Source organism: Oncorhynchus gorbuscha, linkage group LG02 (genome assembly GCF_021184085.1).
Source record: "Oncorhynchus gorbuscha isolate QuinsamMale2020 ecotype Even-year linkage group LG02, OgorEven_v1.0, whole genome shotgun sequence".
Lineage (NCBI taxonomy): Eukaryota > Metazoa > Chordata > Actinopteri > Salmoniformes > Salmonidae > Oncorhynchus > Oncorhynchus gorbuscha.
This window is the reverse complement of record NC_060174.1, coordinates 90,162,143-90,234,231: the sequence shown is the minus strand read 5'-3', so window position 1 is coordinate 90,234,231 and position 72,089 is coordinate 90,162,143. Positions and strand designations below refer to the sequence as shown.

The 72,089-nt window shown below is 42.9% G+C and overlaps 2 protein-coding genes across 10 annotated transcripts in view; one reads left to right on the top strand and one right to left on the bottom strand.

Annotated features, from left to right (window-relative positions):
• elmod1 (ELMO/CED-12 domain containing 1) overlaps positions 1 to 14,423 on the bottom strand; it is a 21,902-nt gene extending 7,479 nt beyond the window's left edge. The window contains exons 1-7 of one of the 2 annotated variants that reach the window (XM_046326616.1): positions 14,262 to 14,423; positions 13,731 to 13,815; positions 2,428 to 2,573; positions 2,213 to 2,241; positions 1,518 to 1,615; positions 725 to 854; positions 79 to 212 (exon numbers count right to left, since the gene is read on the bottom strand). In XM_046326616.1, the coding sequence (XP_046182572.1) occupies positions 79 to 212; positions 725 to 854; positions 1,518 to 1,615; positions 2,213 to 2,241; positions 2,428 to 2,573; positions 13,731 to 13,747 (554 nt within the window). In that variant the 5' untranslated portion in view covers positions 13,748 to 13,815; positions 14,262 to 14,423. The remainder of the gene's footprint in view (positions 1 to 78; positions 213 to 724; positions 855 to 1,517; positions 1,616 to 2,212; positions 2,242 to 2,427; positions 2,574 to 13,730; positions 13,816 to 14,261) is intronic. The other variant, XM_046326624.1, reaches the window with a different exon arrangement.
• Positions 14,424 to 45,987: 31,564 nt separating this feature from the next.
• LOC124012673 (cullin-5-like) lies at positions 45,988 to 71,182 on the top strand. Of its 8 annotated transcripts, none has more exons than XM_046326594.1 (19): positions 45,988 to 46,057; positions 48,774 to 48,883; positions 49,316 to 49,415; positions 51,624 to 51,800; positions 55,243 to 55,384; positions 55,805 to 55,950; positions 56,608 to 56,688; positions 58,648 to 58,741; positions 60,714 to 60,844; positions 63,286 to 63,393; positions 63,554 to 63,618; positions 63,875 to 64,007; positions 65,352 to 65,483; positions 65,558 to 65,681; positions 66,222 to 66,397; positions 66,491 to 66,652; positions 68,702 to 68,820; positions 69,162 to 69,285; positions 69,498 to 71,182. In XM_046326594.1, exons 1-19 carry the CDS (start codon positions 46,034 to 46,036, stop codon positions 69,690 to 69,692), a joined length of 2,343 nt encoding a protein of 780 aa, XP_046182550.1. In that variant the 5' UTR covers positions 45,988 to 46,033; the 3' UTR covers positions 69,693 to 71,182. The 8 variants fall into 8 exon arrangements, with proteins under 8 accessions (XP_046182550.1, XP_046182532.1, XP_046182523.1 ...); XM_046326576.1 differs by having other exon boundaries at positions 63,863 to 64,007; positions 65,558 to 65,690; XM_046326567.1 differs by having other exon boundaries at positions 58,648 to 58,789.
• The last annotated feature ends 907 nt before the right edge of the window (positions 71,183 to 72,089 follow it).

The following is a 72,089-nucleotide window of genomic DNA, read 5'->3' as shown; positions in this document are numbered from 1 at the left end:
GAGGAAAACATTTGTACAGTACAGTGACTCATATTACACACACACACACGACACTGTCACACACACAGAGACACTCACAGAAGATTGTGTAGGCCCAGTAGACCCATGCCCCTGAAGTCAGTCTTGGGGTCATTGCCTTGGAAACCGATCTCACACCACTGCTTGGAGATCCGCCCAGTGAGTGGTGAATCAGGACGCAGTGTCTTCCACAGCTACAACAGAACAAACACAGACATTAATCAGGGAGAGACTACTTACTGCTATCAGTAAATAAAGCCAGATCCCATATTCATAAAGTGTCTCAGAGTAGCAGTGCTAGGAACAGGCCCCCCCCCCTGTCAATATATTGTTATTCATTATGATTTAAATGCCAAACTGATCCTGGATCAGCAATCCTACTCTGAGACGGTTTATGAATATGGGCCCTGATATTCAAAACCTAGCCCTTTCAAACATAGCAAATAACAATTTATATCAGCAATTCAGTCACCTTACATTCTTAGCAGGGGATCAATGTATATACTGTATCTAACCCACACAAAGTAACTGCCCCACTCTAGCTCCCAAACTATAGAAAGCACAGAAATGCTACCTGTCTAGCTACTTTATATCAATTCCAGTAAGCACAGATGTCAGCAGCACAAGTCAGTATATCAACACATACATTAAATAGTGGTATTTATTGTAGCACTTCATAATGCATTATAATAACATTACATCTTACCTTCATCAGCATCTCCTCATGGTCGGGGTTCTCACAGTCGTACGGCTCCCTGCGTAGCTTCTCCACCTCCGCCACCAGGCTACGGTAGCCGACGATCTGGAACAGACTGGCCTGGAGGGAGATGCCTAGCCTGGGGAGAGACACAGCCATGCAAGGATCAGCCTAGAGGTTAGCCTGGAGGTGACGCACTACTATAGGTTTGTGTTCAATAGACACCAAACGGAAGAGAATGAAAGGGGGAGTGGAGAGAGGCCGGTCTAGTCTTTTCCTATACAAAATGCTCAAACAATAAGCTATGGTGTACCCTAATGAACTCAACCCAGTGCTTCTCTCATGGCTTAGCCTGGATGAGCCTTGAGGTCTGTGAGAGCATGCTCTTTTTGGAGACTCCTTTTGTAAGTACTGTAGAGCCAGGATTCAATCCAAGGTGCATTGTAGCGCAGGTCACTATAACCGTCTCTTAAAGGTAATTTGCGTTTGAGCGAACTTGCAAGGTTTACCAAAAATGCAATCTCTGAAGAACTTTGTGGAAAATACCTTTAAAAAGGGATTGCCAGCTGTATAGTAACCAGTGCTATACGTGCCTTGGACTGAATCCCGGCCCACTGTAGGTGTTCCAATCCTGGTCAGTTGTCTGACTAGAGTACAAATCAATTGTATTCTAGTTAGGTCGGGCACGTTATGAACCTTAAAAGACCGCTTGGTGGCTCTCAGTAAGTCATTATAGTGATTAAATCTGCCTATGCAAATGATGCACAGTGATCAACAGATTCAGTGCTGAACATGATCTTACTGTGGGTTAGTGTCAGGGTTGACCTTCTTTAGGGTCATGATGTCATCAATGGTCTTCTCCACTCGGTCTGGGTGAGCACTGAGGGCAGATTGGCACAGCTGGAGAGGGAAGAGAAAGATGAGGAGTAGGAGGAGTAGGAGGAAGAATAGGAGGCAGGAGGAGGTAGAATAGGAGGCAGGAGGAGGAGGAAAAGGGGGCATGGAGAGAAGGAGGACGAATAGGGTGCAGGAGGTGGAGGAATAGGGGTATGAAGAGAAGGAGGAATGGGGGCAGGAGGAGGAGGAATAGGGGGCAGGAAGAGGAGGAGGATGAGGAGAAAGAGGAGGAATAGGGGGCAGGAAGAGGAGGAGGATGAGGAGAAAGAGGAGGAATAGGGGGCAGGAAGAGGAGGAGGAATAGGGGGCAGGAAGAGGAGGAGGATGAGGAGAAAGAGGAGGAATAGGGGGCAGGAAGAGGAGGAGGAATAGGGGACAGGAAGAGGAGGAGGATGAGGAGAAAGAGGAGGAATAGGGGGCAGGAAGAGGAGGAATAGGGGGCAGGAAGAGGAGGAGAAAGAGGAGGAATAGGGGGCAGGAGGAGGATGAGGAATAGGGGGCAGGAAGAGGAGGAGGAAAGCACAAAGCATCATCACAGTTGTGTATAAATGTGTATAAGTTATGAAATACCATATTACCCATCAAATGTATACCACTCACCTCATGCTTTGAGTACCTGAGGGAAGACTCTGAATGGGAAAAACAAGTTAAAAAAGAAATGCTAAAAAACCTACACTATTTCAAACTCCCAGTTCCCATCACTTTTTATCATTCTCATAGCTTACATATCTCTCACACAGAATCAGAATTGAAGAACAGATTAAATTACATGTTGACGAATTAAACAATTATTCAAAGACAATAAGTAGGCCTACCGATCTTAAGGGTCCTTCGGGCCCCTGGCTTGTTGCTGTGGCAGATCCGTTGCAGTTCGCACCTCCCCGTGACCTTCCTGATCACAAACTTCAGGCCTCGCCACAGACATTTACAGTACAGGAACACAAAGAACTGTGTCACCACCCTACAGGAGGTGAGAGAGATAGAGTATATTCTCTCCTATCAAGAGGACAACGTCAGGGGTATTGGACACTGAATGAGACAACTTCTCTACATTCCTTTTCTGACCGACTCAGGTCTTCTGCGTACCCCATCAAGACTGTGTTAGCAGACTGAGCTAAAGTCTAGGAATTAGCTTGGGGAGCTAATTCAAGTCTTCAAGTCACAGTCAAAGTCACTCATCCTCAGTTAGACTAAGACACACTGATGTAATCTAGGACAGAAGTACAGTGATGTGCCATAATGTTCTGTACCTTGTACAGTGTATGCTTATAATGGGCACCATTGTTAAGCGTTTATGCTCAGGGAAGAGAATACCTGCTCAGCCGCACAATTGTTTTATACTTGAATCCCAAAGCCTGCCTCAGCTGTCCATTTGTGTTGTTGTTCAATGTACCCATCAAATTGATGACTGATCAGTCCAAAAGCTGCCCTAGCAGGAAACAGACCTAAACTATATCACTCTCCATCTTTAACATGTGAATAACTATTTGCTGTTTGTTTAAAATGACATTATTCTCTCTTCTCTCTCCTCCCCCTCTCCCTCTCTCTCCTTCAGGCTCCATATTTAGGTCTGAGGGGAGCCACCGCCCCCATCCTGATAAGAGAGTGTAGTTCCAGATGCCCAAATGGGACAGAGGGAGAAGCATGACGTGTGTCGGGCACACAGCAGCCTCCTAATGTAGGCTGTACTAGCACCGTGTGTGTGAGAGGTGGGGTGGAGTGTGAGAATGTGAATTTCTGTTGTAGGGAACATCTACAGTTGAATTCGGAAGTTTACATACACCTTAGCCAACTTCATTTAAACTCAGTTTTTTCACAATTTCTGACATTTAATCCGAGTAAATATTCCCTGTCTTAGGTCAGTTAGGATCACCACTTTATTTTAAGAATGTGAAATGTCAGAAAAATGGTAAAGAGAATTATTAATTTCAGCTTTTATTTCTTTCATCACATTCCCAGTGGGTCAGAAGTTTACATACACGCAATTAGTATTTGGTAGCAATGCCTTTAAATTGTTTAACTTGGGTCAAACGTTTCAGGTGGCCTTCCACAAGATTCCCACAATAAATTGGGTGAATATTTCTTGCTCGCACACGCATTTTCAGTTCTGCCCACAAATGTTCTATGGGTTTGAGGTCAGAGCATTGTGATGGCCACTCCAATATCTTGACTTTGTTGTCCTTAAGCCATTTTGCCACAACTTTGGAAGTATGCTTGGGGTATTGTTTGTACAGATGTACATTTTCTCCCAAGGATGAACCAGACTTGTGGAGGTCTACCATTATTTCCTGAGGTCTTGGCTGATTTGTTTTGATTTTCACATGATGTCAAGCAAAGAGGCACTGAGTTTGAAGGTAGGCCTTGAAACACATCCACAGGTACACCTCCAGTTGACTCAAATGATGTCAATTAGCCTATCAGAAGCTTCTAAAGCCATTGCATCATTTTATGGAATTTTCCAAGATGTTTAAAGGCACAGTCAACTTAGTGTATGTAAACTTCTGACCAACTGGAATTGTGATACAGTGAATTATAAGTGAAATGATCTGTCTGTAAACAATGGTTGTAAAAATAACTTGTGTCGTGCACAAAGTAGATGTCCTAACCGACTTGCCAAAACTATAGTTTGTTAACAAGAAATTGGTGGTGTTTAAAAAACATGTTTTAATGACTCCAACCTAAGTGTATAGGTTGGAGTATTTACCTTATAAACTCCTGACTTCAACTGTATTTGTTTATTTGGATCCCCTTTAGCTCTTGCAGAAGCAGCACCTACTCTTCCTGCACTGTAAACCCCAAAGCATTTTTAACTCAAATATTTATAGTATGTTGAACTCAATGTCAATGAAAAGTCATTTTTACTTAAAATGTGTATGTGGAACTGACTGAAAACTGACATCAACAAAAACAAATTATGTTTCAACCCATTAACTTTCTACCTAGCATGCTCTACTGCAGGTCCATTTCTGGGACATGTTTGTAATATGTGTTTTTGCATGTACAATGAGTGAGTGATTGATTAATCTTATGCTACACGAAGATAAATAACATACATTTTCCTAAACTAATCCAAACATTTAGTTTTTTTTTTTTCACCGTTACTGAAATGTTTGTCCCATTTAAAATGGCTCATGTAGTAACCAAAACACTGCCAGTCCTTATCCAGGTTGTGGGTGAATAACAATTCCAACTGTTGGATAGCCTAACTCTGACTGGATTCCAATAGGAATTACACATCACTTTGCAAACTGGCCTAATGTGATTTACAGGTATGGTTGCAAATCCTTGTAAATTTCCCAGGTTTTCTAGAAATCTTCCAACCAGGATAGTTTTTTAATCTGTGAATTTGGGGAAATTGCTGGAATTTTGCAACACTACTTGCAGGCCTGATGTGGCCTGTAAACCATCAGTTTTGCAGACCATTGTATTAGGTAAAGCCTCCTCAAAATAAGTCCTAATTAGATATGTAATGTATTGTCAGCACAGGAGGCTGCTGAGGGGAGGATGGCTCATAATAAATGGCCAGAACCATGCGAATTAATGACTTGGATACCATGTGTATTTGATACCATTCCGCTGATTCTGCTCCAGTCATGACCACGAGCCCATTCTCCCCAATTAAGGTGCCATCAACCTCCTGTGATTGTCATAAAGAGTTTAATTATAATGACAATCTTCACCTAGGAACTCACTTGGTGAAGGCCACAGGATTGAAATACAGTCATGGGTGGTAACTGTACATTTCACTCAAAAAGGCAAAGTATTTTTTTTTAACCTTTATTGGGAAATGATTTTGGAGGCATGGCTTAGTGGAGCCATTACTCAAAATGTTCAAGCTGATACAACTCAAATCTGGACCCCCTACAGCACGTGTCAAACGGAGGGCCAAGTGTCTGCGGGTTTTCGCTCCTCCCAAGTATTCATTGAAAGGAAAAAACAAAAACCCGCAGACACTAGGCCCTCCATGGAATGAGTTTGACACCTCTGAGATAGTCACTGTGACCCTATAGGGTAGGGGTGTCAAACTCATTCCATGGAGGGCACTGCCTGCTGGTTTTTGTTTTTTTTCCTTTTAATTAAAACCTAGACAACCAGGTGAGGGGAGTTCCTTACTAATTAGTTACCTTAATTCAGCAATCAAGTACAAGGGATGAGCGGAAAAAGTCACAGATACTCGGCCCTCCGTGGAATGAGACACGTGCTCTGTTGGTTTAAGTAATGACTACAAAATCACTTTAACTGTTCTCAGATATGTTAAGTGTCTCTATCTATCTAATCTATCTAGGGGAACCTGTTTGGAGGTGATGAGTTGGAGTGAGAACTGTGGTTCATGGCCCGTACTCAACTGAGTACCTGCCAAGTCAGAGAGCATGGAAGCTATAAAGCTCTATCTGCATTTTTGTCAAAATGTAGTTATTGACATATCCTTGATCTGTTCAATGTTCAGCAAGTGCCAACACAGGTGAACACCACTAGTGCTTTGAAATGTGTTCGAAATGTCATAATAACCTAATATTAGAGACGTCAAACATTCAGGCTTCTGCACTGACACCATGGAGGCTCTAGTCTAGAGCGCCTGGTTAAATTGTGTTTGAGAGCATTTTATAACTGTCTAACTGGTTAAATTGTGTTTGAGAGCATTTTATAACTGTCTAACTGGTTAAATTGTGTTTCTATGATGAGCATTTTATAACTGTCTAACTGGTTAAATTGTGTTTGACCGAGCATTTTATAACTGTCTAACTGGTTACATTGTGTTTGAGAGCATTTTATAACTGTCTAACTGGTTAAGGAAGTTGTGTTTGAACTGTCCAGCATTTTATAACTGTCTAACTGGTTAAATTGTGTTTGAGCTGGTGAAAGAGGACCCAAAAGCGACTTGCATTTTATAACTGTCTAACTGGTTAAATTGTGTTTGAGAGCATTTTATAACTGTCTAACTGGTTAAATTGTGTTTGAGAAATTGTGTTTGAGCATTTTATAACTGTCTAACTGGTTAAATTGTGTTTGAGAGCATTTTATAACTGTCTAACTGGTTAAATTGTGTTTGAGAGCATTTTATAACTGTCTAACTGGTTAAATTGTGTTTGAGAGCATTTTATAACTGTCTAACTGGTTAAATTGTGTTTGAGAGCATTTTATAACTGTCTAACTGGTTAAATTGTGTTTGAGAGCATTTTATAACTGTCTAACTGGTTAAATTGTGTTTGAGAGCATTTTATAACTGTCTAACTGGTTAAATTGTGTTTGAGAGCATTTTATAACTGTCTAACTGGTTAAATTGTGTTTGAGAGCATTTTATAACTGTCTAACTGGTTAAATTGTGTTTGAGTGCATTTTTTAACTGTCTAACTGGTTAAATTGTGTTTGAGTGCATTTTTTAACTGTCTAACTGGTTAAATTGTGTTTGAGTGCATTTTTTAACTGTCTAACTGGTTAAATTGTGTTTGAGAGCATTTTATAACTGTCTAACTGGTTAAATTAGTGAGAATTAGATATTGTTGCAATGTGAGTGGGCAACATATACTATCGTCTTAAATTGATATGTTTAATTATTTTTCCATATGAAATTATTGGATATTTCCCTAATTTCCCTAATGTGGACAGTTTGCTATTACCTTACACAAGCTTGCATTTCTACCCCATAAAATTGAGTGGAATTACACATCCTTTTTACCTTAGATTGGTAATGTTAGTATGAACGTTTATAGTCATCACAATGACAAGATTGACTGCTTAAAACATATCAATATCTTAATGAAATGGGTTAATGGAATGACACCAAAAATTTGAGGTGGTCTCTCTATAAAAGTCGTTGGCTACACACCAATACACAGATTTGACAGTCAAATTTAAATAGCTGCTAAACGTTCTCACTGTTGATATCCTATGCCACACTGTAATTCATTTGAAATAGGATCAGTTTGGGCCAGAAGGTTACTGACAACCACGGATGAGCTCACTCTCCTTGCCTGACTCATTACACCACAGTTAGAGCTGGCTGCAGACAATGATCAGGTAGGGGGAAATCATTTTAAAATGTATGCAACGATTTTCCACCAACAGGTTTCTTTCTGTGAGAATGCACCACACACAACCAATAGGTTGAGTACCTTATGATAAGCTGTAGACCACACTATCTACCAAGAAAGTTCTTATCTATATTATTCGTAGCCATCTATTTACCACCACAGACCGATGCTGGCACTAAGAACGCACTCAACCAACTCTATAAGGCCATAAGCAAACAAGTGGCACTTCTAGTGGCCGGGGACTTTAATGCAGGCAAACTTAAATCAGTTTTACCACATTTTTACCAGCATGTCACATGTGCAACCAGAGGAGAAAAAAAATTAAAAGGGAAACCCAGACGCGAGCTGCCCAGAGTCTACCAGACAAGCTAAATGCCTTTTATGCTCGCTTCGAGGCAAGCAACACTGAAGCATGCATGAGAGCACCAGCTGTTCTGGATGACTGTGTTTTAACGCTCTCGGTAGCCGATGTGAGCAAGACCTTTAAACAGGTCAAAATTCACAAAGCCGCGAGGCCAGACGGATTACCAGGAAATGTATTCAAAGCATGCACGGACCAACCGGCAACTGTCTTCACTGATATTTTCAACCTCTCCCTGACCAAGTCTGTAATACCTACATGTTTCAAGCAGACCACCATAGTCCCTGTGCCCAAGGAACCTAAGTTAACCTGCCTAAATAAATACCGCCCTGTAGCACTCATGTTTATAGCCATGAAGTGGTTTGAAAGGCTGGTCATGGCTCACATCAACAGCATCCTCCCAGACACCATAGACACACTCAAATTCGCATACCGCCCCAACAGATCCAGAGATGACGCAATCTCAATCGCACTCCACACTGTTCTTTCCCACCTGGATAAAAGGAACACCTATGTAAGAATGTGCCCACAAAGTGCCCACGAAGCTCATTACTAAGCTAACCCTGGGACTAAACACCTCCCTCTGAAACTGGATCCTAAACATCCTGACTGGCCGCCCCCAGGTGGTAAGGGTAGGCAACAACACGTCTGCCACGCTGATCCTCAACACTGGGGCCCCTCAGGGGTGTGTACTTAGTCCCCTCCTGTACTCCCTCTTCCCCCACAACTGCGTGGTCCAACACGACTCCAACACCATCATTAAGTTTGCTGACGACACAACAGTGGTAGGCCTGATCACAGACAATGATGAAATAGCCTATAGGGAGGAGATCAGAGAACTGACAGTGAGGTGCCAGGACAACAACCTCTCCCTCAATGTGAGCAAGACAAAGGAGCTGATCGTGGACGATAGGAAAAGGAGGGCCGAACAGGCCCCCATTAACATCGACGGGGCTGTAGTGGAGCGGGTCGAGAGATTCAAGTTCCTTTGTGTCCACATCACCAACGAACTATCATGGTCCAAATACACCAAAACAGTCGCGAAGAGGGCACGACAAAACCTATTCCCCCTCAGGAGACTGAAAATATTTGGCATGGGTCCCCAGATCCTCAAAATGTTCTACAGCTGCACCATCGAGAGCATTCTGACCGGTTGCATCACCGCCTGGTATGGCAACTGCTTGGCATCTGATCGTAAGGCGCAACAGGGGGGGCAGTGCGTACGGCCCTCTGGACTTATATCATAGGCTTGTCAGAGGAAGGTCTATAATATTGTCAGAGACTCCAGTCACCCAAGTCATAGACTGTTTTCTCTGCTACCGCATGGCAAGCGGTACCGGAGTGTCAAGTCTTGGACCAAAAAGCTCCTTAACAGCTTCTACCCCCAAGCCATAAGACTGCTGAACAATTAATCAAATGGCCACTGGATTATTTACATTGACACCCCCCCCCCCCTCCATTTGTTTTTACACTGCTGCTACTCGCTGTTTATTATCTATGTATAGTCACTCTACACCTACCTACATGTACAAATTACCTCAACTAACCTGTACCCCTGCACACTGACTCAGTACCGGTACCCCCCTATATATAACCTCGTTATTGGTATTTTATTGTGTTACCTTTTTATTATTTTTACTTTAGTTTAATTAGTAAATATTTTCTTAACTCTTCTTGAACTGCACTGTTGGTTAAGGGCATGGAAGTCAGCATTTCATGGTAAGGTCTACACTTGTTGTATTCGGCGCATGTGACAATAACTGCATATTCCGATTACTGACTTTGAGCGTTTCATCATGGTTTGCGTTTTCAACACCAATCAAATAAGAGTTTGTCAATCTCGACAAATAGAAAATACATCCCTCCCTGCTAAGTATTTAAAGTGTGGAATCTCAGAATGCCATTAAACTTTTTGTTGTTTTGAAACGGTCTGTTTGCAATCATCGATTGGCAGGTGCGCAGTTTCGATGCAGGACTTGTATTACAGTGGAGTGGATGAACGTGCGCAGGTAGCCGACAGGAGAATTTTGAAGTAGCCTAATAAGATTTATTTTAAAGTGAATGGTTCTGTTTATGCTACAAAAATAAGGTAATACAATTTAAAAGTTAAATGACAAATATTTAGGCTATAATTGAAGCATTAGGATCTAAGTCAAGGAATAGCCTCTTGGATCGGAAAGGAGGCAGAACGTGCGTTAAGCTTTTTTGAATACCAGGGTCTGCTGGGAGCATAGGTCTTTGTGGCTTCAATATATAGGAGGACTTGGGAGAATGATGATTGGCAACAGACAGAGCATCAGTATCAGAAAAAAACATTTCTGACAGTCCTGTACTGTGCCTTTCTAGAATGTATAATATGTAGAAAGTAGACCCACAACTGAACCAAATGGAATTAATGGAAAGAAACATTCAAATAACAGGGCTTTTATGCCGTTATTCAAATGACATTTTCACTGCAGTTTACAGCCTAGTGTAGAATGGTACTCATTTGAAAACAATAATGTTACTGTTAATTGCATTGTGGTGTTGTAGGCTAGTCTAGGTAGGGTAATTGTATTGTCCCTAAGGCCATACAAATTGAATTAACTGTATAACAGAAAGAAGAAAAAAAAGGATCGCTATCACTAAATCAAATAAAAGTTGTATACTTTGTAATAATACTAAACAACCTTTGTACATCACCTAACGACCTCACCAAGAGATTTTAGCCTTTTGGTATTGTAGCGAACAATGAGGCAAGGCAATGCGGGAAAGACAAACACTCTAGACATGGTGTTAATAGGGTTAACCCACTTGCAGAGATTTTTAATGTGGTTCATATAGCGAGGTTTGCTACATTGCCCCCTCCGTATTTAAAGGTACGTCCCTGTGCTTCGACTACTCAGCCCCGTAGCACGTCTGAGCCATGCGTTCTGATGGCCTCACGGCCGTCATCCCACTTCTGACACCAATGTAGCAAACAGCAGGACAAGGAAGTGAAACAAGGTCACTGGCGTGAAATTTAAACATCCTATGCATCGTACCAAAAGGGTTAACACACTTGGTTGGAATAGTATAATTTCATCTTATATTTTACCCACTTAGCAGACACTTTTACTCAAGGGCACATCAACAGATTTTTCACCTAGACAGCTCAGGGATTTGAATCAGCAACCTTTTGGTTAATAGCCCAATGCTCTTAACTGCTAGGCTACCTGCAACCCTCATCATGGCTCATATTACAGTTACAGGGACCAGGGTTTGCGTCCCAGTCAGGGTACCCACTAAACCACTACCGTGCCTTAGGAAAGTATTCAAACCCCTTGACTCTCTCCACATTTTGTTACGTTACAGCCTAACTCTAAAATTGATTAAATTAAGAAAATCCTTAGCAATCTACACATTTTTTTTGTCATTATGGGGTGCAATAAAAATAAATAAAAATACATAAATACATTTACATAGGTATTCAAACCCTTCGCTATTTCAGTTTTACATTTTTAAGAAATTAGCAAAACTGTCTAAATCTGTTTTTGCTTTGTCATTATGGGGTATTGTGTTTAGAATGATGAAGGGGAAAAAACGATTTAATCAATTTTAGAATAAGCCTGTAACCTAACAAAATGTGGAAAAGTCAAGGGGTCTGAAAACTTTCCGAAGGCAACGTATATTGGTGTCAGGTGTTGAAGAGCAACATTAGTCACAGTACATTTGTGTTAGGCTAGCAGTGTTTTTGTCAGGTTTCTGTACTGTGATGGCAGAGTATGCTAAACAAATGTGCACCCGATTGCTACAAATCATCATATCATTCGGCCAGGTAGGCCTACTTTGCAGTCTACATTTAAGGTAAACTGAATCTCTTTCCCCCATAAGTCTGTCCCAATTTAGCTACTCCATGCTGTCCTACTTTATCTACTCCATGATGTCCTACTTTAGCTACTCCATGCTGTTTTACTTTATCTACTCCATGATGTTCTACTTTAGCTACTCCATGATGTCCTACTTTAGCCACTCCATGCTGTTTTACTTTATCTACTCCATGATGTTCTACTTTAGCTACTCCATGCTGTCCTACTTTATCTACTCCATGATGTCCTACTTTAGCTACTCCATGCTGTTCTACTTTAGCTACTCCATGCTGTCCTACTTTAGCTACTCCATGCTATCCTACTTTAGCTACTCCATTCTGTCCTACTTTAGCTACTCAATGCTGTCCTACTTTAGCTACTCCATGCTATCCTACTTTAGCTACTCCATGCTGTCCTACTTTAGCTACTCCATGCTGTCCTACTTTAGCTACTCCATGCTGTCCTACTTTAGCTACTCCATGCTGTCCTACATTAGCTACTCCATGCTGTCCTACTTTAGCTACTCCATGCTGTCCTACTTTAGCTAGCTATGGTTAGTAAAGCGGGGCAACTAAAAAAATGACAGAATTACAAAATGTAAACATAATATTGGCAACTTGTTTTATGTATTTTGATGCACCAGTAAATAGTATGCACATTTACATTACAATTTGGCACAGTGCATTATTTATGACAGTTGTATAACCTTAAAATCAACACAGAAAAAAAGCTACATCACTAATCTGTACTGTGTGCTTTGCAGGGTGTGGTTTCTCTGCAAGGACTTAGTAACAATAGTTTTGATTTTCTCTTGTCAGACCAAGAAATAGACAAGTCAGGATTAAGCTGTCCCAGTTTATATCATGTCCCACTCTTTCTGAATTCACCCTATTCATGAAAATGTCTTGTCAACAGGAAGCAGCAACAGCATCATTTTCAACTTAAATTTAAGCAATATAATTAATCTCCAATTGTATTGTACTTAATCAGGTAAAAACTGCAGAATGGGTCCAAAAACGTGCTGTGATTGATTTAGGTTGATGATATACCAGAAATCACCAACAGGGGTTTGCCCTGCCTACTAATATGAAGCAGATGATAGTATGAAAGGATACACAGTAGCCATGTAGACTAACACATGTCCACTGAGTGTATTGATCACAGACTACACATCCCGGGGACCATTTTCTCTCCCCACTGCCTGAGAACGAGACTGGCATGCTAAGTAGGCCAAGCACACGCAGGGTGAGCGCATTCAAACATTAGCCTACTCCATTAGCCGATGGAGCAGCACCAAGCACTGCCATGGGACACGGGAATAAGCGGAGAGCACTTGTGCTTTCAAACACTCACATGGTAATTAAGTCATTGGTAGGCCTACACTACGCACAATAACTACCCTAACCGAGCGTCGTCACTGAAAAGATGGTAAACGCGCAAAGGCGCGAGAATAAAGGCCTGGTTGCCTGCAAAAACCCTCTGTTCTCTATTCTCCTACACCTGACCGATTGGCGGAGCTGTTCTTTCAGCACCTCACACACAAGGGCACAGTTTGTCACATAAAATCGGGCCTATCTAAACAATATGGTGTAAATTTAATTCGGGTTGTCAAGCTTCTTGATAACTAGCTTCTTATTCATTCCCATTTGACCATGGAAAAACAACATGCATTTAAGGCCACCGGGAGGACTTCGTTTACCATTTAAGGCTATATAAACAAAATGTCACTCCACATGAGTGAAAAGAAAGCATTCAACATTCTAGGCTTCGCCTATGTGAGTTGACAGTATAGTCAAGGTCTCATTACAAGAAGTTCTGACCATTCATTAAAAAAACATATTTATTAGGCCAGGCCTATAGCAAAGTATCCCTTACAGAAAGAGCATGTATTTGCCTACCTCAAAAAATGCTTCATTTTTATGGTTGTGTCGAGTTCCTTATCGTTTCTTTAGAAATGAAACACGGCCAATGGCCGATGTATTCCTGCATAAAAAAGAAACAGGTGGGAAGGGAAAAACATAATTTTACATTATTGATACAAGCACACAGAAACAAAGATAGCCCTAAAACGTGTTAATGTCTGGTGAATGGCGCGTTTTATGTGGTCGGCAGTTTCCATGGTGCTGCTGTGCTGTCGGATTATAGGCTATGTGCTACATTGCTGTGAGCAAGTAACTATATAGCCTAGCCTACCAGTTCTTCGGGTAAGGCTCCCTGCAATATGATGAAATGAACATTCGTAATCTCATTATAAGGTAAATACATCGCACAATTGTGTGGTTTGGTGCAGCCTATTTCTCGTAGCTAATAATTGGCACCCAAATCACACCGTGCATAATCCGAGCTCTCGAATAGCACAATGAAATCAATCGTGCGTCCCAAAATGGAACAAACACATATTTACCAATATATCAATAAATTGCACTCACATGAAATAAGAAATGAGAGGAGCCTTAAAAGACGCAATAGATTGCCGCCGGTGGTGGCCTCGCGGTTGTGTGGTTGTCGTCTTCACTCCGTAGCAGGTAACTGTTCTTCCTCCATGATGACAGCGTCACTGAGTGGATGAGGAGACGGAGCGGCAGAACAGCATCGCAATGCAGGGTTGTGGCCGCCGCGAGGTGGAGTAAAGAGCGTCAGCCCAGCCCAAGCCTCGCGCTTCAGACAGACACCTTCGTAAAAACAAAACGGGTCACCGACTCATCAGACCCAAAGAGATGTCCACCTAAAGAGATGTCCACCTAAATTATATCATTTTATCAGATTGTCATGTTTGTTTTGTGTCGCAAAACGGGTCACCGACTCATCAGACCCAAAGAGATGTCCACCTAAAGAGATGTCCACCTAAATTATATCATTTTATCAGATTGTCATGTTTGTTTTGTGTCGCTTAGGCCAGCTAGCCTACTTGGTAAATGCGGTGCGTCTGGCTACAAAATAGCTTAGGGAGCAGGAATCGCAGTCTGTCAGGGTCAGGTTATGTCTGGCCATTTCGACTGTCAACCATAAAAAAAGCTCTATATTTGTGACACTATAATAAGATCAAATGGGCTATTAAGCCTATATACGTATTGCATTTAACATTTACATTTAAGTCATTTAGCAGACGCTCTTATCCAGAGCGACTTACAAATTGGTGCATTCACCTTATGACATCCAGTGGAACAGCCACTTTACAATAGTGCATCTACATATTTTAAGGGGGGAAGGGGGGGGTGAGAAGGATTACTTTATCCTATCCTAGGTATTCCTTAAAGAGGTGGGGTTTCAGGTGTCTCCGGAAGGTGGTGATTGACTCCGCTGTCCTGGCGTCGTGAGGGAGTTTGTTCCACCATTGGGGATGCACGAACCTCAAGGTTTTAAATTATGTGTTCTAATGAGCTATCAATATTATCTAGTCGTGTGATTTACAGGCCCCGCGATCTGTTATTTCTGTACGTCGAACAGTTCATCGTCTTATAGGGCTAGGGTATCGATCTGTTTCTTTTATTGTCTCAAGACAGACCTGGCAACTTGTCTAACATGATGCAGGGTCTCTCTCTAATTATACCCTATCATTAATTCTGATTTGGTTTCTAGGATAACTGTCCCCATACACTGGAAATATTAGTTGTGCATGGTTGTTTGACAACCGTAATAATAACCAAGACTAAGAATCAAGATGTTAATTAAATAATGTGTATAGCTATAATGCAGCAATTGGTTTGCACTTTGCAGCATTGACCTTTCAATGCCATCTGTTCGTCTGAATATGGGACATTACATTGACAAACTGACAGTCACTGAGGGATATAGCACAATAATGACACAACATCCACATAGAAAATAAGAGCCATGATGAGGTAACCAGAAATACAAGATAACTGACTTTATCATCATCAATAGGCTATTTAATCCATGTGTAGTCTTAACATTCTGTATACTCCCTTTGTCCTAAGGGTAAAAAATTACCCGTCTTCACTAAACCCCCAAAATAAAGCAGCTTAATTGAATTTTAAACCCCCAATCTATTTTGTGTTTAGAAACAACTGGTCATTCATCATAAACTTTGTGAATATCTGGGTTTTCCCTCTTTACAATGCAGAAAGACTGCATTTAAATCAGTGGACACCACTCGTTTTTATTACAACACACCTATCATAATTCTCTTTACTAAAAGAGGTTTATTGTTATTTTTAATATTGCTAAAGGTACTAGGTGTAAACATGATTTGTTTTTTGCAAGAGATAGCACTTGTATAGCCTAAGAAAGTAGCATACATGTGCAGAAAGTAGTTTTGAATGCATTTTATTGAAGAGAAACAAGTCTTGAACTTTTTTGGTAATATAGTGATATATTACTATATACTGTACAATGAGGAATTCAACTACAAAATACTAGTTTTCTCCCATTTTTTAACCATTGCTCCCTGCCGACAAGGTATAAACAACAATAAATAACAATAAAATAAGATAGATACAAAATAAAAATGTGAAGAACATAAATCAATCACCTCTAATCAGCACATGTAGGACTGTAACGACTCTCGTGAGTTGAAGAAGGAGACCAAGGTGCAGCGTGGTAAAAGTTCATGACTTTTAATAAACTGAACACTGCAACAAAATAACAAAGTTTAAAAAACAAAAGGGCACAGTTCTGTCAGGCAACAAAACAGCTAAACCAAAAAAAATCCCCACAAAACCCAAACGGAAATTCATAACTTATATATGATCCCCAATCAGAGACAATGATAGACAGCTGCCTCTGACTGGGAACCGCACTAGGCAAAAACAACAAAGAAATAGAAAACAGATTCTCCCACCCGAGTCATACCCTGACCTAACCAAACATAGAGAATAAATAAGGATCTCTAAGGTCAGGGCGTGACAGTACCCCCCCCCCCCCTCCCCCCCAAAGGTGCGGACTCCGGCCGCAGATCTGAACCTATAGGGGAGGGTCCGGGTGGGCACCTATCCTGGTGGCGGCTCCGGTGTGGGAAGCAGACCCCGCTCCACCTTTGGCTCCCCCCACTTTGGTGGCGCCTCTGGTGCGGTGACCCTTATCGCCGACCCCAGACTGAGGACCCTCGTTGTAGGCCCCGGACTGGGGACCCTCACTGCAGGCCCCGGACTGGGGACCCTCGCCGCAAGCCCCGGACTGCAGCTCGTCGACTTGGGGCCGTCGCCGGAGCCTCTGGACTGGGGACCGTTGCTGGAGGCTCCCTGCCATGGATCATCACTACAGGCTCCGGGCCATGGATCATCACTGGAGGCTCCGTGCCATGGATTACCACTACAGGCTCCGGGCCATGGATCATCACTGGAGGCTTCGTGCCAAGGATCATCACTGGAGGCTTCGTGCCAAGGATCATCACTGGAGGCTTCGTGCATGGATCATCACTGGAGGCTTCGTGCCATGGATTACCACTACAGGCTCCGGGCCATGGATAATCACTGGAGGCTTCGTCCCATGGATCATCACTGGAGGCTTCGGAACATGGATCATTACTGGAGTCTTTGTGCCATGGATTATCACTGGAGGCTTCGTACGTGGACCCGGAACAGGTCTCACCGGACTGAGGAGACGTACTGGAAGCATGGTGCTTGGAGCTGCTACAGGGCTTACCAGGCTGGGGAGACATACTGGAGTCCTGGTACGTGGAACCGGAACAGGTCTCACCGGACTGGGGAGATGCACTGGAAGCCTGGTGCGTGGAGTAGGCACCGGATGCACTGGGCCGTGAAGGAGCACTGGAGGTCTCAAGCGTAGAGCTGGCACCATCCGTACTGGCTGGATGGTTACTTTCACCCGGCAAATGCGGGGAGCTGGAATATAGCGCACCGGGCTGTGCTAGCCATGACCCCTTGTATAGTTGCTCCCTCCTTGCTGCCTCCGTCTGCTCCCATGACATGTGTTACATTACCAAAAGTATGAAGACAACTGCTCGTCGAACATATCATTCCAAAGTCATGGGCATTAAGGATCTCCTCCCACGTCCAGGATCCTTTACCATTCAGAATGTCCTCCCACGTCCATTCCTCCTGACCACGCTGCTTGGTCTTTTTGAGGTGGGGAGTTCTGTAACGGCTCTCATGGGTTGAAGAAGGAGACCAAGGTGCAGAGTGGTAGGCGTTCATGATTTTTAATAAACTGAACACTGCAACAAAATAACAAAGTAGAAAAAAACGAAAGCGCACAGTTCTGTCAGGCAACAAGACAGATAAACAGAAGATAACTCCCCACAAAACCCAAAGGGAAAATCACAACTTATATATGATCCCCAATCAGAGACAACGATAGACCACTGCCTCTGATTGGGAACCACACTAGGCAAAAACAACAAAGAAATAAAAAACATAGATTCTCCCACCCGAGTCACACCCTGACCTAACCAAACAGAGAATACATACGGATCTCTAAGGTCAGGGCGTGACAAGGACAGTATGCAAGTGTGTGCACATGGACTTTGCAGATGTATTTCTCACATGTGCAGCACATTGTATTTGTTTTACAGTCCTTCTTTGGTGGGCAGAATTGGCATCTCCTCCTCTTGCCTGCCCCAGCTGCAGCCTCAGGTGGATCAGAACAAGATTCAGCCCCCTGAACAGCTTTAACAAGCAATGCAAAGGCTGCTGTGCGGGGGAGGTGCTCCTTTCTTTGAATGTGTGGGGTTACAAGTGCCTTTCCCAGCTGCTCCAGGAACACCCTCCTCTTGTTCCGCTTATCAGGCATCCAGGTAGGGTTGATCTTGTTCCATATCATGAAGGCATTGTATAAGGACACATCAATGATGTTATGGAAGATGACCAGGGGCCAGCAGGCAGTCATCCTCCTTCAGCTGTAAGTTCCAATTACCTTGTCCAGGTTGTCCACACATCCTTTGTTGTGGTTGTAGTCCAGGATGATGGCTGGCTTCCTGTCCTCACGATCACTGATCTTAGCCATTTTGTGCAGTGTGCTCAGGAGGACCACATTCTTGTTCCTCTTTGGGAGGTAAGAAACTAGAGTGGTGGTGGGGGTGAAGGCAAACTTTGAGAAGGCCTCTCTCCCCCTTGTTGCGAGGAGTGCAGGGGGAGCTCAGGCTTGTTCTTTCTAACTGTGCCAACCATGGTGATCTTCCTCTTCAGGAGCTGCTGGCTGAGTTCAATCAGTAGCACACATTGTCTCAATTTCTCATTGTGTGTGTCTTTGTGGTTTTTGTGGTGTGTAAATGATTTTATAACTGCCAGGTCAAAAATGACGCAAAGACAATCTTTGTACCCTGGTGGTGTACAGCTTTCATTGAAATATGAACAAAGGCGATGTTTCACTTTTTCAAATTTCTGGGTCGCTCTAGGAAAAGTCAACAAATTTCAAGTTTAAAAAATATCATTTAGGGGGTTGTCTCTGCTGTTAAACATAGTGGCGGGTCAATTTTGACCCTTAAGACAACACAAGGGTTCAAACACTTCTGCAAAGGCATATTTTTTGACAAACCATTTTCTGCAAATGTACACCTAAATACCAATGTAGGAAAGATATACAAGCGATGGCCTCCGATGGACGTATATTTAATTTAATCCAACAAAATGACATGTGTTACATTACCAAAAGTATGAAGACAACTGCTTGTCGAACATATCATTCCAAAGTCATGGGCATTAATACAGAGTTGGTCCCCCCTATGCTGCTTTAACAGCCTCCACTCTTTTGGGAAGGCTTTCTACTAGATGTTGGAACATTGCTGCAGGGACTTGCTTCCATTCAGCCACAAGCATTAGTTAGGTTTGGCACTAATGTTAGGCGATTAGGCCTGGCACGCAGTCGGCATTTCAATTTATCCCAAAGGTGTCACGCCCTGATCTGTTTCACCTGTCCTTGTGCTTGTCTCCACCCCCCTCCAGGTGTCACCCATTTTCCCCATTATTCCATGGGTACTTATACCGGTGTTCTCTGTTTGTCTGTTGCCAGTTTGTTTTGTTTCGTCAAGCCCTACCAGTGTTTTTCCCTCTGTTCCTGTCTAATGATTCTTCCTGTTTTGACCTTTTCTGCCCGCCCTGACCCTGAGTCTGCCTGACATCCTGTACCATTGCCCCACTACTCTGGATTACCGACCTTTGCCTGCCCTGACCTGTCCTTTGCCTGCCCCTGTTGTTGTAATAAACATTGTTACTTCAACACAGCCTGCATTTTGGTCTTACCTGAAACGAGATAGTACGAACTGGCCACAGACAAACAGTGAACACAGGTATAAGTACCCAGGGGATAATGGGAAAAATGGGCAACACCTGGAGGGGGGTGGAGACAAGCACAAGGACAGGTGAAACAGATCAGGGCGTGACAAAATATATTTGATGAGGTTGAGATCTGGGCTCTGTACAGGCCAGTCAAGTTCTTCCACGCCGATCTTGACAAACCACTTCTGTACAGACCTCGCTTAGTGCATGGGGGCATTGTCATGCTGAAACAGGAAAAGGCCTTCCCTAAACTGTTACCACAAAGTTGAAAGCACAGAATTGTCTAGAATGTCATTGTATGCTGTAGAGTTAAGATTTTCATTCACTGGAACTAAGGGGCCTATCCCAAACCATGAAAAACAGCCCAAGACCATTATTCCTCCTCTACCAAATTTACAGTTGGCACTATGCATTGGAGCAGGTAGCATTTCCCTGGCATCTGCCAAACCCAAATCGGCCCTTGGACTGCCGGATGGTGAAGTTTGATTCATCACTCCAGAGAACACGTTTCCACTGCTCTAGAGTCCAATGGCGGAAAGCTTTACGCCACTCCAGCCGACGCTTGGCTTTGAGCATGGTGATTTTAGGCATTTGTGTGGCTGCTCGGCCATGGAAATCCATTTCATGAAGCTCCCAACAAACAGTTATTGTGCTGACATTGCTTCCAAAGGCAGTTTGGAACTCAATAGTGAGTGTTGCAACCGAGGACAGACAATTTTTACGCACTACGCGCTTCAGCACTCGACAGTCCCGTTCTGTGAGATTGTGTGGCCTACCAATTTGTGGCTGAGCCGTTATTTCTCCTAGACTTTCCACTTCCCAATGACAGCACTTACAGTTGACCGGTGCAGCTCTAGCAAGGCAGAAGTTTGACGAACTGACTTGTTGGAAAGGTGGCATCCTATGACGGTGCCACGTTGAAAGTCACTGTGCTCTTCAGTAAGGCCATTCCACTGCCAGTGTTTGTCTATAGAGATTGTATGGCGGTGTGCTCGATTTTATATACATGTCAGCAAAAGGTGTGGCTGAAATAGCCGAATCCACTAATTTGAAGGGGTGTCCACATGCTTTTGCATATACAGTGCATTCGGAAAGTATTCAGACCCCTTGAATTTTCCACATTTTGTTACTTTACAGCCTTATTCTAAAGTGGATTTAAAAAATATATAATCAATCTACACACAATACCCAATAATGATAAAGCAAAAACAGGTTTTTAGAAATGTCTGCAAATCTATTGAAAATAAAAAACAGAAACACCTTATTTACTTAACTTCATATGGCTGCAGGGGCAGTATTGAGTAGCTTGGATGAAAAGGTGCCAATTGTAAACGACCAGCTCCTCAGTCTCAGTTGCTAATATATGCATATTATTAGTAGTATTGGATAGAAAACACGGAAAAGTTTCCAAAACTGTCAAAATATTGTCTGTGAGTATAACAGAACTGATATTGCAGGCGAAACCCTGAGGAAAATCAAAGCAGGAAGTGGCTTCTATTTTGAAAACTCCATGTTCCATAGCCTCCCTTTGCTCCATTTAAAGGGATATAAACCAGATTCCTTTTCCTATCGCTTCCTCAAGGTGTCAACAGTCTTCAGACATAGTTTCAGGCTTTTATTTTGAAAAATTAGCCAGAACGATAACATCGCGTCAAGTGGTCACATGAGTTTTGCTTGCGCAACAGAATTTGGATAGCCATTGTTTTCCCCTCTCTTACTGTGAAAGACATTTGCGGTTGATATATTATTGATTATATATCTTAAAAACAACCTGAGGATTGATTATAAAAAACATTTGACATGTTTCTGTGAACATAATGGAAACTATTTGGAATTTTCGTCTGCGTTGTGATCACTCTTTCCTGTGGATTTCTGAACATAACGCGACAAACAAACGGAGGTATTTTGGATATAAAAATCGTCTTTATGGAACAAACGGAACATTTGTTGTGTAACTGGGAGTCTCGTGAGTGAAAACATCCGAAGATTATCATAGGTAAACTATTAATTTGATTGCTTGTCTGATTTTTGTGACCGAGCTACCTGATGCTAAGTGTACTTAATGTTTTATCGTGCGATCGATAAACTTACACAAACGCTTTGATTGCTTTCGCTGTAAAGCATCATTTCAAAATCTGACACGACAGGGGGATTAACAAAAGGCTAAACTGTGTTTTCCTATATTGCACTGGTGATTTCATTAATATAAATATTTATAGTAATATTTATTGTATGTTGCGCTATGCTACTCAGCGGTTGTTGATGATACTTGCAGCCATAACAGGTTAACTATTCAGACCCTTTGCTATGAGACTCAAAATTGACCTCAGGTGCATCCTGTTTCCAATGGCCATCCTTGAGATGTTTCTACAACTTGATTGAAATCCATCCTGTCGTACATTGAATTGATTGGACATGATTTGGTAAGGTACACACCTGTCTATATAAGGTCCCACTGTTGACAGTGCATGTCAGAGCAAAAACCAAGCCACGAGGTCGAAGGAATTGTTCGTAGAGCTCCGAGAAAGGATTGTGGCAAGGCACAGATCTGGGGAAGGGTACCAACACATTTCTGCAGTATTGGAAGTTCCCAAGAACACAGTGGCCTCCATCATTCTTAAATGGAAAAAGTTTAGAACCACCAAGACTCTTCCTAGAGCTGGTCGCCCAGCCAAACTGAGCAATCGGGGGAGAAGAGTCTCGGTCAGGCAGGTGACCAAGAACCCGATGGTAACTCTGACAGAGCACCAGGGTTCATCTGTGGAGATGGGAGAACTTTCCAGGAGGACAACCATCTCTGCAGCACACCCACCAATCAGGCCTTTATGCTAGAGTGGTCAGACGAAAGCCACTGATCAGTAAAAGGTACATGACAGCCTGCTTGGAGTTTGGAAAAAAGCACCTAAAGGACTCTCAGACCATGAGAAACAAGATTATCTGGTCTGATTAAACAAATATTGAACTCTTTGGCCTGAATGCCAAGAGTCATGTCTGGAGGAAACCTGGCATCATCCCTACGGTGTAGCATGGTGGTGGCAGCATCATGATGTAGGGATGTTTATCATCGGCAGGGACTGGGAGCCTAGTCAGGTTCGAAGGAAAGATGAACGGAGTAAAGTATAGAGAAATGCTTGATGAAAACCTGCTCCAGAGTGCTCAGTTACTCAGACTGGGGCGAAGGTTCCCCTTCCAAAAGGACAACGACCCTAAGCACACATTCAAGACAGCGCAGGAGTGGCTTTGGGAATAATCTCTAAATGTCCTTGAGTGGCCCAGCCAGAGCCCGATCAATCATCTCTGGAGAGACATGAAAATAGCTGTGCAGCAACACTCCCCATCCAACCTGACAGAGCTTGAGAGGATCTGCAGAGAAGAATGGGAGATTCTCCCCAAATGTTGTCTTTATTTTATTTAACCCTTATTTGACCAGGTATGTTGACTGAGAACACATTCTCATTTACAGCAACGACCTGGGGAATAGTTACAGGGGAGAGGAGGGAGGATGAATGAGCCAATTGTAAATTGGGGGTGATTAGGTGGCCATGATGGTATGAAGGCCAGATTGGGAATTTAGCCCGGATACTGCTACTCTTATGATAAGTGCCATGGGATCTTTAGTGACCACAGAGAGTCAGGACACCCATTTAACGTCCCTTCCAAAAGATGACATCTGGTATCCCATCCAGGGACTGACCAGGACCAACCCTGCTTAGCAAGCCAGCAGTGGGATGCAGGCGATCACTACAAACAACACAATGTACAGGCCTGAGAACTGTGTAGAGTGGGATCAGTGGCTGCCTATATTTGCATCATTCATTTAGAGCAGTTGCATCATTCATTTAGAGCATTTAAAGTCACACATTTTTTTTTGTACCTTTATTTAACTAGGCAAGTCAGTTAAGAACAAATTCTTATTTCCAATGACAGCCTAGGAACAGTGGGTTAACTGCCTGTTCAGGGGTAGAATGACAGATTTGTACCTTATCAGCTCAGGGATTTGAACTTGCAACCTTCCGGTTACTAGTCCAACGATCTAACCACTAGGCTACCCTGCCACCCACATTTGCTAGTTAAACATACACTATGGAAGTTTAATTGCTAAGGATTTGCCTCAAAGTTTGTATTGAGTGTTGGCTGTATGTGATATACGGATTACATGATAGAATGTTGATCATTGTCTTATTTAATTAAAACATTGAATTATCGAATTTAAACATAAAGCCTCTAATTACAACGACAGAATCCAAATTTTCTTTCCAGGATGTCATTGTTGGATAATATTTTTGTCAATTTATGGTATCCCCCCTGGCTCAGAAGCACACCACAAGAAAATAGTATATATATATATCTCACAGCAAAGTGGAAGAGGAAGATGCCACAGAAGAGGCCGGCAATGAGCAGGAAGAGATTGACCGCCGTGGCGCTGGTCATCTTGACCATCAGGGGCATGAAACTGTACAGGGCATATATGCAGAGGGCGTAGGCTGCAAACAGTACGACTGTGGAGGGAGACACCAGGGTTTGTGTTCATTAGGCACCAAACGGAAGAATATGGTCGGAAACAAAGTAAAATGATGAGGGACTGTCTGGACTATTTTGGTTTCCCGTTTCAATTTTTTTTACAATATACCCTACTGACCAAGGCCCAGAGCCCAATCACTAAGAAGAGAATTCTGCTGGACTACAAGGGGAAGGTTTCAAACAAAGCTCTATCTGTAAAACTATTGCACAGAGCATGTGACTAGGGCAGTGGTCACCAACCTTTTCTGAGTCAAGATCACTTTCTGAGTGATGCAATATGCAAGCCAAGAATTTTTCAACATGACAGTAGCAGTCGAAAGTTTGGACACCAACTCATTCCAGGGTTTTTCTTTATTTTTACTATTTGCTACATTACAGAATAATAGTAAAAGCATCAAAACAATGAAATAACATATGGAATCATGTAACCAAAAAACTGTAACCAAAACACAGAAAGATCCAGGGGAGCATCATCAGCACTGGGATCGCAAAGCAGTCCAGCAGATGCAACTGATTGTATACAAGGCAACTGAAAGACAATTGACTATTCATTTGTTGCACATCTGGAAGAAATGTATCACCTAGGTCCTAGAAATATTCATTACTAAGCCATCCTTCACCCAAAATACACAGTATGCTGTCACGTCCTGACCATAGAAAGCCTTTATTTTCTATGGTGGAGTAGGTCAGGCCGTGACTGGAGGGTGTTCTAGTTTATTATTTCTATGTGTAGTCTAGTTTTTGTATTTCTATGTTGGCCTGGTATGGTTCCCAATCAGAGGCAGCTGTTTATCGTTGTCTCTGATTGGGGATCATATTTAGGTAGCCTTTTCCCACCTGTTGTTTGTGGGATCTTGTTTTGTATTGTTGCTTTTGAGCCCTACAAGGCTGTATATTCGTTTGTTTGTTTCTGTAAATTAGTTTTTGTTGCTGGTTCTCATTCAAATAAATTATGATCACGCTGCGCCTTGGTCTACCCATTTTGACGAGCGTTACATATGCACCGGTTTGAGTAATTTCTTACATGAATTACATTGGTTCGCCTTCACCACTGCTTCGTTTGCCTCCACGTCCGTCAGTCCCATAAGTAAATACCACCACCATATTGTTTTTAAAATCTGTAACATATTCCCATCACCTGTTGAAACAGCAAAGTGAGAATCCAGAGTGAGACTAAAATATTTAGCAGAGTTAGCAGCAGCGTTGTTTTAGTCAAAACGGTTTGAAACGTGAAATGACTACCTGTACTACAAGGAATCAAGGAAGGATGCATTTCTAAATGATTCCAACAGGGCCCCTGCAATTAATGAGGGAGGTCGATTAAGGTGAACAGCGGTCCACCGGCACTATGGTGCATGAAGTGAACTGGCAAAAGATGAGGGAGGAGCGCCCTTCTCAAATCGAACAGTATTCTGCTCCGCTTGGGCATGTTGTCATCAAGGTAGCATGATGCATCGTTCAAAAACATACATTTTATAGCAAAGGGATGTTGTATGTTAGAATTTTCAAACTAGTTTTCATTGCGAAGGCAGATTAAGCAGTTTTATCAAAAGCAGAATCCTACTCATTACTCCACTTTTGGTTTCACCTGACTTTGCTGTCGGCCAAAACAGGTCACCTGGCTCAAACCTGGGAGGCAGCCTCAATGAGGAAGGCCTCAGTAATATTAGCATTTTCGGACCAAAAATTAATGTAAATCAAAATGGGATGTTTAGCATTTGCATGCTAGCATGGTTAGCATTAGCATGTTTAGCATCTGACCTTCCCTGAGGCTGAGCGATGCGGTGTAGGTGAATAGCAGCAGGACGTAGTTGAGGAAGCTCTAGAGAATAGGAGTCTCCAAGTCTTTCTGGTTCAAGGTTCTGGCAGCTGACCACCATGCCGCAAATCAGCATGGACAGGGCCTGGCCCATCGCGATGGTCTCCAGCCATGTTAACATCAATCAACAAATCACTTTAGTGTATGTAGAATAATATATATACAGTGGGGAGAACAAGTATTTGATACACTGCCGATTTTGCAGGTGTTCCTACTTACAAAGCATGTAGAGGTCTGTAATTTTTATCATAGGTACACTTCCACTTCAACTGTGAGAGACGGAATCTAAAACAAAAATCCAGAAAATCACATTGTATGATTTTTAAGTAATTAATTTGCATTTTATTGACATATTTGTAAGTTGAACCAATGAGAAGAAAGATGGCATAACCTTTGACGATGAGAAGACTTCCTTAAATCTCTCTTCCTATGGCCATAAGGGTGCAATAATTTCTCTATGTGGAGGGTTTCAGAGTAGAGATTTTGATCAGATTATGTCATTTGAAACTTTGTTTTCTTTTGACCAGTAGTAATATTTTTTATACGAAACTCTCATGGAGAATTATGGGTTAAAAATGGGGCGAAGGTGGGTTTATAAAAAACTGTCATAAGGTTATTTTGAAACTCCCACTATTTTGGCTTAACTAATGTTTAGTAATATAGCAAATTTTATTTTCCCTTAGGTAGTCAGCTGTTGTTGTATGCAGTGTAATACATTTAACACAACAAGGCTGTGAAATTGATATAATAGTATTATTATATTTTGTTGTTGAATAAGGTTATAAAATAGCAAGAATATGTTTAATGATGGTAGACTTATGTTAAGTATTTACAACATATTAAGCCAACAGGACAGGGATATATGAAATCTGTGGTGATTCAGGATCATTGAGAGCATCGAGATATCCTTAATGTAATAAGAGATTACTACCATAGACATGTTGATTTTTCTAAAATCCATGAGTATGAGCTCAGACAGGGAGACAGTGAGACATTTAGTCTATATTTGGAAACAACCTATATTTGATACTGACGGTTGTGGGAAGGAGCAACAGGCAGATCGTAGAAAAGGCAGACGGAGAAGGGCTCCCCCGCCCTATGCTGAGGCCTAAGGTGACATTGATGGTTTTGGAGTATTAGGAGAAGGGGGAGGGGGAATGAGTAAGCTAGAGAGAGAGCAGAAGGAATTTGAGGAGAATGAGAGGGAGAGACTGGAAGTGAGGAGCAGGAGACCTGGAGAGTTGCGAAGGTTAGAATCTCATAATAAGCCAGGATTGAGAGAAGATAGAAGGGACACAGAATAGTTAGATGACGATGAGAAGATACCCCAATTCCCACTCATAACCTTACCCAACCCCAGAGCTGGGGATGGAGCATAACCAGACACGATAGAAGTCTATAGGGCATGGACACAGAGGGATGTAGCAAGGGCATTAGAAGGAGTCACACATCCTAAAACAGGAATAGAGGGATTCAGAAGAGATTTGGTACAATGATAAGTTGCCCATACTACCTAAGTCATTGTTTAGATATGCAGAGCCATGTATCAACCGGAGGGATGGTAGATGGTACAGGTAATTAGACAAGCATACGGAATAACTAACTTTTTAAAAATGTTCACGTTGTGTTATTTGTGCACAGAATAAGCACCAGGGTAGACAGAAAGCAGGTTAGAGGAAGGATGGTAGAGCATGTTAGGAAACATTGCAGGTTAGGAAAGACGTTGTGGCCTATGTGATAACGAACTACTTATATTTTTTAAATTATAGATAAATATAGCAAATGGGTAGAAGCGTTCAACTTACCTGGCAGACACAATTATGGTAGTTAAAATATTAGGTCAAGATATTATCCCTAGAGTTGGTTTACTAGGATCTATATCTTCAAATAATGGATGACATTTTAGCTAATCAGGTAGAACAAATAGAATGCCAGAATTAGGGACCAGAACAGGTAGACATAGAAGTTGAAGATATACTAGCAGAACACATGAGAAGACTGTTTGGTAACCAAACCTGTATGTCCAATATTTTGTGTCCAACAGGTGAATTACAGGAGAAGGTGATTCACTCAATCCAACCCTGAGACGAGGTGTGGATCCAGTCCCTGAGGAGAATAGACTGGAAGCAGCCCCGTTAGGAAGGCCCATATCAGGTTCTGTTAAACCACCGCCTTTGCCATTAGAATAGCTGAGAGAGTCACTTGGGTCCACGTTACCCACTGCTCGGGACAGAGGAGCAGAAGCCCGGGACAGAGGGGCAGGGGCTCTGGCGCCTCTGACTCCGGCAGCAGCGCCGGGCAGGCGGGACCACCTGCAGGGAGGAGACAGAGAGACAGCCTGGTGCGGGGGGCTGCCACCAGAGGGCTGGTGCGTGGAGGTGGTGACGGATAGACCGGACCATGCAGGCGCACTGGAGCTCTTGAGCACCGAGCCTGCCCAACCTTACCCGGTTGAATGGTCCCGGTCGCCCTGCCAGTGCGGCGAGGTGGAATAGCCCACACTGGGCTATGCAGGTGAACCGGGGACACCGTGTGCAAGGCTGGTGCCATGTAAGCCGGTCCAAGGAGACGCACTGGGGACCAGATGTGTAGAGCCGGCTTCATGGCACTTTCCTCAATGCTCACTCTAGCCCGGCCGATACGCGGAGCTGGTATGTATCGCACCGGGCTACGCACCCGCACTGGGGACACCGTGCGCTCCACAGCATAACACTGCGCCTGCCCGGTCTCTCTCGCCCCCGGCAAGCACAGGAAGTTGGCGCAGGTCTCCTACCTGGCTTCGCCACACTTCCTGTGTGCCCCCCCCATACATTTTTGGGGCTGACTCTCTGGCTTCCATCCGCTCTGCCGTGCTAGCTCCTCATAATGCCGCCTCTCTGCTTTTGCTGCCTCCAGCTCGGCTTTGGGGCGGCAATATTCCCCTGGCTCTGCCCAGGGTCCTTTCCCATCAAGGATCTCCTCCCAAGTCCATTTATCCAAATAGTGCAGCCTCTCCCACTGCTGCTGCTGATGCCTCTGTTGCTTCTCCTGCTGCTGCCTTTGCTGCTGCTGCTGTTGCTCCTGCTGCACCTGTCACTTCTCCTGCTACTGCTGTTGCTGTTGCTGCTGCCTCTGTTTACCACGCCGCTTGGTCCTGGGTTGGTGGGTGATTCTGTAAGGGTTTTCCTGTGGTGAAGTAGAGGACCAAAACGCAGCGTGGTTATATTGATTCATGTTTAATAAAAACAGATAAACATGAACACTACAAAACAATAACCGTGGAAAACCAAAAACAGCCCTATCTGGTGCAAAACACAGAGACAGGAACAATCACCCACAAACACACAGTGAAACCCAGGCTACCTAAGTATGATTCTCAATCAGAGACAACTAATGACACCTGCCTCTGATTGAGAACCATATTAGGCCGAAACATAGAAATACCCAAATCATAGAAAAACAAACATAGACTGCCCACCCAACTCACGCCCTGACCATACTAAATAATGACAAAACAAAGGAAATAAAGGTTAGAACGTGACAGTGATCCTAGAAGTGTGAGTATGGGGTGGTCCTTAGCAGACCGACTAAGGGCAGGAGAGGTTTGGAGGTTTTTCGGAAGAGTAGGGACTCTGAGCTGCATCATAGTCTTGGTAACCTTTCTGATACATCCAGATTCACCACCTTCCGGTACTAATTGTCATTGATAAGAAGTAAAAGATAAACTATATAATACACTGATGAGTGACTTACAGAATAAGGAGTCAAAGAAGATCAAGATGTAGGATTTAAGGTAAACATTAAATAATTCCCTAGGAAGCAAATACATTTATAGGGATTGGGTTGGCCAGATTGAAGTACTCGGCCAACCCACCTCGGTTCACATTAACTCCGGATGAGTACCAGTGTTATAGATACAAGACTGGCACTGACAACTTAGATGATTTTAATGGCTGAAAGGTAATCGTTAATGTGACTGGTTTGGAAGTACAGGAGAAAATTCTTAACCTCACAGCACCTATAACTGATGTAAGGTGGGCTCGTACCAGCACAGGATGCATACGACAGAAACTACCAAAGTTAGGAACTTGCACCCCGGGGTTATTGGTCCAACCAGTTCGAGTTAGTCATCAGAGGCCAGTTATAGGAGGCTAAAGTAGGCACAGGAGGAGTTTTGACCAGGATTGGAGTAGCTTTGTCTAGATGGAGGCTATTGGCATCCTCAGGGAAGTTACAGATTAATACAGAGCTATGAATCAAGTAGGTGAAGACTTTACCACTAAATTATTTTGGTAGTTGACAATAAATAAAAATGTGGATTGGATTAATTACATCTATTATAATTAACAGAGATTCATGAATGATACTGGGGATACAGTAAAGGGGTTATCTGACCAATTATCTGCCACCTCCCTCATGATCTGGTAAAATAGACTGACTCTCGATATGTTATTGGTAGAAAAGGACGGGGTATATAGAATGATTGGTGTTCATTGTTGTACGTTTATTTTTTAATAACACAGCTCCATACGGATCAGTGACCAGGCCCTGGCAGGTTTTACCACATTAGCTCATGAGTTAGCAGAGAACTCTGGGGTGGAAATTTCCCTGACAGGGTGGTTCGATAGCATGTTTGGGAAATGGAAATGTTTTGTAAGTACTGAATTGTGAGCTGCTTTCACCTGTATGAGTGTGTTAGTGTTGTGTGGATGTTGTTTGATTCCGTGGATGCAAGGTCTCATTTCCAGGACTCTGGAGAGGTCACGCAACAGATGGTGAGATACGGACCGATTCTGAGCCCCGACCAGAAGGATAACGAATACAGAGCTCCAGGCCTAGGACATTGCTCCGTTTCTTTTAACTACGAGGAGCCAATGTTAGATTAGACTATTTTCAACTTTTAGACAAGACTGTTCTTTCATGAAGATTATAATGAAAATCCTAAACCGGAAGTTATGATTGGATATAGGCATAAAACAGTCATTGATGAGTAATCAAATGTATTGGTTTGGTTTATTCTTGTATAACATTTATGTTTCCATATAGTGGTTGATATATCAGTGTGTATTATTTAGTCATTATGGGTGGATTGATAAAATAATGTATATGTTGAAAGATAATGATAAAATAATTCCACTCCGAAACCTTAACTGTATGATATTGATTAGAGTCATAAAATGATAATCTGATGATGTGTGTAGTTTTAGTCAGAATTAGGTTAAACAATGTATCTGTATAGTGGAAAAAAACAGACTGTCTATGCAAGGCGTAGTTTAGGATAACAATTTGTATGTGGGTGTAGAAGAAAAAAAACGAGAACAGTGTGTTTGGACCAAGCTGCTAGCTATGATAGCATAGGGATGTACCTCTCAAGGTTTCCCTAATCTCAGGGGAATGGAACTGCAACAACTGGCTACTAGTTAGTTGCCAACCAAATACTGTATGTTTCAACACATTTAAAAGGATAGCTAGTGACTGAAATGTAGCTTGCTAACTGGTATGCTGGCTCACACTGGCCATGCAGTAGTCAACTAGCTAGCTAGCTAATGGTGGATGCCAAAAGACACAGCGTTCGAGACTTGGGAGCTCATGGGTACACAAGCTATATTACCCAACTCGGGAGCTCATGGGGATATAGGCTTCAGGAGCCAGTGGATTAGACTGGATTACACCACGGGCAACAACTTGCGACTAGTTCGTTTTCAGACAAATATTTTGAACTCTTCTACTTAGTTTATCCACGACCACCACATTTAGGAGGATAGATAATTACTCAAATGTAGCTAGCTAGACCACTGGCCAGGCAGTACCCACTAACTACTAGTGGAGGCATTACCTATTAGTCAATACAGTTGGGTTAACTTGCTCTAGTGGAGGCTGCTGAGGGGAGGACGGCTCATAATAATGGCTGGAATGGAGTGTAATGGCTGGAATGGAGTGTAATGGCTGGAATGGAGTGTAATGGCTGGAATGGAGTGTAATGGCTGGAATGGAGTGAATGGTATCAAACACATGGATGTGTTTGATACCATTCCATTCACTCCTTTCCGGACGTTATTATGATCCGTCCTCCCCTCAGCAGCTTCCACTGACTTACTCATATCAAACAACACATACCAGACCGTTTGTGGAAAGGTAAAAAATAACAATTAGTGGGCTTATTTTAAGAATGATCGGACAGTAAAACTAAAAAAGATTGGTAGCTAGCTGGTGAGGCTTTAATTTATTTCTCAGTTAATTTTGTGATCAAGCTGAAGCTGGGTTTCAGAAGCCTTTTGGTAGGTGCTTACTGCTCATGCAGGCCGCACAAGGTAGCTAAACTTTTATTGTGTTATTTTATAAAATTTCAAAATAAAACACAACAAAAAAACATAGGACATCACTACACATACAGTATATTTTCTCTAAATAAACTAACATTAAAGTATATATTTTTTGACAAAACAAGAACTAAATCACTACACATGAATTGGCAGTGACAACAGTTAGTACTTAATAAAATACATAGAATAAGATCAGGGGTTACAATTGTATAAACCTATGATTGAGTTGTGAGAATACATCGTTTTTTTGGTTATTGACTAAATCTAGAGATTGTATTACATATTTGATTTCAAGTAAAAATATATTGCATTTGGGAACAGATTTCAAATATTTGTACTTAAAATATACCAGAGAGAATGAAGAATGACTAATTCAGTAGTTTTAATTGGAATAATAACATATTACATCTTTCATTGTAAATACATGAGTCTTATTAATTAAATAAAACATGTCATCACTTATCTCGCTCCAAAATAACTTCACAGAGTCACATTCATAAACAATTGTATAATATTTTTCCCTTCTTTTGTAGAGCATCCATGTGACGTCACACATTCAAGGCTTATGTCGAGACCCCCCACGGAAAGACATTTTGCTGTGAGGATGATAAGCATAATATTGCTCGCAAACTGCAGCATCCAGGCAGCATCACAAACAATTTGTTCTCGAGTTAGAGTTTGTTGAGCATAGACTGTGTGTTTTGGTTTTACATAACATTCAATAATCAATTAATTGATTTCATTCTTGCACCATGCGATCAATTATCAGTTCTAAACATGTATTTTTCTTCTTTATGCTGCCTGCTGGATGATCTATTTTCCGCATAATGGTCTCATAGACTAGACGTAACATAGTGAATGTAAATCCAGGACACAAAAATTATTATGATATGTTACATTTGGTATGGTTACATAAAATAGGTTACTTTATTTAGTGTTAATTTTATTTTTTACTTCAGTTTATTTTAGTAAATACTTTAACACTTTTTTGTCTTAACTGCATTGGGCTTGTAAGTAAGCATTTCACTGTATTCAGCACATGTGACAAATACAATTTGATTTGATTTTTGATTTGATTTACTTAAACAAAACAAAAGTAGGGTGGGTGGTTGGTTGAGGTGGATGGGTAGCCTATAACGTGAACGTCTAGTAACCTAAAGGTTCCGTGTTCAAATCTACTCATGGACAATTTTAGCTAATTAGCAAATACTTACTATTTTAGCTAACCCTAAATGTAACCTTGACCCTTTAACCTAACTCCTAAACCAAACTTTAACCCTAACCCCTAGTGATAGCTAACCCCTAGCATTAGCCACCAGGCTTTACATACAGGATAATATGAAATGCTCTGTGACCACGTTGCAAAATGGTACTAGTTTGCTGATTTTAGTTATGAATTGAATGGTGTTTTTCCTCTGCAAAGGATAAATTGCTATGCACTATGCACAATGACATTAGTGTTGTGTTGCCATGAACAAATCTATATGTTTCCCATTTATAACATAAATTGGTTCTGCATTCACATCAGATTTCAATAACCTGATTTGGCCTATGGAAACAAGAGAAAGACCCACTCACTTTGTCACACCACCAGGGGCTACTGTATGAAATGTTTTTAGTTTTATTTTGTATACATGGCACCTAAAATATTAATTGTGTATAAAAGTACAAACAAACAATAACAAATATAGATCAATAAACTGTGACCGTTAGGAAGTTGAAGGGATGATGGACAATCCAGTAGAAGCAGATAGGATGGCATTGAGAGCGATGGTATTGCTGGTATTTCTCAAAAGGGAATCTTCCATGATTAGAAACATTTTGCCTGAGAATAGAGCAGTAGGCTATGGAAGTGCGTAGTCTACATTCCAAAAGTACTAATCTGTTCTGAAAAAAATTGACACATTAAAAGAGAATTAGCAGTGTTACTTTCCTTTGACTGCAGGGGGCCTAGTTGAGTACCATATAATGAGACATAAATTCCAGGGGAGATTACTGCATGACCCTTGCTATTAAGTATCATTGGGACGTCCAACTCTGACGTCACCCCCATTGACTTTACATTTAAAATGGTTAGGGAAGGGTTAGGGTTTAGGGTATGAACCTCCCAAAGAACCCAGTTAGCACTAACCATTACTGCACATCCCTTGTCTGCGTCTTTGATGCAGACATTCTTAATAAAACACATTGTTAATGTGTTCAGTAGTAATTATGAACATGAAAACTTGTTATGGCTGGGGGCAGTATTGAGTAGATTGGATGAATAAGGTGCCCAGACTAAACTGTCTGCTACTCAGGCCCAGTTGCTAATATATGCATATTATTGGTAGATTTGGAAGAACATTTTCTGAAGTTTCTAAAACTGTTTGAATGATGTCTGTGAGTATAACAGAACTCATATGGCAGCCAAAAACCTGAGAAAAAAATCCAACCCGGAAGTGGGAAATCTGAGGTTTGTAGTTTTTCAACTCATTCCCTATCGAATACACCGTGTCTATGTGGTCATATTGCACTTCCTCAGACTTCCACTAGATGTCAAGAGTCTTTAGAACCTTGTTTGATGCTTCTACTGTGAAGTGGGGGTGAATGAGAGGGGAATGAGTCAGAGGTCTGGCAGAGAGGCATGAGCTGACCGTTCACGTGATAGTTAGCTTGAGTTCCATTGCAATTCTGCAGACAAAGGAATTCTTCGGTTGGAACATTATTGAAGATTTATGTAAAGGCATTCGTCTGTTGAAGGAAGAGAGTCGGACCGAAATGCAGCGTGTTTGTTACTCATGATCTTTAATGAACGAAAACGAAACGATACATGAAATAACTCAATACAAAAACAACAACCGGAACGAAAAACCTATTACAGCCTATCTGGTGAACACTACACAGAGACAGGAACAATCAATACTACAAACCCCAATACGAAAAACAACATATAAACCCATGTCACACCCTGGCCTAACCAAACATATAACAAAAACACAAAATACAATGACCAAGGCGTGACAGAACCCCCCCCCCCCCTCCCCTAAGGTGCAGACTCCCGGACGCACCTCAAACCATAGGGAGGGTCCGGGTGGGCGTCTGTCCATGGTGGCGGCTCCGGCTCGGGACGTGGACCCCACTCCATAAATGTCCTTGTTCCTCCCCTTCGCGTCCTGGGATAATCCACCCTCTCCACCGACCATGGCCTAATAGTCCTCACCCAGATCCCCACTGGACTGAGGGACAGCTCGTGACTGAGGGGCAGCTCGGGACTGAGGGGCAGCTCGGGACAGAGGGGCTGCTCGGGACAGAGGGGCAGCTCGGGACAGAGGGGCATCTCAGGACAGAAGCAGCCCGGGACTGAGGGGCAGCCCGGGACTGAGGGGAAGCCCAGTACTGAGAGGAAGCCCAGTACTGAGAGGAAGCCCAGTACTGAGATGAAACTCAGGCAGGTAGTAGGCTCCGGTAAATCCTGGCTGGCTGGCGGAACTGGAAGATTCGGGTTGACTAGCAGATCTGGAAGATTCTGGTTGACTGGCAGATCTGGAAGAGACTGGTTGACTGGCAGATCTGGAAGAGACTGGTTGTCTGGCAGATCTGGAAGAGACTGGTTGTCTGGCAGATCAGGAAGAGACTGGTTGTCTGGCAGATCTGGAAGAGACTGGTTGTCTGGCAGATCTAGAAGATCATGGCTGACTGGCGGATCTAGCTGCTCTATGCAGACTGACAGCTCTGGCTGCTTCTTACAGACTGATAGCTCTGGCTGCTTCATGCAGACTGACAGCTCTGACTGCTCCATGCAGGCTGACAGCTCTCTGCAGACTGGCAGATCCTGGCTGACTGGCACTTCTGGCGGATCCTGGCAGACTGGCGGCGCTGGGCAGACTGGGAGCACTGGCGGCGCTGGGCAGACTGGCGGCACTGGTGGCGCTGGGCAGACTGGCGGCGCTGGGCAGACTGGCGGCGCTGGGCAGACTGGCGGCGCTGGGCAGACTGGCGGCGCTGGGCTGACTGGCGGAACTGGCGGCGCTGGGCAGACTGGGAGCACTGGCGGCGCTGGGCAGACTGGCGGCGCTGGGCAGACTGGAAGCGTACAGGAGATCTTGAGAGCAGTGTGGGCACAGGACGTGCAAGGCTAGGGATGTGCACAGGAGGCCTGGTGCGTGAGGCTGGCACCAACTTCACCAGCCGACTAACACGCACCTCAGGTTGAGTATAGAGCGCTAACTCAGGTGCTATCAAATCCCCGACACGATCCGTCGGACGAATATCGTATCTATAGCACCAAGCTAGCAACTCCCTCATACTCTCCACTCCACTTTCCCCATTAACTCCTTCACAGTCTCTGCTTCGCTCACCTCTAACATCGGCTCTGGTTCTGGTCTCCTCCTTGGTTCCTCACGATAAACAAGGAGAGTTGGCTCCTGACTCAGCCATACTCTCCCTGATCTCCCCCCCCCAATACATTTTTCGGGGTGACTTTCGGTTTTCGCTCTGCGCCGCCGTGTTTTCCTTTTTGACTCCATTCGCCTATAGCACTCGCTGCAGCAAATCCCAGGCGGGCTCCTGCCCTCTCTCTGGGTCGGCCACCCACCTGTCAATTTCTTCCCACGTCGTATACTCCATGCCTCTACCGTCCATAACGTCCTCCTTTCGCTGCTGCCTGTTAACACGCTGCTCGGTCCGTGAGTGGTGGGTGATTCTGTAACGGCCTTCGTCTGTTGAAGGAAGAGAGTCGGACCGAAATGCAGCGTGTTTGTTACTCATGATCTTTAATGAACGAAAACTAAACGATACATGAAATAACTCAATACAAAAACAACAAACGGAACGAAAAACCTATTACAGCCTATCTGGTGAACACTACACAGAGACAGGAACAATCAATACTACAAACCCCAATACGAAAAACAACATATAAACTCATGTCACACCCTGGCCTAACCAAACATATAACAAAAACACAAAATACAATGACCAAGGCGTGACAATTTATCTTAAAAACATCCTAAAGATTGATTCTATACATCGTTTGACATGTTTGACTTTGTCTGATCCTAGTGACCGCTCTGCCTTACCTCTATCGGACGATTAAAACCTAACTTTTACAACTGCCCCTTCTCTTTCGGCTTCACCCTTATGAAACGTCCAATACTTAAAAGTAACATGTAAGTCACCAAATGTATAACCTACATCAGTCAATCCATAAGAAAACAAAACATTTCGGTGGGCATAACTCTATCGCAATTATCTGTGATTCAATTATTTTAATATGACTACATATTACATTGAAATCGCCTCGCTATTATTTTGAATGAATTAGTCTTTCAATTTAACCTAAACAAGCTATTAAAACATTCAGTTTATATCGTAAACAAACACTAACAACCGTATCTTCCCAGGCAAAACATATTAATAGTTGAATTACAATCAGAAACCCAAATCTTAGTCTATTGGTGCATAGGCTGGGATACAGACGTGAGTCTCCCACGTGGTAGGCAATAATTATACCGCTGGACCACCAACACTATTGAAATGACAGACTCCACACAAATAACACTATTCATAATTGTCTTTAGTCGTAAAATCAGGCACGTACTACTGAGACAATTGCCAGAAAACAGCCCTGATTTAAAGGTCCAAGCGTTTTCCCAGCGAGGATTCTCATTAATCTCGCTCTCATTATCTCTGCCTCTCTCTTTCTCTCCCGATTGTCGCGCCTGTCCTTCCCCTTATGTTCGTAATTTCGGTGGTTGTGTCCTACTCGCTCACAATGTTTACAGGGAGCCTTACACTCCCGGGCGAAATGTCCTGTCTCATCGCAATTGAAACATTTTCTATCGTCTGATCCTGTCCATTTTTTTCCTTCTCTCTTAGGTCCCTTCCCCTTATAGCCTCCTTTATGTTTGTCTACAATTACCCCGATAGTTACTGTCCGATGCTCTGACTCAACCTGTCCTCTCTTTTTACAGTCTCTGTGATTATGGCCTACGTTATTGCAGTGTTTACACGGTGCCTCACAAGCTCTAGCAAAATGACCTGGTTTGTGACAGTTAAAGCATCTATCTCCCCTTTCTTTTGACTGTCTCTATCCACTTTTCTCGACTTTCTCCGCCTCTATCCATTTTCTCAATAAGGTTTCTAAATCCTGTTCTCCTTTCTGTGCCTCTCCCTCTCTTCCTCCCTCAGCTCCCTGAGGACCAGCATAAGGGGGAGGGGGTAGTGGGACGGGCGGCACCTGATGCGGCTGCGTCCGTTTCATTACCACGACCTCGCCGGGGTATAATTTGGGTTTAGGTGATGTCTCTATGGGAGACGTGGGAGTCCTCTCTGTCTGCTCCTGGCTACCTAATTCTTCCTCCTTAGTAGCTCCCTTTTTCTTGGCCCCCTCCGCTCTTTTTCTAGCTTCAGCCAGCCAAATATGAGCGTGGTTGAGCCCTTCTGTCAGTTGCTTCTCTACCTTGTCCCCCCCCCCCCCATAAACCCTATTTATTTGTTTAATCATTGATTCCAATTTTTCTCTATTTAAACGTCCGTCAAATTCGTACTTTTTCCTCCATTTTGGGCATTACATTTACCTCTCTTCCCCGGTTAATCCCGGGACCTCCTTTGAGGATTTACTACCCATGTTTATTCAATTACTATTATTGTTATTATGCAATCTTCTCACAATCTATGTGTCTGTTCTTTTTACTGTTATTATCCTTAACCTGTGTTGATAAATACCTCCCGTTAATCTTTCCTAGAATTTTTGAATAATTATTTGTATGAATCCTCATATATTATTTAGATCTCACATTTTATACAACCATAAATTCTACTTATTCTTAGGTGTTCCTTGTGACTTTTGACTGATAAATATATCTATCTCACACGCAAATAATGATCTTCTTATTCTATGTGTGTGCTTTTAAAACTCTGATTCAATTACTTCTATGCGTCTCACAATTGATGTGTATGTCCCTACTCCCTATGTGTGTGCTCACACTCTATGCTCACAATCTATGTGTATCTCTTCACCTAACCTTCTTGAAACTTTATCTATAGAGGTGTCTTTCAATCGGACATTAGGTCTCACACGTATGCAACCTATAAGCTATTTTCCAGGGGTCGTAAAGCCCTAGTTAGCAGCCTATTTTTCTGTGGTTCCTTGTGACCTTGACTCATTAATATCTCGTAACTCACTCCGCTATATTAGGTTTCCCTTCTTCATTGGATAATCAGACCTAGATGTGCGCCTCCGGAAGATCTGACTCTCCATTTCTTCTATTTAAACATATTTAGACAGGCGACCTATATTAATATAATCATGTCTCTGACCTTCTCTCTTATAATAATCTCTGACCTTCTCTCTTTTGACAATATTATACGTTTTAGGTCTCACCATTAGCTATTTTAAATCGGCAGTGGCCACAGTTTCCCAGGGTCATTGCGGACCCTGCTGTCTTCCATTTGCATAGAATACTTGGTTCCCTTTAAAACATTTTTCTCCACACAAAATTTTAAAGACAGGTCACCAGATATAAACTCCTTCGGATATATGTTAGCGTCTAACACCCAGAATACATTAAAATCCTTTACTCATCTCCTGGTAATTCCTGCATTTCCTTAAAATCCTTTACCTCATTTAATGTAATCATACAGACATCATCCCCTATATGGCCGTGAATAAAGAGCACGTACCTTGTTTTTTGCAGCTGAGGTTTCAATGTGGTTTAGATTTCGTCACCGTTTTCTGTCGCGTACCAGTTCGCCACCGGCCTGAAATGGAACCTCAATTTCCAGAGGTCAGGTCTTTAACGTACGGATCTCTGATCCGTCCGTGCACGGTTTTCGGCGCTCCCATGGGACGACAGAAAACAGGTATTGAAATACGGATTCGAAGGACCAAGCTGTCACAAGAAATGTTCAATCCCAATGATAATAACTGACAATCAATAGCTCTGACCAATCCCCTAGATCTGTAAAACCATGGGTTTAATAATAATTAGTCAAAGACTTATGCAAAAAGACAGTACAGTTTATTCAGAGAACGTTCTAAAGTTCATTATACAAAGACATCCATTTTATAGCTGCACACATACTTCCACACAAACAGTAGGTATCCTACGCACATACTTCCACACAAACAGTAGGTGAGTTTTATTTCCATAGTTCTCACCACTGTGTATCACTGCCCAGCCGACAGTTCCTTTCCCCTGAGATTAGAGAGACCTTGAGAAGTACTCCCTATGCTATCATTAGGTTCCTCAGAGGCCTAGCCAGCTCGGTCCAAACACAGTTTAACTGTTCTCGTTTTTCTTTTCTTCTGCACACACATACAAGTTCAAATCCTAAGCTACGCCTTGCTCAGACAGTCTGTTTTTTTCCCACTATACAGATACATTGTTTAACCTAATTCTGACTAAAACTACAATAATTTTATGATTCTAATCAATTTCATACAGTTATAAGGTTTCAGAGTGGAATTATTTTATCATTATCTTTCAACTTATACATTATTTTATCAAGTGGCAAGAAAAAATATGTGAACCCTTTGGAATTACCTGGATATCTGTATGAATTGGTCATCAAATTTGATCTGATCTTCATCTAAATCACAACAATAGACAAGCACAGTCTGCTTAAACTAGAACACAAACAATTATATGTTTTCATGTCTTTATTTAACACACCGTGTAAACACTCACAGTGCAGGGTGGGAAAAGTATGTGAACCCTTGGATTTAATAACTGGTTAACCCTCCTTTCGCAGCAATAACCTCGACCAAATGTTTTCGGTAGTTGCAGATCAGACCTGCACAATGGTCAGGAGGAATTTTGGACCATTCCTCTTCACAAGACTGTTTAATTTCAGCAATATTCTTGGGATGTCTGGTGTGAACCACTCTCTTGAGGTCTTGCCACAACATCTCAATCCGGTTGAGGTCAGGACCCTGACTAGGCCACTCCAGAAGGCGTATATTCTTCTGTTAAAGCCATTCTGTTGTTGATTTACCTCTGTGTTTTAGGTCGTTGTCCTGTTGCATCACTCAACTTCTGTTGAGCTTCAATTGGTGGACAGATAGCCTTATATTCTCCTGGAAAATGTCTTGATAAACTAGGGAATTAATTTTTCCCTCAACGATAGCAAGCTGTCCAGGCCCTGAGGCAGCAAAGCAGCCCCAAACAATGAGGCTCCCTCCACCATACTTTACAGTTGGGATGAAGTTTTGATGTCAGTGTGCTGTGCATTTTTTCTCCACACATAGTGAGGTGTGCTCCTTCCAAATAACTCAACTTTAGTTTCAACTGTCCACGGAACATTTTGCAAGTAGCACTGAGGAACATTCAGGTGCTCTTTTGCGAACTTCAGACATGCAGCAATGTTTTTTTTGGACAGCAGTGGCTTCATCCATTATGTCCTGTCATGAACATCATTCTTGTTTAGTGTTTTATGTATCGTAGACTCATCAACAGAGATGTTAGCATGTTCCAGAGATTTCTGTAAGTCTTTAGCGGATTCTTCTTAACCTCATTGAGCATTCTGCACTGTGCTCTTGCAGTCATCTTTGCAGGATGGCCACTCCTAGGGAGAGTAGCAACAGTGCTGAACTTTCTCCATTTGTAGGCAATTTGTCTTGCCGTTGACTGATGAACATCAAGGCTTTTAGAGATACTTTTGTAACCCTTTCCAGCCTTATGCAAGTCAATAATTCTTAATCTTAGGTCTTCTGAGATCTCTTTTGTTAGAGGCATGGTTCACATCAAGCAATGCTTCTTGTGAATAGCAAACTTAAATTTTGTGAGTGTTTTTATAGGGCAGGGCAGCTCCAACCAACATCTCCAATCTTGTCTCATTGATTGGCCTCCAAGTTAGCGTACTCCAATTCACGTTTGGAGGTCATTAGCCTAGGGGTTCACATACTTGTTTTTTTTCAACTGACTTGCTTGGTTAAATAAATACAAAAATGTGATCATGTATGATCAAAAGTATGATATGTTACATATGTTACATTGGTATGGTTACTCAAAAAAAATCAAAGAGGGTGGTTGATCGAGGTGTATGGGTGGCATGTAACTTGAACGTCTGGCGACCTAAAGGTTGAGCGTTGGAATCTCATCACTGACAGATTTAGCTAATTAGCAACTACTAAATACTTTTTGGCAACTTTTTAACTACTTAGCATATTAACTAACCCTTCCCCTAAACCTAACCTTAACCCTTTAACCTAACTTCTAACTCCTATCCCTAACCCCTTGTGCTAGCTAACATTAGCCACCTCACCACCTAGCTAATGTTTGCCACACCAAATTGAAATGACACATTTTGAAAATTCATAACACATTGTACGTTTTGCAAATGAGTTAGAAATTATGGGAAGTTTTGCTTTTTTCTACTACAACTGTAACACGACTACAATCTATTGATACTCGCTTGGGCGAGTTGCTGTGGGGGTTGCTGAGCTATTGACTGGGGTAGGGGTAGCCAGGTGGAAAGCATGGCCAGCCGTAGAAAAAAGCTTATTGAAATTCTCAATTATAGTGGATTTATCAGTGGTGACAGTGTTTCCTATCTTCAGTGCATTGGGCAGCTGGGAGGAGGTGTTCTTATTCTCCATGGACTTTACAGTGTCCCAGAACTTTTTTGAGTTAGTGTTGCAGGAAGCAAATTTTTGCTTGAAAAAGCTAGCCTTGGCTTTTCTAACTGCCTCTGTATATTGGTTTCTAGCTTCCCTGAAAAGCTGCATATCAAGGGGGCTGTTCGATGCTAATGCAGAACGCCATAGGATGTTTTCGTGTTGGTTAAGGGCAGTCAGGTGTGGGGAGAACCAAGGGCTATAGCTGTTCCTGGTTCTAAATTTCATGAATGGGGCATGCTTATTTAAGATGGTTAGGAAGGCATTTAACAAAAAAAAATCAGGCATCCTCTACTGACGGGATGAGATCAATACCCTTCCAGGATATATATAGACAGACAAACTATTACATTGTCAAATGAAATAGCACAGTAGTTAATCAATCTGGATAGGTTATTATTAAACAAGAAGGTGGTGCGGCGGTCCTTTGTGGGCAAATTTTGTCATCAAACTTTGTCATCAATGTCTGGCATTCTGGATTTATGGTGGAAACTCTGGAAAAAAACCACACAGCCACTCCATTGAATAGCAGGCTACTGGTTGCTTTGCAACGCTTGCAGTTTTCCACTGATTCCTTCCAAACGACTCATTGTTGAATTTGCAATTTCCAACTTGTTGCGTAATCTTTATGTCCAACTAGCACTGTTACGTTTTATCTATAATTTCTCTTCATTATTTATCTTCATATGACAATGATTAAAAAGGTTTTGCCAGTAGATTGTTGGCTTGATTCATGATGATGACGGCTAGCTAAGACTTTGAAAGTAAGATGTTGTGACATGATCAGTCCAATCAAAGCTACTGTACATATAATGTGATTTGACATCATTTAATCTGTGTGGCCACTGACCTTGAGCCTTCTTTGAAGGCCAGGACACAAAGGGCTGACATTTTGGATGTTTACCCTTTTGAAAATTGTGTTATTATTATTTTATTTTTTATAATACATTTATTTTATTCATAATACATAAATCAACTTACATTGCTACATCAAACATGTCTAGCAAACCAAACACAGGTATTAACAATACTCAAACATACAAAAAATATAAATAAAAATAAAATACAAACAATAAACTATTTAAGTGCAATTATATTCACTCTGAAAATATATTATTATAATGATTCATGAATATGTTATTCTTATTGTTATTCACTAGGGTTAGTGTTTTAATAAGATAATTAAATTCAATCAGAAAAATTTGTAATTTTGGTATATAATTTTGTAATTTTTGTTTGTGTATAAAGTATTTGGAAACAAGAATTTAAAAAATAACAATAATTTCAGTGGTTTTGTTATAATTGCAATAGAAACATATTATATATTTTATGTTAAAATTATAGGCACTGTTCATAATGGTAAATAAGTACTTTGCAAAGTTTTCCCAAAATTCTGACACAAATTTTCATTCAAAGAACAAGTGAGACAGATTCTCACCTTCTTTTTCATAGAAAATGCAGATATCATCAATAGCCACAAATGTGGAAATCATAGAATTACATGGATATATCTTATGCAAAATGTTGAAGTGCACTTCCTTAACTTTGTTTGGTATACAGTATTTGTAAGGTCTTAACCATGCATTTTTCCAGACAATGTCAGGAATAAGCATGTTCCAGAAAATCTTTCCTCTCGGTGTAAGTTGGCTTTGTGAATGAAGAATTTGTCTTATATATTTATTACAACAAGATTTCTCAAGTAAGCCCACGCCTTCCAATCTGAGTTCTGGATAAATTTTGTGATCATTCCCAAAATTAAGATGACTTTTCATAAGTGTAGTTAGACCACTGGGAACGGCTTTGATCACAGAAATAAACTCTCTGAAAGGTATTGGAAACTCTTTCAATGTTATAAATTGTTCATATGTGAGAATATTACCCTTGTTGTCGAAAATATCAAGAACAAAGTCAATATTCCTCTCATGCCAGCTGGGGTAGAACAATGAACAAATTATTCTTAACAGTTATGTCTGAATTATTCCACAAAAGAGCTTTATGAGGGGAAAAATTGTGCAGGAAACATATTTTCCAGGCCAGTCCTTTTAGTGAAACTAAGGACATAAACTTGGCTATGACGAACTTGATGTTCCTTTCCAATAAATATCGAGGGTCTTATTCTGGTGACATAATCATCGATTATTGCCTGCCAATTGACAAACACAAATTAGTATCGCTCCTATCCATAATAATCTCATAATGTAGTTAGCCTACCAGCACTGTAACTGTGAGCTGTTGGCTAGAGCGCATGCGCCGAGATCAGAGTGGACATATTTGCTATATAACGCAACAGTTTTTTTTGCGACGGTGCACCACCAAAACATCAGTAGAGTTGAAAATGCGATGGAAACCTATATTTTTTCATTTGGTACATCAACATTTAACGGTATAAGTTATTTGTATGTGCGCTATGACATCATGCACAGCCTTTTCACAGCGAAACACATCTCTGGTGGGAAAATGCGCATACTGTTTTATGTTCATTTTAGAATTTTCGCATGAAAATCTGTCACAAACTGGAGGGAAACCTAGCTACTGAACACAATAGTTTATATTATTTTCCAGTGTTTCACAGTTTTTCAGTGGGTGACAGTTTTTTCATAAGTAGACCTAAGCCAGGGGTAGGCTATTTCAAAATGTTTTGGTTAAATAATACGAAATCAGGAATATGATCATGATAAACCGTTTCTCCAGATTTGTTAAAAACCCATTGGCAATTTACAACCCTGTAAATCTCGCGAGATTGTTCGAGGAACTAAATTCAGGGAACATGGCGACGTCTAATTTGCTAAAGGTAACAGGCACCGCAATTCAATACTTTTGATTACATTTAATCAGTCTTTGTTGCATAGTCAATGATATATTACTGTACATTGTTAAGCGCCCATGCCTGAAGATGGTCTTGCAATATAGGTAGGTGATATGAAGTCCTGTTTGTCTTGCAAGCATTGAAAGGACAGCTATTTACTCCTCCAAGTAACTGGCGTTAATAACGTTAGCCTGGTGTTAGCTAGCTGTGCCAGTTAGTGGCTAGTACACATACGTTCGCTAACTGGTTCACCAGCCAACAAACTGGCTAAGAAAGCATGATCATTTAACTTGGCATGACTGTCGTTCACTGAGTTGCTAGCTAACCTCACCAACGATCGATTGCCTTTTTCATGAAACACTAAGTTAGCTTGCTAACAGTAGTTAGGCAGCCGGTATAACAATAACGTTAGATGGCTGGTTAGAAGATGCCCCAGTATCTGTTTTTTTATTTTTATTTTTTTATTTTTTTCACCTTTATTTAACCAGGTAGGCTAGTTGAGAACAAGTTCTCATTTGCAACTGCGACCTGGCCAAGATAAAGCATAGCAGTGTGAGCAGACAACACAGAGTTACACATGGAGTAAACAATTAACAAGTCAATAACACAATAGGAAGAAGAAAAAAAATTGGAGTCTATATACATTGTGTGCAAAAGGCATGAGGTAGGTGAATAATTACAATTTTGCAGATTAACACTGGAGTGATAAATGATCAGATGGTCATGTACAGGTAGATATTGGTGTGCAAAAGAGCAGAAAAGTAAATAAATAAAAACAGTATGGGGATTCGGTAGGTAAAAATGGGTGGGCTATTTGCCGATAGACTATGTACAGCTGCAGCGATCGGTTAGCTGCTCAGATAGCAGATGTTTGAAGTTGGTGAGGGAGATAAAAGTCTCCAACTTCAGCGATTTTTGTTCCAGTCACAGGCAGCAGAGAACTGGAACGAAAGGCGGCCAAATGTGGTGTTGGCTTTAGGGATGATCAGTGAGATACACCTGCTGGAGTGCGTGCTACGGATGGGTGTTGCCATCGTGACCAGTGAACTGAGATAAGGCGGAGCTTTACCTAGCATGGACTTGTAGATGACCTGGAGCAAGTGGGTCTGGCGACGAATATGTAGCGAGGGCCAGCCGACTAGAGCGTACAAGTCGCAGTGGTGGGTGGTATACGGTGCTTTAGTGACAAAACGGATGGCATCCAGTTTGCTGAGTTGGAAGCAATTTTGTAGATGACATCGCCGAAGTCGAGGATCGGTAGGATAGTCAGTTTTACTAGGGTAAGTTTGGCAGCGTGAGTGAAGGAGGCTTTGTTGCGGAATAGAAAGCCGACTCTTGATTTGATTTTCGATTGGAGATGTTTGATATGAGTCTGGAAGGAGAGTTTACAGTCTAGCCAGACACCTAGGTACTTATAGATGTCCACATATTCAAGGTTGGAAAAATCCAGGGTGGTGATGCTGGTCAGGCGTGCGGGTGCAGGCAGCGAATGGTTGAAAAGCATGCATTTGGTTTTACTAGCGTTTAAGAGCAGTTGGAGGCCACGGAAGGAGTGTTGTATGGCATTGAAGCTCGTTTGGAGGTTAGATAGCACAGTGTCCAAGGACGGGCCGGAAGTATATAGAATGGTGTCGTCTGCGTAGAGGTGGATCAGGGAATCGCCCGCAGCAAGAGCAACATCATTGATATATACAGAAAAAAGAGTCGGCCCGAGGATTGAACCCTGTGGCACCCCCATAGAGACTTCCAGAGGACCGGACAGCATGCCATCTGATTTGACACACTGAACTCTGTCTGCAAAGTAATTGGTGAACCAGGCAAGGCAGTCATCTGAAAAACCGAGGCTACTGAGTCTGCCGATAAGAATATGGTGATTGACAGAGTCGAAAGCCTTGGCAAGGTCGATGAAGACGGCTGCACAGTACTGTCTTTTATCGATGGTGGTTATGATATCGTTTAGTACCTTGAGCGTGGCTGAGGTGCACCCGTGACCGGCTCGGAAACCAGATTGCACAGTGGAGAAGGTACGGTGGGATTCGAGATGGTCAGTGACCTGTTTGTTGTACCTGTTTGTTGTACCTGTACTTTATGCCGCGTTCAAGACAACTGGAAACTCGGAAAAAAACAACTCCAACGGTTGCTTGAAATCAATTGGAACGATCCTATAGCTAGTCATGTCTGTATACTAACTGCATTGTTATTGTATCACTACACGTAACACTCCCTCACAGGTAAGCTGGCTGGCTGTAGACAAAAACAGATGTTACAGGATTGAAGCACCTGGGTTGTTGTTATGGATAGAAACTATCCAGCACAAGCAAGCCTGTTTTCTACTAATGGGCCTCAATCAGCCTGTCCTATGATATTGGAGAAATTAACCACCACCAGTCTTGTTTACTGCTGGTGTGTTCCTGCTAATGTTCAAATGGGCCCACTGCCTAGTTCCTAAACATTCAGCAACCACTGGGATGAATATCAATTGTTTATCCATGATTTCCCGTATCCTCCCTTCTCATCTCCTTTTCAAATCACATTGGAGCAGAAGAGCTGAGGTTCCTCCCCTCTGCTAAAATGTGTTTTGAGAAGGCGGCAAGGAGAGAGGATGCGAGGAATCAAGTAAATACAATTGCGGTTCATCCCTTATGTTGTCATAACTGCTATAGCCAGAAGTGACACTTTTACCCTTCTCATTCTCACCAAGAACAAAGGCTCCCTCCAGTTCGAGGACAAGTGGGACTTGATGCGTCCCATCGTCCTCAAGCTGCTCCGCCAAGAGTCAGTCACCAAACAGCAGTGGTTCGACCTCTTCTCGTGAGTATGGCCACTCGTCCATGTGCTCTGTCATACTGAGGTTGTATTCATTAGTGTGCACACATTGAAAACCAGTGTTTCTTATTAGACAAGTCAAGGCATTCCCTCCCTGTTTTGGCCTATTCCGTTTGGTTCTTAGTGAATACGTTTTATTTTTTTAACCTTTTATTTCATTAGGTAAGTCGGTTAAGAACAAATTCTAAGTTACAATGGCAGCCTAACCCGCACGATGCTGGGCCAATTGTGCGCCACCCTATGGGACACCCAATCACGGCCGGTTGTGATACAGTCTGGACTTGATACCTTGAAAAGGCTGTCATTCTGTTTAACAGGCATTTCACATTAACGCCTGTCTGAGCTGTTAAAGACCAACAAATGGATTAATTGATTGATCTCCTCCAATGCCCGCATCTGATCTCTTGGTTTCCATAGAGATGTCCATGCAGTATGCCTATGGGATGACAAGGGGCCGGCCAAGATTCACCAGGCACTGAAAGAGGACATCCTAGACTTCATCAAGCAAGCACAAGCAGTATGTATCAAATCACATTTTGTCACATGCGCCGAATACAACAAAGGGGGGGTTCAATGTAAATAGTCCGGTGGCCATTTGATTAATTGTTCAGCAGTCTTATGGCTTAGGGTAGAAGCTGTTAAGTAGCCTTTTGGACCTAGACTTGGCATTCCAGTACAGCTTGCCGTGCGGTAGCAGAGAGAACAGTCTATGACAGTCTGTGACTTGTCTTTGAAAAAATGTTGGGCTTTCCTCTGACACCGCCTAGTATAGAGGTCCTGGATTGCGGGAAGCTTGGCCCCGGTGATGTACTGGGCCGTACACACTACCCATTGTATCGCCTTACGGTCGGATGCTGAGCAGTTGCCATACCAGGCGATGATGCAACCGGTCAGGATGCTCTCAAGGGTGCTGTAGTAAAACTTTTTGGGGATCTGGGGACCCCTGCCAAATATTTTCAATCTCCTGCGGAACTTGAAACTCTCGACCTGCTCCACTGCCTGTCGATGTTAATGGGGCCCTGTTCAGCCCCCCCTTTCCTGTAATCCACGATCAGCTCCTTTGTCTTGCTCACATTGAGGTAGAGATTGTTGTCCTAGCACCACACTGCTAGGTCTCTGACCTCTCTGACAGGTCTCTGACCCAGCCTATAGGGACCTCCTCCCTATAGACTGTCTCATCGTTGTCGGTGATCAGGCCTACCACTGATGTGTTGTCAGCAAACTTAATGATGGTGTTGGAGTCGTGTTTGGCCATGCAGTTGTGGGTGAACAGGGAGTACAAGAGGGGAGTAAGCATGCACCCCTAAGGGGCCCCACTGTTGAGGATCAGTCCAGGATCCAGTTGCAAAAGATGTTTAGTCCCAGGGTCCTTAGCTTAGTGATGAGCTTTGTGGGCACTATGGTGTTGAACGCTTAGCCGTAGTCAATGAACAGCATTCTCACATAGGTGTTCCTTTTGTCCAGGTGGGAAAGGACAGTGTGGAGTGCGATGGAGATTGCGTCATCTGTGGATCTGTTGGGGCGGTATGCGAATTGGAGTGGGTCCAAATGCTACGTGGCGGTACTCACCTTCGCTTTCTTGGGCACAGGGACTATGGTGGTCTGCTTGAAACATGTAGGTATTACATACTCGGTCAGGGAGAGTTTTTGATCGCACAGTCGTCCTTGAACAGTTGGTGCTCTCTTGCATGCTTCAGTGTTGCTTGCCTCGAAGCGAGCATAAAATGCTTTTAGCTCGTCTGGTAGGCTTGTGTCACAGGGCAGATCACGGCTGGTTTTCCCTTTGTAGTCTGTAATAGTTTGCAAGCCCTACCACATCCAACTAGTGTCAGAGCCGGTGCAGTAGGATTCAATCTTAGTCCTGTATTGACGCTTTGTCTGCTAAGGCCTGCTAAGTCCTGCTAGCATTGAAATGACTGCCATTTATTCCCTCACTGAGTACTACTAAAGGCATCCGCACGCTTCCTAGCCGAAACAGTTCTGTAGAGTTCGTACATATATTATGACAACATTTTGTGAAATATTTGTTAGTTTTGGACTTCGTTGAGTTTTTTGGGGGGGTCTGTTCGGGGGCACATTTTTCCTGGAGGCAAGCCAAAGTTCGGAGCCAAAGGCATCCTTTGTCGGTTATTGGTCAACAGTAGGGATGCTTCAATAAAGTCTTTGTCATCAAACAAGAGATGACTCATTTTCAAGCACATTTTTAAATTGAAAAATACTATACCAAACATCATAGTTAGATGTAAATTTTGCGTGACTGAGATATCCTCTGCAAAAACATCAAAGTGAATGACTGATTTATTAAGTTATCTTAGATTCATTCTATTTTGAGGAAGTGTATACTGGCAACGGTGTCTCAAAATGGACAAACAGTACTATTGTGCTTTTTTTCTTGTTTTTCAAGCAAATGTCTTTTAAGGGAGTATGCGAGCACACTTGTTTGGTTTGCCTAGCCAACTTCGGCTAGCCGCCAGATGAAATGAGGCATGCTGACACCATAACGATAGCTTGGAAGCAAGCTATCTGTGCCGGTCGGCTACTGCGTAACCAAGCACTCTACTAGCCTATCCCTGAGAACCTATATTTTCAACATCATAATGTCTATAAAACTGCACTCAGTTGTTCTCTCCCCCTGCAACATGTTGAGTAACCAAGCAGACCGTCTATTACCCTCAGTTTTTCCAATGCCATAAAGTCCATAAATGCCCTGCTCTCTCCCCCACAGCGGGTGTTGAGCCACCAGGATGACACGGCGCTGCTGAATGCCTACATCGTTGAGTGGAGGAAGTTCTTCACTCAGTGTGACATCCTGCCCAAACCCTTCTGCCAGCTGGAGATTACGCTCATGGGCAAACAGGGCTGCAACAAGAAGTCTAACGTAGAGGACAGCATCGTACGGAAGGTGAGGAGGAGGGGGGGGGGCAGCAGCAGTATTTGGTTGTATTGACATTGATATAAGATAATTTCTGGTTGACATGAGGAAATTATACTGCCTGTAAATTCAGTCTGTCCCTGCTCATGTATCCATACATCTCATTTCACTGTCCCTTCTGCTACCTTGTGTCTGTGGGCTGGTAACGGTCCTAGAAGGTAGCATCCGGAGGGTTGACGGTTCAAGTCCTGAGATTGAGAGGGACAATATATTGGGAGTCAGCTGGCTACCGGAGGGTTGTTCTGATATCCATGCCATCTCCTGTCATTGTGCCCTTGAGCAAGGCACTAGATAAAACAAAAATATAAATGCAACATGTAAAGTGTTGGTCCCATGTTTCATGAGCTGAAATAAAATATACCAGATATTTTCTGTACACAAAAGCATATTTCTCTCAAATGTTGGGCACAAATTGGTTTTACATCCCTATTACTGAGCATTTCTCCTTTGCCAAGATAATCCATCCACCTGACAGGTGTGGCATATCAAGAAGCTGATTGAGTCGTGATGGGAGGAGCAAAATGGAGTTGTGATCAGATTTGCCGACGGGAGGGCAGGGGAGGGCCTTGTAGACATTTAGGAAAGTTGGATAGCAGTGGTCCAATGTTTTACCAGCGCGAGTACTACAGTCAATGTGTTGGTAGAACTTTGGCAATGTTTTCCTCAAATAACAGAGCAAATTTGAGGAAACGCTACCGAAGTTCTAACACCACATTGACTGTAGTACTCACGCTGGAAAAACATTGAATCACTGCTATTCAACTGTTCGAAATGCCAAGATTGTTTTGATCATGCGACTGGGATACGTTCTGGGTAGCCTCTGAGAATAACATCAAATACACTGAGTTCATCAGGAAGTGTATATGAGATGTTGTACCCACTGTGACTATTAAAACTTACCCAAACCAGAAACCGTGTATAGATGGCAGCATTCGCGCAAAACTGAGTGCGAGTCACCACATTTTACCATGACAAAGTGTCTGGAAATATGGCCGAATACAAACAGTGTAGTTATTCCCTTCATAAGGCAATCAAACAGGCAAAACGTCAGTACAGAGACAAAGTGGAGTTACTATTCAATGGCACAGACACGAGACAATGTGGCAGGGTCTAGAAACAATCATGGATTACAAAGGGAAAACCAGTCACGTCTTGCTTCCGGACAAGCTAAACACCTTCTTCGCCTGCTTTGAGGATAACACAGTGCCACTGATGCTCCTTTTCTGTGGCTGACATGAGTAAGACATTTAAGTGTGTTAACCCTCACAAGGCTCCCGGCCCAGACGGCATCCCTAGCCGCATCCTCAGAGCATGCACAGACCAGCTGGCTGGAGTGTTTACAGACATATTCAACTCTCCCTATCCCCGTCTGCTGTCCCCACTTGCTTCAAATGTAACTAAGAAAACAAAAGTAATTTAGTTCAGTTACCATCACCCCATAGCACTCACTTCTTTCATCATGAAGTGCTTTAAGGGGCTAGTTAAGGATCATATCACATCTACCTTACCTGACACCCTAGACCCACTTCAATTTGCTTACGGCCCCAATATATCCACAAACGATGCCATCGCTCTGCACACTGCCCTATCACATCTGGACAAGAGGAATACCTATGTAAGAACAAAACAAAGGAGATGATCGTGGACTTCAGGAAACAGCAGGTGGAGGACGCACCTCTCCACATCGACGGGACCGCAGTGAAGAAGGTGGAAAGCTTCAAGTTCCTCGGCATACACATCACTGACAAACTGAAATGGTCCACCCACACAGTGTTTCAACCTCAGGAGGCTGAAGACATTTGGCTTGGCCCCTAAACCCTCACAAACCTTTACAGATGAGAGCATCCTGTCAGGCTGTAGCACTGCCTGGTACGGCAACTGCACCCACCGCAACCGCAGTGCTCACCAGAGGGTGGTGTGATCTGGGAAACGAATCACCGGGGGCAAACTACCTACAACACCTAATGTCACAGGAAGGCCATAAGATCATCAAGGACATCAGCCATCCGAGCCACGGCCTGTTAACCCTCCTATCGTCAGAAGGCGAGGTCGGTACAGGTGCATCAAAGCGGGGACCGGGAGACTGAAAAACAGCTTCTATCTCAAGGCCATTCTATTCTCCTGTATGTTATTCAATGCCATGCCGACATTGCTCGACTTAATATTTATATTTCTTAATTCCATTCTTTTACTTTTAGATTTGTGTGTATTGTTGTGAATTGTTAGATACTACTGTACTGTTGGAGCTAGGAACACAAGCATTTTGCTACACCCGCAATAACATTTGCTAAATATGTGTATGTGACCAATACAATTTTATTTTATTTGAAAAGGACACTAAAATGTGCAGTTTAGTCACACAGCACAATAAGCTATTCATTAACCACCTCCAAAGTCGTTTAAGAGAAATTGTCATTGCGACCAACCGGCCTCCCAACCACAGACCACGTGTAAGCATGCCAGCCCAGGACCTCTATATCCGGCTTCTTCACCTCCGGGAATGTCTAAGACCAGCTACCCGGGCAGCTGATGAAATTATGGGTTTTCACAACCGAAGAAATTCTACACAAACTGTCAGAAACCGTCTCACTGAAGCTTATCTGCGTGCTCGTCTTCTTCACCAGGGTTTTGACTTGACTGCAGTTCGGCATAGTAACAGACTTCAGTGGGCAAATGCTCACCTTTGATAGCCACTGGCACACTGGAGAAGTGTGCTCTTCATGGATGAATCCCGGTTTCAACTGTACCGGGCAACAAACACAATTGCATTTTATCGATGTCAATTTAAATGCAGAGATAAAGTGACAAGATCCTGGGGCCCATTGTCATGCCGTTCATCCGCTGCCATCACCTCATGATTCAGCATGATCATGTTGCAAGGATCTGTACAAAATGAAAATGTCCAAGTTTGTCCATGGCATACATACTCACCAAACATTTCACCCATTGAGCATGTTTGGGATGCTCTGGATCGACGTGTACAACAGCGTATTCCAGTTCCTGCCAATATCCAGCAACTTCACACAGCCATTGAAGAGTAGTTGGACAACATTCCACAGGCCACAATCAACAGCCCGATCAACTCTATGTGGATATGTGTCGTGCTGCATGAGGCAAATGGGGGTCACACGGACTGTTTTTCTGATACTTATTATTATATTTTTTTAAAGGAAGCTGTGTCCAACCGATGCATATGTATTCTCAGTCATGTGAAATCCATAGATTAGGGACTTGTGATTTTTATTTCAATTGACTGATTTTCTTATATGCACTGTAAATCAGTAAAACCTTTGAAATTGTTGCATGTTTCTCGCATGGAATAGCTTTCATTTCTAACTGACCCCAAACTTTTGAACGGTAGTGTATATATTTAACAATAAAGCCATGTTCTAATAATCTTCTGTGTGCTCAGCTCATGCTGGACACGTGGAACGAGTCCATCTTCTCCAACATCAAGAATAGGCTCCAGGACAGCGCCATGAAGCTGGTGCATGCAGAGCGCCTGGGGGAGGCCTTCGACTCTCAGCTGGTCATTGGTGTCAGGGAGTCTTATGGTGAGCAAAACAATACTGTCTCCTTTAGCTGGGATAGAAAGGTGCCTAATGACCACGACTGTGGTGTATGTATACAATACCAACAGATGATATACCTAATCATGGTGCCAAATTGGATAGATATTTCATATCGATATTGGTGTGAAGCCCCCAATAACATTGATGTGGGATGTACTTGAAAATGTGAGCTACTACAAGCTGGTGTGAACGAGAGAAATTAACTCTTAACCCCCCTCCACAAAGATATTTATAATCCTCCTGGGTAGTGTTCATAACACGCCAAATGGAAAAAAACGTACTGAAACCGGAAGGGACTAATTGGACTCATCCAATAAGAAATGCACATTTTTGTTTTCTATTGCAAAACATTGCGTGCTGATAAACTTGGCCCCTGGGGACCTCCCTGTCTTCCCTCTGCAGTGAACCTGTGCTCAAACACGGATGACAAGTTGCAGATTTACAGAGAGAACTTTGAGAAGGCCTACATGGACTCCACCGAGAGGTTCTACAGAACACAGGCCCCCTCCTACCTGCAGCAGAACGGAGTTCAGAACTACATGAAATATGTGCGTATTACCAGGATTAGGGTTGTACAATTCCTATAACGTTTTGAAAATTCCCAGATTTTCCAAAACTGGTGGATTCCTGAATTTTTGGAAAACATGGCAGTTTTTATAAAGTTGCTGGAATTTTGCCACCCTAAAGGATCCGCTGTCTCCGTGACAACCGCTCTCCTCTGTCAACATAATCACACAATAAGTTATCATTTGAATTCCAAATGGACGAGCCTATTCCATACCCCTCAGGTGCTCATGTAGATTTGAAATGATTGCATAGGTGTAAGCCATATGGCGCATATCCCAAACAGCCAATTGAAAGGCAATTTGAAGCAATGACCACACTGTTTGAAGCAATGACCACACTGTTTAAACCTATCTACTCCTTTCAGATCTATAGTGCCTGAGGTTTGATTTGGAATTCAGTGATGACAGCGGTCGAAAGAAATCGAAAACGATCTGTATGAGACCAATACTGTTCAGCAGGTTCTTTGTGATTTCTCAGTAGGCTGTAAAATTCTGGTACCATTCGCAAAATCCCAGGTTTTCCAGAAATTAGAATAAGCAGGAAATGTGGGAATCCTTCTACTGAGATGTCTGGAAAACCTGTTTGTCTGTTAGCTGGGCTATCCATCTGAGGTGAAACCAACATGTGTGTTCTAACAGGCAGACGTCAAGTTGAGAGAGGAGGAGAAACGGGCGCTGCGCTACTTGGAGACGAGACGGGAATGTAACTCTGTACAAGCAGTGAGTATTCTATATCGCCACCACTTCTGCGTGACTATTATGGGCTGTAGAAAGGTCTGTATATAAAGCAGGGGAGCCATCCCGTTCGGAGCAGGGCCATGTTCATTAGAACACAAAACCTTTGAAACTGAGGTGCTGCTGTAACAATTTCACTGTTTGTTTCTACAGTTGTTACTGCTTTTATAACAAAAAAATACCCCAACCACCAAGGCGCATGGTCAAATTATGAAAACATCAGTAGCCTCAACATTACCATAGGCGCCAAGTGTGCTTCATAAATAGTGACAATCACCACAAACGCAATAATGGCATTAAAATGAATGTGTCGATAGGACAGCAGTTGAAAATAGTCAATTATTGTCAGCTCGTGCTTACATTGTGTGTATCTTCATGCAATGGCTTCAGTTGGAGGATGTCACATAAACAATGAAAGCTGGTGAGTGTGTTGCTGCTGATGTTTTTTGCTTGATGTATGGTTTGCTTTCTGTGTTGACATTTTGTGCTGATAATCGGCCCTCAGCAATTTCACCGGCTTGTTCTATCCAAGCGGTGCCGTCCCTTCCTCTCTCCTATCTCACCGTTTTCATTTGGTGTTTGAACGGGCACCTGCTCAGTGTTCACATTCCTCTGCTTTTTGCGCTTAGTCCTCAGCGGTGTAGGTTGAGGCTCAGAACCAGAAGAATAATCATCAGAGATGTCATAATACACTGCTCAAAAAAATGAAGAGAACACTAAAATAACACATCCTAGATCTGAATGAATGAAATATTCTTATTAAATACTTTTTCTTTACATAGTTGAATGTGCTGACAACAAAATCACACACAAATTTTCAATGGAAATCAAATTTATCAACCCATGGAGGTCTGGATTTGGAGTCACACTCAAAATTAAAGTGGAAAACCACACTACAGGCTGATCCAACTTTGATGTAATGTCCTTAAAACAAGTCAAAATGAGGCTCAGTAGTGAGTGTGGCCTCCACATGCCTGTATGACCTCCCTACAACGCCTGGGCATGCTGATGAGGTGGCGGATGATCTCCTGAGGGATCTGGACTAAAGCATCCGCCAACTCCTGGACAGTCTGTGGTGCAACGTGGCGTTGGTGGATGGAGCGAGACATGATGTCCCAGATGTGCTCAATTGGATTCAGGTCTGGGGAACGGGCGGGCCAGTCCATAGCGTCAATGCCTTCCTCTTGCAGGAACTGCTGACACACTTCAGCCACATGAGGTCTAGTATTGTCTTGCATTAGTAGGAACCCAGAGCCAACCGCACCAGCATATGGTCTCAAGGGGTCTGAGGATCTCATCTCGGTACCTAATGACAGTCAGGCTACCTCTGGCGAGCACATGGAGGGCTGTGCGGCCCCCCAAAGAAATGCCACCCCACACCATGACTGACCCACCGCCAAACCGGTCATGCTGGAGGATGTTGCAGGCAGCAGAACGTTCTCCACGTTCTGAAGAGCACAGGGCGCCAGTGGCGAATTTGCCAATCTTGGTGTTCTCTGGCAAATGCCAAACGTCCTGCACGGTGTTGGGCTGTAAGCACAACCCCCACCTGTGGACGTCGGGCCCTCATGGAGTCTGTTTCTGACCGTTTGAGCAGACACATGCACATTTGTGCCCTGTTGGAGGTCATTTTGCAGGGCTCTGGCAGTGCTCCTCCTGCTCCTCCTTGCACAAAGGCGGGGGGGTCAACCATTAAAGTGACATTCCTTCCTAACGTATAATTCTGTTTGTAATGTTAAGATTCTAACAATGACCGTGTTATAGACTTATTTAGGAAAAGTCAAGAACGGAGGAGGTCATGGCTTTAAAAATGGCAGTGTAATAATTCCTTATGTTAAACCACTTTGTGATAAATGCTGATATAAAGGTTATTTATAAATCAATTTTAAAAAATGATATTATTGGTGATATGAGCGACCATGGTGTTTCTGTTTTCCTCCTCAGCTGATGGAGTGTTGCGTGAACGTCCTGGTGACGTCCTTTAAGGAGACCATCTTGGCTGAGTGTCCAGGCATGATCAAGCAAAATGAGACAGAGAGTGAGTACGGGTGGAGTGCTCCTGGCACCAAAGGCTCGGCCAGCACAGGTTTGCAAACCAGGAAATAACCTTGCAGTCTTCCATTTCACTTCCTATTTCAATTTGTCCACATCAACCAACCAACCAACCTCTTTGCCCATTCTGTGTGTCAGTCAACATGTTGTCAACATTAACCCCCAAACATCAGTCTCTGACCACAAACCCACCTTCTACTGTGTTTGTGTGTGTAACCTATAGTCTACCTATATGTGTGTCAGTATTAACCAATGTGTCTTTGTAGAACATGTCAGTTTTATGATGTTTAGCAGTAAAATCTGAATGTAGCTTTCTAACCCTGGCAGTATACCACCACTGTGATGTTTAAAACTTCTAGAGCTGATTTCCAGGAAACAGATTAAGCCTTGTCCTTGATTTAAAAAGCATGTTCAATGGAGACTCAATCAATTGAACGGAAACCAACCCCTAAAGATGTATTTAAATACGGGCCCCAAGCTCTGCTGCATACCCCTTGTTCAAATTATTTACTATAATCTAGAAGTAGAAAACGAGACTGAAATTGTTGCATTTATATTTTTGTTCAAAGATTTTACTGAAGTACAGTTCATATAAGGAAGTCAGTCAATTGTCATAAATCCGTTAGGCTGTAATCTACGGATTTCACCAATATGCATCTGTTGGCCACAGATACCTTAGAAATAAACAAAGGTAGGGGCATGGATCAGAAAACCAGTCAGTGTCTGGTGTAACCACCATTTGCCTCATGCAGCGCGAAACATCTCCTTACATAGAGTTAATGTAATGTTGTCCCACTCCTCTTCAATGCCTGTGCGAAGTTGCTGGATATTGGCGGGAACTCGAACACAGTCGTGCGCGTCAATCCAGAGCATCCCCAAGCTCAATGGTTGACATATCTGGTGAATATGCAGGCCATGGAAGAACTGGGACATTTTCACCTTCCAGGTATAGTGTACAGATCCTTGCAGCATTATCATGCTGAAACATGAAGTGATGGCAGGACATGACACGACAATGGGCCTCAGGTTCTTGTCACCGTACCTCCTGTGTATTCAAATTGCCAAAGGTAAAATGCAATTATGTTCATTGTCCGTAGCTTATGCCTGTCCATACCATAACCCCACCGTGGGGTTCACAACGTTGACATCAGCACACCACTCGCCCACACAACACTATACACACTGTCTGCCATCTGCCCAGCACAATTGAACCCGGGATTCATCCATAATGAGCACACTTCTCCAGCGTACCAGTGGCCATCGAAGGTGAGCATTTGCCCACTGAAGTCGTTTACAACGCCAAACCGCAGTCAGGTCAAGACCCTAGTGAGGACGACAAGCATGCAGATGAGCTTCCCTGAGACATTTTCTGACAGAAATGATTTGATTTGCAAATGCACAGTTTCATCAGCTGTACGGGTGGCTGGTCTCGCAGGTGAAGAAGCCTGATGTGGAGGTCCTGGGCTGGCATGGTTACATGTGGTCTGCGTTGGAGGCGGCTTATGGTAGAGGAACTAACATTAAATTCTCTGGCAACAGCTCTGGTAGACATTCCTGCAGTCAGCATGCCAATTGCACGCTCCCTCAACTTGAGACCTCTGTGGCATTGTGTTGTGATAACTGCACATTTTTAGTGGCCTACTATTGTTCCCAGCAAAAGGTGCACCTGTGTAATAATCATGCTGTTTAATCAGCTTCTTGATATGCCACACGTCAGGTGGCTTGATTATCATGGGGAAGGAGAAATGTTTACTAACAGGGATGTAAACAAATTGGTACACACAAGTTGAGAGAAATAAGCTTTTTGTGCAGATGGAAAATTTCTGGTATCTTTTATTTCAGCTCATGAAACATGGGACCAACACTTTACATTTTGCGCTTGTGTTTTTGTACAGTATAGAATCTATAGACTGTAGCTTACTTTGGACAGTGTTTGATTGTAGTTCTCCGCCTCTTAGAGCTCCACCTCATGTTCTCTTTGATGGACAAGGTGCCTAGTGGCATTGAACCCATGCTGAATGACCTAGAGGACCACATCATGTCTGCTGGGCTGGCCGACATGATGGCCTCCGCCGAGACCATCACCTCGGTGAGTGCTATACACACACGCCCAAGCACACACACATACGGTCATGCTCACACACACAGACATGTTATACTAACAGAAATATAAAATACATACAGTGCCTTCGGAAAGTATTCAGACCCCTTGACCTTTCCACGTTTTGTTACGTTACAGGCTTACTCTAAAATTATATTGTTTTTTTCCCCCTCATCAATCTACAGTCGTGGCCAAAAGTTTTGGGAATGACACAAATATTAATTTCTACAAAGTTTGCTGCTTCAGTGTCTAAGATATTTTGTCAGATGTTACTATGGAATACTGAAGTATAATTACAAGCATTTCATAAGTGTCAAAGGCTTTTATTGACAATTACATGAAGTTGATGCAAAGAGTCAATATTTGCGGTGTTGATCCTTCTTTTTCAAGACCTCTGCAATCCACCCTGGCATGCTGTCAATTAACTTCTGGGCCACATCCTGACTGATGGCAGCCCATTCTTGCATATTCAATGCTTGGAGTTTGTCAGAATGTGTGGGTTTTTGTTTGTCCACCCGCCTCTTCAGGATTGGCCACAAGTTCTCAACGGGATCAAGGTCTGGGGAGTTTCCTGGCCATAGACTCAAAATATCAATGTTTTGTTCCCTAAGCCACTTAGTTATCACCTTTGCCTTGTGGAAAGGTGCTCCATCATGCTGGAAGAGGCATTGTTCGTCACCAAACTTTTCCTGGATGGTTGGGAGAAGTTGCTCTCGGAGGATGTGTTGGTACCATTCTTTATTCATGGCTGTATTCTTAGGTAAAATTGTGAATGAGCCCACTCCCTTGGCTGAGAAGCAACCCCACACATGAATGGTCTCAGGATGCTTTACTGTTGGCATGACACAGGACTGATGGTAGCGCTCTCCTTGTCTTCTCCGGACAAGCTTTTTTCCGGATGCCCCAAACAATCGGAAAGGGGATTCATCAGAGAAAAAGACTTTACCCCAGTCCTCAGCAGTCCAATCTCTGTACCTTTTGCAGAATATCAGTCTGTCCCTGATGTTTTTCCTCGAGAGAAGTGGCTTCTTTGCTGCCCTTCTTGACACCAGGCCATCCTCCAAAGGTCTTCGCCTCACTGTGCGTGCAGATGCACTCACATCTGCCTGCTGCCATTCCTGAGCAAGCTCTGTACTGGTGGTGACCCGATCCCGCAGTTGAATCAACTTTAGGAGACGGTCCTGGCGCTTGATGCACCTTCTTGGGCGCCCTTAAGCCTTCTTCACAACAATTGAACCGCTCTCCTTGAAGTTCTTGATGATCCGATAAATGGTTCATTTAGGTGCAATCTTACTGGCAGCAATATCCTTGCCTGTGAAGCCCTTTTTGTGCAAAGCACTGATGACAACACATGTTTCCTTGCAGGTAACCATGGTTGACAGAGGAAGAACTTTACTCAGTACTTTGTTGAAGCACCTTTGGCAGCGATTACAGCCTCTTCTTCTTGGGTTTGATGCTACAAGCTTGGTACACCTGTATTTGGGGAGTTCCTCCCATTCTTCGCTGCAGATTCTCTCAAGCTCTGTCAGGTTGGATGGGGTGCATTGCTACACAGCTATTTTCAAGTCCCTCCAGAGATTAGGCTGTATAAATTAGGCTGTAACGTAACAATGTGGAAAACGTCAAGGGGTCTGAATACTTTCCGAAGGCAAATGGGCATTATTTTCGTTGCACTTATTTGAAATGCGTATATCAATTACTTTTGAGTTTTATGTCATTTGTATGTCACTGGCCTGAGCTACAGTCCAATGTACATGGCGACAACTCAATATTAGGAAGGTGTTCTTTTCAACCGTCCTGATAGAAAATGATATAGGGTCTAGTTCTTAGAAAATAAGTTGAAATTGAAAAAGTTTGGAATTCACACGTATTGGTTTGATTTGCAACGGCACAGTTCTGTCTATGGCTTTATTTAGTTTTTTTTTTGCCTACTTGAAATGTATTTTGAAAATATATATTTATTTATAGAAATGTATTTTGACAACAGTATTTTATTTTCATACATTCTTTAGGGTATTTTATAACAAGATATATTTTGATCTATCGTTTCCCATCTCTACAGTCATTCAATTTTTTTCTTCAAATAAGATCTTGTTTGGGGGTGGAACTCATTAGAATAATACCTAGCATGCTTTGCAAGTGTTCATTTTTACATTAGCATTTTGGTCATTTAGGATCCAGAGCGACTTAGTCAGTACATTTGAACTTTAAGTAGATAAACAACCACATAAACCGCAAATAAATCTATTTTGTTAGAGAATATTGTTGAGGTTTTAAGGGGGTACTTGCAAAAGTATTTTATTTTGATACATTGGTCTTTAGGATATTTTTTTGTAATTATTTAGTCATCTTTGCCTTCTCTGTATATGACTTTTGTATTGTGTTTACTGAAAGAAGGTATAATCTCTGTCGTGTGTGTGTGTGTTTAGGACTCTGAGAAGTACGTGGAGCAGCTCCTCACCCTGTTCAACAGCTTCAGTAAATTGGTGAAGGATGCCTTTCAGGATGACCCTCGCTTCCTCACAGCCAGGGACAAGGTCAGCACAACGTTTGTCCAACATTGGTCCAACATTACCAATGAAGCCCAATGTTCTGTCAACATTTGTCAAACATTGACACAACGTTGTCAGGTAATATATGCACAGTATATGCACGTGGTTGTCACTGCATAACCTAACCAATGTTTTTTTTCTTCAGGCTTACAAAGCAGTTGTGAACGATGCTACCATTTTTAAATTAGAACTACCACTGAAGCAGAAAGGGTAAGAGACGCTCTGTGTCCTACTGTATGCCTTCATTTCTTCACTGAATTAAAGGTGGATTCCTGCACACAGTTGAATTGCTCCCACAGTTTTAGTGACGTTGCACTTGATAAAACTGCGGCTGGGTGATCTTTTAGTTTTTTCACAACTTAAATAAAAAAGTCTACTTCTGAATTGTTAATTGCTTCATTAGTTAATGAGTGAACGTGTGTGTTTACAACACTGCTCTACTTCCTCTGTGCTGTCTGTCTGTCAGGGTGGGTCTGAAGACCCAGCCGGAATCAAAGTGTCCAGAACTGCTGGCTAACTACTGTGACATGCTGCTGAGGAAAACCCCGCTCAGCAAGAAACTCACCTCCGAGGAGATCGAGGCCAAGCTCAAGGATGTGGTACGTGGATGGGAGGAGTGTGCGTGTGTGTAATGATATGCAAGCTTTCCATATGGCTACAGCAACACAGATTACATTGTACACTTCCTTCGGAAAGTATTCACACTCCTTATCATTTTGTTACGTTACAGCCTTATTCTAGAATGTACGAAATCTGTATTTGGGGAGTTTCTCACATTCTTCTCTGTCAGGTTCCATGGGGTGAGTTGCTGCACAGCTATTTTCAGGTTTCTACAGAGATGTTCGATTGGGTTTAAGTCCGGGCTCTGACTGGGCCACTCGGACATTCAGAGACTTGTCGCGAAGCCACTCCTGCGTTGTCTTTGCTGTGTGCTTAAGGACATTGTCCTGTTGGAAGGTGAACTTTCGGCCCAGTCTGAGAACCTGTTCCAGAGCGCTCAGGACTTCATCAAGGATCTCTCTGTACTTTGCTCTGTTCATCTTTGCCTTGATCCTGTCTAGTCTCCCAGTCCCTGCCGCTAAAAAACATCCCCACAGCATGATGCTTCCACCACCATGCTTCACTGTAGGGATGGTACCAGGTTTCTTCCAGACGTGACGCTTGGTATTCAGGCCAAATAATTATTATTTTCATCAGACCAGAGAATCTTGTTTCTCATGGTGTGAGAGTCTTTAGGTGCCCTTTGGCAGATCAGTGCCTTGAAACAATCCTGTCTCGGAGCTCTACGGACAATTCATTCGACCTCATGGCTTGGTTTTTGCTCTGACATGCACTGTTAACTGTGGGACCTTTTTATATAGACAGGTGTGTGCCTTTCCAAATCACTTTTTAGAATAAGGCTGTAATGGTGCAAAATGTGTCAAGTCAAGGGGTCTGAATACTTTCCGAAGGCGCTTTATGACGTACATCATTGTCTGTTTTTGTTTGTCGAAAGTACATCGAAAGTCAACAATTTTTCAGGTGACTTTATCTGTGAGAGAACTGACCATATGTTTGTTTTTGTCAGACAAACATCATCCCTTGTCATTCATGCAGCAACAGATGACTCTCATAAAATAAAAAAACATTTGTCTCCATTTTCGGACACAAAATCAGTCTATATCTGGCCTTAGGTTGAGGAGAGCGTCGATCATGTTGCTTCACCTATCCGCTTTTTTCAGATCTGCAAACACTTAAACGTTTGTTCTTTGGACGGGACAATCTCAGCTGGGTCGTGTTCATTAGACCCCAAACAGAAGAAAATGGACTGAAACAGGGAGGGACTACTTAAACTTGTCCAATAAAAAACACTTGTTTTCCGTTGCAAAACATTTTGCTACGGTGTGCAGTAATGAATACCCTGATTGCACAGTGGTGTTGTGTGTGTGTGTGTTATCCTGCAGTTGCTGGTGTTGAAGTACGTGCAGAACAAAGACGTGTTCATGCGCTACCACAAAGCCCATCTGACGCGACGCCTCATCCTGGACATCTCCGCCGACAGCGAAATCGAGGAGAACATGGTGGAGTGGCTCAGGGTATGATCTGTGTGTGTGTGATTGACTAGCTACAATTACACCACTTCTCCAATGACCTCTAACCTTGTTTACAGGAGGTAGGCATGCCCGCGGACTACGTGAATAAGCTGGCCCGCATGTTCCAGGACATCAAGGTGTCCGATGATCTCAACCAGAACTTCAAAGAGTGTCACAAACACAACAAGCTGACCCTATCAGGTAAACCAGGTAGCTGTACCTAATATAATTTACCTAATATAATATATATGCCATTTAGCAGACACTTTTATCCAAAACAACTTACAACGGTGAATGCATAAATGTTCGTATTGCTGGCCCTAGCTGGAATCGAACCCGTGTACCTGTACGTTTGGGTGTTTGGTGGAGGTTGCTGGATTAGACCTAGTGAAAAGTAATACAAATGCTATTGATACAGTCCTGTTTGGGATTCTGCTTTGAGTTTGCACTTTTGGGACTATTCCACTGACTCCGTTGTACCAGAAAAAAAAGCACAGCTCAAGTACTTGAAAGTGTATATTATAGAATGAAGCAGGAAACTAGAATGGACATACACTTTTTAGCAATTTGCCAAAAAATGACGGCCGTCTTTGTCAGTTTCATTCTAGAAACAAATATATTGTTTAAAACAATTGTTGTTATACTAGTATATTATATATCTCTATGGTGTATATATTAGACATAATGGATTTGAACTCGGGGTGTATTTCCTTTCTCCCCCTTCCTCCCCCTCTTGTGCAGCGGACTCTGTTAACATCAAGATCCTGAATGCCGGGGCGTGGTCTCGAAGCTCAGAGAAAGTGTTTGTGTCACTGCCCACTGAGCTGGAGGATCTCATCCCCGAGGTGGACGACTTCTACAAGAAGAACCACAGCGGCAGGAAACTGCACTGGCACCACCTCATGTCCAATGGCATTGTGAGTGTAGAGCATGTAGCAGGCACCCTCCACTCTGTCCAGACCCTAGAGATCCTATATTTCATTCTATGTTCTCTGTGTAATTCTATCCAGATCACCTTTAAGAACGAGGTGGGACAGTACGACCTGGAGGTGACCACCTTCCAGCTGGCAGTGCTTTTTGCCTGGAACCAGAGGCCCCGGGAGAGGATCAGCTTTGAGAACCTCAAGCTGGCCACGGAGCTGCCTGACGCTGAGCTCCGACGCACCCTATGGGTAAGGCACGGTGTCAATGGATAGATAGAGGTCAAAGGGTTAGCTATCGCAAGGATTAAGGATGCAAGATTCCTCCAACATTCCCAAAATTACCATGTTTTCCCGAAATCTTAGTTAAAGGAATTCCATATTTGTTGCATATTCCTGCTTGATTCCTGCAATCTTCCAACTAGGTTTGCTGGAATTACCTGGGAAAGTTGCTTGAAAAAAACTTCTGCTAACTACAGCGTTTTATTGATTTGATATGTAACAAACACTAAAGGAAAAAGGAATCTCCGCACACTCAGGATCAATGCACAATTTAAAATGTACTCTATATACACAAAAGTATGTGGACACCCCTTCAAATTAGTGGATTTGGCTATTTCTGTCACACGCCTTTTGTCCTGCTAGAGCTGCCCGGTCAACTGTAAGTGCTGTTATTGTGAATTGGAAATGTGTAGGAGCAACAAAAACTCAGCCGCAAAGTGGTAGGCCAAACAATCTCACAGAACCGGACCGCAGAGTGCTGAAGCGCATTACTGAGTTCCAAACTGCCTCTGGAAGCAAAGTCAGCACAATAACTGTTCGTCGAGAGCTTCATAAAATGGGTTTCCATGACCGAGTAGCTGCACACAAGCCTAAGATCACCATGTGCAATGCCAAGCGTTTGCTAGAGTGGTGTGAAGCTCACCGCCATTGGTCTCTTTGGTGCTGTGAAAACGCATTCTCTGGAATGATGAATCACGCTTCACCATCTGGCAGTCTGACAGACGAATCTGGGTTTGGTGGGTACAAGGAGAACGCTACCTGCCTTAATCCATAGGGTCAACTGTAAGGTTTGATGGAGGAGGAATAATGGCCTGGGGCTGTTTTTCATGGTTCGTGCTAGGCCCCTTAATTCCGGTGAAGGGAAATCTTAATGCTACAGCATACAATTACATTCTAGATGATTCTGTGCTTCCAGCTTTGCGGCAACAGTTTGGGGAAGGCCCTTTCCTGTTTCTTCAGCATGACAATGCCCCTGTGAACAAAGCTAGGTCCATACAGAATTGTTTTGTCGACCGGTGTGGAAGAACTTGACTGACCTGCACAGAGCCCTGACCTCAACCCCATCGAACACCTTTGGGATGAATTGGAACGCTGACTGCGAGCCAGGCCTAATCGCTCAACATCAGTGCCTGACCTCACTAATGCTCTTGTGGCTGAATGGAAAGCAAGTACCCGCAGAAATGTAAGAACATCTAGTGGAAAGCCTTCCCAGAAGAGTAGAGGCTGATTTTTAGCAGTAAAGGGGAGACCAACTCCATATTAATGCCCATGATTTTGGAATGAGATGTTTGACAAGCAGGTGTCCACATACCTTTGGTCATGTAGTGTATTGAGCTTTTGGTCGTCAGACCATCAGAGCAGAAATAAACACAATGACAGAGGCAACACATAGGCAACGTGTGTCAAAGCAATCAGACATGATGAGCAACACCTGTGTACAAAAACAAACACCAGGAGACATTTTATTGTTTTAGTATATATTTTTTACATTTGTTTTAAATAAAATGTTTACATAATGCATAAACACTTAACAGGTGTTAATACCAGGAGAAGCCTCAAACGAAACATATTAGAGCATGACCCTCATGGCTAAATCCTCATTAAGCCCTGATGGATGTGAAGTGCCAAGCATATATATCCAAGAGTTCCCTTTGGTACAGCTTTTTCTCAGTGTTCCCTCTGGGCGAAGGTTAAACTTTTCAATACCCTGAAAATGTAAAGAGGAGACCATGTGAACATGTATTGAAGTGGCAGGCAACAGGGTAATATTCATCATTATGCCTTATGTACACTAATTCTTTGCTTAAGGCACCTAGAGGTTTCCCATATTCAACAAACACACCCTGAAGCTCCTCTGCAGATTCCATATGACCATAACTATTAGTCGACTGTTAACTGCTATCTCAACCTCCTAAACTCCTCACAGCTAATTTGTTTTTATTTTGTTATTACACATTTAAGTGTACTGACTAGTCTCTCCTCCTTACCTCTTTCTATTTCTCTTTCCTTTTCCTCCAGTCCCTGGTAGCGTTCCCCAAGCTAAAGCGGCAGGTGTTGTTCTACGACCCCGTGGTGGGCTCGCCCAAAGACTTTGCCGAGGGCACACTCTTCTACGTCAACCAGGAGTTCTCACTAATGTAAGTGTTGGCTAATATAAGTGTTCACTAATCTATGTGTGACAGGCTGGGGTTTGCAACCAGGCTTTCCACTGCCACGTCAGAGATTACTCTTTGGGCTGGCTTTACTTAACTTGCTGGTTGAAGTTGGAGGTTGTCATGTATATATGCCATTTAGCAGACGCTTTTATCCAAAGCGACTTACAGTCATGTGTGCATACATTCTACGTATGGGTGGTCCCGGGGATCGAACCCACTACCCTGGCGTTACAAGCGCCATGCTCTACCAACTGAGCTATGTATTTTGTATGTGGCACAAAAATGACACTAGTTCCAGCTCTAAATAGTGTGTCTGTGTCCAGAAAAAACTCCAAGGTCCAAAAGAGGGGGAAGATCAACCTGATTGGCCGGCTTCAGCTCACCACGGAGCGAATGAGGGAGGAGGAGAACGAAGGAATTGTCCAGCTCAGGATATTGAGAACACAGGTACTATATAAGTGCTTCCTATTGACAGGTCATCATTGCAAATAAGAATTTGGGGATTTCTGACGTCCTCCCTCCTCGTCTTCTTCTCCATGCACATTGGGGCAGAAGATCTGAGGTTTCGCCCCTTGCTCTTCTCCAATGCGTTTAGAGGAGGCAAGGAGGGTTAAATTCAGTTGAAATATACTCTCTCTCCCTTGTCACTCCCTTTCCAGGAGGCCATCATCCAGATCATGAAGATGAGGAAGAGGATCACCAATGCCCAGCTGCAGACGGAGCTGGTGGAGATCCTCAAAAACATGTTCCTACCCCAGAAGAAGATGATCAAGGAGCAAATGGAGTGGCTCATCGAGCACAAGTACATCAAGCGTGACGAGACTGATCTCAACACCTTCCTCTACATGGCGTAGCGCCGTTGACGACGTTTAATTGTGGTGACAACGTGTGACTTTGGGGGTTCTTCATCAGGCCTGATGGACAATAGAATATTTTTAGGCCCGACCCTCTTTGGGAAAAAATATCTTTGGTTCGTGAGGGTTCAAGCCTGATGGACAATAGAATATTTCCAGGCTGACCTCCCTTTAATAAACAGATGATCTGTTGCATGGGGAAATGCAGACTTGATTTATGACAGCGTTACGGAAATGTTTAAAAGGAGGAGTTTGTGTGGGGAAATTAAAGGGTAAGAAAGAAAATGAGTTTGAGCTTCTCAGCGGGAGTCGACACCCACTGAGTTTTCAGTTGTCGTTTTTGGCTAGAAGGCGTTTCCTAGTCTGTAGACGGGACATGGTTGGTGGTTGTGAAAGGTCTGTTGCAATGCGTCGTCGTCCTCCCTGTCAAACCACCCCACAGACCACGCCCCCTCTCCCACCCCATCCATGAACACCCCACCACAATTGGGAGTAACATTGGTTGGTGTTGGGTATCTCTAACGACATGGCAAGAAATAGGAAAAGCGTTAGAAGAAGCTCCGTTTCCCTCCATATCTAAAGTCCTAGTTTGGAGGCCAACACTATTCACCGGACCTCTTCAACAGAACGAGTTGTGTCCCCTGGCAGCTGTCTGAGCCAAGCTGTCGGCCATGTTTTTTGTGGCCACTGGTGGTGACAAACAAAGCACTAAAGACAATTACTCTCTGCTGTCACATATGTGATGCCGTTCTTGGACATTCAGGGTTTGTTTCCCGGGCCCAGACTAAGACTAGTCCTGGGTCTAAAAAATATTTCTCAATAGATTATCTCCATTGAAAGTGCACTTTAGTCCAGAACGAGGCTTATCCTGTGTCGGGGAAATCTTCTCAACAGTATGTTATATTTCAGAAACTGTTTTCCAAAAGAGACTGACTGTGGGCTATTAGTTCCCAGTTCCAAATCGACCCCAAGCATTCTACCCATGGGAACTTGTCTTTCAAATTCTGACAACATCTGATAAGTGCACACGATAGACTTGATGGAGCTCTATCAGAAAGCAAGGTGGAGTAATCACCATATTGGTGGTTGCTCATATTCAATCTCTTCAGATCTACAGGAAGAGTTTAAGCATAGCTGTTAACGGTCAGTTTAGAATTAGGCCAATGTCACCTTTTCCGGATCTTTACCCCTCATCTCTGCAGGCTGCCTGAGCTAAGCCTCTGGGGGAAGAGGGGTCGTGTGTATTATATGTTAATAACTAGCTCAGGTCCAGAGCGTTTAAGTACGGCTCACCGACGCTGAACTTGCACGGCATTAGCAAGTCACACGTAAAAACCCTGGACCAGAGCTAGGTAATAGCCAGAACTATATAGAAAGATCTGTTTATATATAACTGTATCTTTATACATGGCTCTGATGGTAACTACTACAATACAGAGCTAAAGGAGTGTACATAAAGATGTTGATGATTAAATAAACAGCACCTTATTATAAAACGTTGTATGAACTTTGTTAATCGACCCTGGGCTACTTCCCAAAGCAGGATAAACTTTCAGATAACTTAGAATTTTCTGGCATATGCTAGCAACTGTCCATTGTTGCTGTGTGGCACTGACTAATTCCGATTCCACCGCTGTCCACTTGAGTGGTGCTGAATCTCTGATTTGCGGAGGTTGAGCTGGTTAGTAAAGAAAGCTGATGTTGAGTGCTAGTATGGCAGGGTGGGTGAGGCATTTTGGCAAATTGAGTCCTTTGAAGAGATTGAGGGAAGTTATGGGTAACTAATTTTATCATGCTTTGTGAACTGAAATACTACAGGTAACATGACTATATATGGTTGGGGGTGCATCCTACTAATCGCTTTCCTCCTGAAGTGTGCACTCGTTCACTACTCGACACAAATTTAAAAGCATTTGATTGGCTCTAGAGGGAGTTTGCATAGACCAGTAATGTCCATTCAAATCTATGAAGGGAAGTGAACAAGTGCACACTTCGGGAGAAAGGAGCGCTATTTGGGATGCCGCCTTGGTCCCATGCTCCATCGGTTTATACCAGTCCATTTATTCTGTTGCACATCGTAGTCACGTGAGTGTAACAGAGTATTTCCAATTCGGGGATTTCATTTCTTAGCAATTCTCATACATTGCATATATCCGACATGACCAATACCTTATTGAAGACATTCCCTGTTAATGTTTTCAGACTGAGGACACTGCGTAGGCGAATAAGCCTGCATAATAAGATTGGCACATGGATGGTGGGTTCAAAGGATCTCAGCTTTGTTTCCCTCGGCCACCACGGCATAATTGCATACTCATCGCACGGGAAATAATGTACAGTATCGTATTTAAGTGTGTGTGTGTGGGGAGACACCGACGCCGCACATGCTCAGTCCGC

Excerpts from the sequence above, each read along its gene's own strand:
- LOC124012673 (XM_046326542.1), top strand. The coding sequence starts at position 46,034 with ATGGCGACGTCTAATTTGCTAAAG. Across the intron at positions 55,385-55,804 it reads TGGTGTCAGGGAGTCTTATG|TGAACCTGTGCTCAAACACG; the intron begins GTGAGCAAAACA and ends TTCCCTCTGCAG. Across the intron at positions 63,619-63,862 it reads CTACCACTGAAGCAGAAAGG|TCTGTCTGTCAGGGTGGGTC; the intron begins GTAAGAGACGCT and ends TCCTCTGTGCTG.